The sequence below is a fragment of the Battus philenor genome, unplaced genomic scaffold, assembly GCF_028537555.1.
Source record: "Battus philenor isolate CCGP_79_NKW_IND1 unplaced genomic scaffold, ilBatPhil1.0.hap1 SCAF_1, whole genome shotgun sequence".
In the NCBI taxonomy this organism is placed as follows: Eukaryota; Metazoa; Arthropoda; class Insecta; order Lepidoptera; family Papilionidae; genus Battus; species Battus philenor.
In genome coordinates, this window is record NW_027181661.1 from 17,150,152 (window position 1) to 17,222,240 (window position 72,089).

A 72,089-nucleotide genomic window follows, 5' to 3' on the forward strand; every position below is an offset into this window, starting at 1 on the left:
TCTGCAAGGTTATAAGAGCTATAGTTTGAATTTTTCAAATTAATTTGATCATCACTTCTCTTTACGACAATACAGTGATGCAAAAATATGCGGCGAATATCTCCATCTCATCAGGAAGGCAATGCCGCTCTCTATCTTTCATCTGAATCTCACACTAATAGAATGTGCTATTACAACCACTTTTGAAATCGACTCGGAAGATAGTTCTGCTGAGAGCCGGCGACAAACTCAACAATTGCTCTTTACAGATATAGTTTTATTAGTTCGCGACAATAATTAGTTTCCTAGCTTTCAACATTTAACTTCACATATCAGTATAGTATTATTGAATACAATAATATACTATTTTAAGATATATTTCTATGTTGATTTTCAATCTCTTAAGATTTTAAATTGATACTCTATAATACATTTAACTAAGACATATCTATAGAAGAATAAATGAACTGTTCAGATAAATAGATGTTTTATTTTTAAATCATCATAGGATTATGGTGTTTGTCTATGGTTAAATTTTGTCGTATTTGAGCTGGTAAAGACGATCCACTTTAGATTATAGAGACTAGAATGCTGCCTTATCACTGGAATTGCGTTTTAATATACCATTCGTAAGTTTAAAGAAGCTTATACCTTTCTTTAAACTCGCTACACTAATTGACACCAGATATTCTCAGTGGCAGCCCGTTTCACTAATTCTATTATTTACACTGTAGGAGATCTACAATTAGACTTACTCCCTCATAGATTACCAAAAGTTCCAGTTGGAACAATTTCAATCTACCTTGTGGGTCAACGTCTCCACTATAAGAACTTTCTTCCAACCGACTTCATTTTAAACCAATTCACCAATCTGTTACGCTATGTTGATTGCTCAGTTAATTTTTATTAATATAGAATCAACAGTGATAAAATTATTAGCATTACAAAAAGAAAAAAGTAATCTACAATAAAATGTTTATTTTTTTTTGTGTTTTATACAAAATCTTCGTTCATACCCAAATCTTTTATAATACAACCTGTTCGATTTTTGAATCTGTTACCGCTGATTATAAGACGTGATAACTCATTATCTATTTTTTAATAAAAATTGTTAAAATAATCCTTATTTTCTTTCTCTATTTGCTTTTTCTTTCCGATTCAAGCGCTACCAAAGTCAGCTTAATGTTTTATATAGAGATAAATAGGTATGCATACATAAGTAGATCAAAATAGTACTTGTTATTCAATTATTTATATATTTTATAGTGTGTACAATTAAAAACCTCTTCAGACCAAAAAAAAAATAATGTAAAGATAGAAAATATCTAAAACGTTTTGAGGAATTTACATTTGACTTCTCTGCCTTAATTATGAAAATAAAAGAAGTAAGGAATATGTCAAAATAAGATAACAGATGAAAGAGTTAAAATTACAATAAATTTTGATGATTTACCAAAAAAGAAGAACAAAGAAGAATTGATCTGTTAGCGACATAGTACGAGCCCCACCCAGAAGAAAAAGGTAGTATCTCGTAATAAATTGCAGGCAACTAATTTGTTCCACCGTAATATTAAAGGTAGTTTATTAAACAATTTATCTAATATACTCTGCTAGCCGAAAAACAAGATCGATTATTTAACATTACTCAACGTAGTATTTAATTATCTGTAATTATGACGTTAATTGTTAAAAGCGAAGGCCGGGAGTCGAGCGAGGTATTTATTTTGTCTAATGCCCATTTGTTTTACTTGTATTAAGTGCTTCCTTGTGTCAACGTTCCCAAGCGCGTTTACAGTGAAAAGCTCTCCAAGTGTCACGAATTTTTAAAAATAGAACGAAGCGATGTTATCAGTGCGCTTCACCCTTGCCGTCATCATATTAAACACGTTACTATATTGTTTAGTTTAAAAATAAAACTTAAGGTATTTATAAATTACCAGTACAAGCAATTGCAATGTACACCTTAACACACACGGTTATAAGAACTATTTTTATTCGTAGAAAGTTTTATAGACGGTGAGATCTTATATAAACAAAAGATAATCTACTGGATGATCTTAAATGTAAACGAACTGAAAAGATTTAAAACATCGCATTGCCTGTGTTCCTGAATAAATCGCTGCGCTTTTATAAATTTGTTATTGTAACTTATATTTATATATGAGTTTGAGTTATCGCAAGCAAAAATTAAAGACAATTTATAACTTATTGTTTATTGTCTTCTCAACTGTGTTCTTAATAAATAGGAATGCGGACGGCTTCCGATGTGGGGAGGTCGATGAGCTAGCTTAACGCCACAGTTCGTTCACGCCAGGGAGATCCTGTAACATCGATATAAAGGTCAAGCCGAGGGGGGCGGGCAGCGGCGACTTCGTGGCAGATAAAGCGGTGTGATAAAGCGAAGCTACAGGGACACGGAACTAAATCCGAGATTTGAATACTTCCTCGCTATACGGGCCTTGCTGTGGTAGCGGTGAAACTTCGCGCCGGTTGAGATGTGGTGGAGCAGACTGGTGTCCTGGTTGTATGTCCTCGTCAAGTAGCTGGTGTCCTTAGACATATAAGTCCTGAGTGCCCTCTCGCCCCATGTCTGGGCCCGCGGCTTCTCTACAGGTAAACCTCTATTGCGTCTGTCCAAGTATGATAGTACATCGTCGTAATAATTTCGCTGATAATCATATATGTAGTTATATTGCAGGAATTTTGGTCTGAAATTATAGAAATAATGGATGCAATGAGTATTTAAGAGTTATCCAAATAAAATTGATTTATAATTAAATTTGCACTTTGTGTTGAATTTTTAGTGTTTGTTAACCAACCTGATCCAGTGCTTGAACACGAGACGTCGAGGTTCGTTCTTTGTGTTGTCCACAGGTGGCGGCGGCTCTGCCACTTCGGGTTTCGCCTCAGCAGAGCCTTCCGCTGGAGCGTCTCCGGAGGCCGGTGCAGCAGCAGCCGGCGCTGGTGTTTCCTCAACTACGTCGTCCCACATCGCGCTAGATAATTCTAAGATGAAAACGTATTCGTTATAACACTTTTTAAAATATAACTGTGTTGTTATAATTTATTAAACGCACATCACTGACACTATGATTCACGAACCTGTTCGGAGCTGGTGTAACGTGTGTTTAGGTTGATCGTTCGGACGCGACTGGTGACGGTGAGCCCCTGCCGCGAGCAGCCTCCCGATTTATCTTCCTTCGACCCCATCTGGCCGCCGCTCACGCTACTACGCCCGTGGTGATCGTTGCCAATGACTCTCTGTCAATACATTGAACGCACGAGAAATTCTTTAATACCACTAATTGTCGAGCCAATTTGCGCTGAGGTCCACTTTGATCTGAGAACAAAATACAATCGTTATAAGACGTTTGCCAATTGACACGCGGCAAAGAAATTAAAATGTGATAAAACATAAATTATAACGGACTGCATTGTTCGGTAGAGTCGTGGATGTGTGCCAAAATTCACCGAGGTGCGCGATTGAAGGCCATTAATATCAATATTTTACTTTACCCGCCTACCGTCTCATTTATAATTTCGAATTACATCTTAAGATGTTTATAAATCATACCAGAGAAGTAAATAACATGTTATACTAATTTTAATTTAGTATAGAAATTCGATCCAAGACGCGTTCCTTGAATAACACATGCAGTTACAACAAACTGAATTATTACTCAATCATACACAGAATATTTGCTTTTGTAATTAATAGACGTGAAAATCCTATAGTATTATCCTGTAAAAACATCTATAATCTCTTTACATCTGAAAGATATTTTATTCACTATAATTATTTACTAGATATTATCATTTACTATATTTCTAAATGAACAACTGTTGAGTTTTTCACAGGCATTAAAATTGCTCAATCAATTTCCGATATACCACTGGAGAGATTTGAAACTAATATTAGAGAAATATTATTGAAAAAAGTATATTATTGTATCTAAGAATACTATACTGATGTTAATGTGTGGAATTAAATGTCGATGCTCATAGGAAGCTGATTATTGTCGCGCGCTCTTTATAGAACTATATTTGTAAAGAGCAACTGTTGAGTTTCTCGCCAGCACTTAGCAGAACTGCCTCCCGAACGCAGTACCTTCCAGTAGGGATAACAATGTCGATATTTTATGTTGATTGACGATTTGAAAGTGCCTGTAAATAATTTATACGTATAAATAATAATTTGATTTTGATTTTTAAACACTTTTTTACACAAATAAAAATCTGTTTTTTGTTTATGTGTATACTAAATTATAAAGTGTGTTTAAATATATATGAATATATATTTATATAAATATGTATATATTCATATACATGTATCCCTGTGTGTGTTTCTCTCTCTCTCTCTCCCTCTGTGTGTATTTTACACACGTGTATTTTACAGACATTCAATTATCATCAACATTGCAATGCAGATAATGTGTTTAATTTTATTTTCTTTAAAATGACATCTAAGGTAGGTAGTAAAATTTAAAAAATAATATTTGTTACAGCTACAGTATATTTTCGTTAAACTGGTGTACGTTCCAATGGCTTCAGCAGTTTGGTAAGTCGATATTATTCGCTTTAATTAATTAAATTACTTGTAAAGTTTTTGCGAGGCATCGAGAATACGTTTCGAAATTTACATTTTCGGGCTTCCCGCTTTCGTTTTGGTTAGTAACAGTACGATTGCGGGTTAAAAATGTTATATACATCCTTACTACTTCGACATAAAGTGTATATTTTTTAATTGTATATATTCTATGCCTAAAATTTTAACATTCTAAAACTTCACTACAAAGTTATATTATCTGTACTTGAATCATTATTATTTTAATAGAACCTGTGTCCAGTGCGGTGGTAGCAATATGTTGATATAACGAACACGGACTCGCGCGTATATTGCACGGACGAGATTCTATGCGATCGAAAGATTCATCGACGTGGTGAATACGGCAACCACCACACAGATACTGGCACACAACCTGAGGATGACAATATGGAGTAGGGATGAGGAAGTGGTCGCAAGAAACGTAATTTTAATAACTGTACGTTTTAAGAGCGTAGCGAACAAATAAACAAGACTACTAATTACATTACTTGAATTAAGATATAAAATAGTTTAAGATATTAGAGTAAATTTACTTAGTATTTAATGAAATCAGGCGTTACCTCGCGGAAGTCCATCCTAAGTAAGAAAAGGACCAATATTTAACCACCAAACACAGAGTGTGTAGTGACTCTGTTTGGCACTAATCGGTGTAACATAACTCCTGAAGATACCCCGTGGAGGGGTGAAACACGTGTTGAGTAATTTGGCGGTGGCGGTTGTGTGATTCGCATTGTTTGCCGCATACGCATTTATCAGCGGGCTGGCGGGCGGTGCACTTTATTGCACGACTACCATTGCATGTGCGGAAGTGGCTAAATATTGGTCCTTTTCTTACTTAAATTAACTTAGTAAACACTGTGAAATGCAAATACGTGAGAAAAAAACCAGTATATACAATGTAATTGTAAAAACAAAAGCACGGACGCTGATATCTGTGAAATAAATATTTAATAAAATAAAAGTCGCTGAAAACAATGACAGACATTCCAAAGGTTTTAGCAGGCAAGCCTTGGTAAGCGCTTAGCTTAAAACTGGTTTTAAATATAGCTCGAGAGCTCTTCCAACAGTCTTAACTTGTGTTACAATGCACATGCTTAACTTATCCAGATCTTGGTCTGCTTAGATGGATAATGACCTGGTTGATGTGCTCCCTAGATCTTGGCAAGGGATGTGACTCAAAATGCGGTTAATAGCCACACCATAACATGGTTTAGAACAAATCGGATAGGTTTGGAAGAACTCTTGTAATTCTTCTATCGATAATAATTAGGCGCTGTCAACCCTGTTTCTTCTCGACAGCATAATAGATAAGGCAATACTCACAGCCAGAGACAGACAGAGATCATCTTGCGTGATAAACCTTTCGAAGACTTACATTCTCTGTTGATGTTGTTGCTGTTAGCCTGAAGGCTTTTACAGCTTCATCGGAGCTGAGTTCAAGCAGCGGAAGGGTCTGTGAACTTAAAAATATACTAAGCTGGTTAAGTGCATACTAGTTGCATGAAGATCTTTCAAATAGGATAGTTCGCGATAGTGAGAGATACAAGGCAAGAAGGTAAACCATGTACTTTTTGAACCGAAGCTGTTATTCACTGGTTATATGTATATTTACATTTTAGTGTCAATTAATCTGGTTAATGTGAACACGGCTTTCTGATTTAATACGTCAATTGGCGAAAGTGTTCTTAACCATTAGAGTACGTTACCTTAATTACTAAAGCCTAATAACATTAAAAATATGTAAATTAACCAATCCAAAGTAGATTTTGTTCTTATATGAGTGGTATCAATTAGATTTTCAAGGTTTTGTTTTTATTGCATTGCTATATATGGGAAAACCTTTGGAGCTAAAATACAATATCTAGTTAAATGAAGCTTTAACTTGAAATAGCTGCTTCACTTTTACGTGCAAAACATTTAATGAGACTGATTTTGACTCTGTGAAATGTTATAGAAATATTTGATATTTTTCAAATTGCACCGTCAGTAGAACAGATAGAGATTTCTTTCGTGTATGAGCTTATCGAGGATCGAATTTGCTGCTTAGAACTATAAACCACAGTGATTATCAACTAAGATCTAGAATGTTCGTTCACTACAAAACGTTTTATGTCATCATCTTCAATTCAGCCAGTATAGAGCCAAAGCAAGTATAGACCTTGAAAGGTGATGAAGAAAAGGCTAGAAAGTGGAACCATCGCTTCTCTAATGTTAAATAAAGAACGTAGACCCCAAATACCTTAAATACTGTAAGAGAGTTATGAAAATAGAGATTAAGATATAAGGTCGGGAAAATAAAAAAAATGTAAAATGAGAATTTTTAGCTATAACTAATTGTGGTACCAAAGAATGTGAATATTTATATATATATATATATATATATATATATATATATATATATATATATGTATATATATAAATATGTAGATGTATACGTATATGTATATATATATATATATTTTTAAAATAACAGTGGCATGTAGCATATATATATTATATATGCTACATGCCTCGGTTAATTAACTTTTGGTTACAATATTCCTAACCATGTTCAAGGGAACAAGTTAAAAAAATTGTCAGCGTTTTGATATATAAGGGATAATACAATGTATTCTTCCAGTATTTGTCGTCGTAAGTTCATTTGGTTCAATCATTTATGAATGCATTATTTAAATGAACATTGCTATCGCAATTAATGACTTCAGATAGAAAGATTACAACATATTTAAAACACTTAAAAATTATTGAAATAGTTTTGTCATCTGCGAATACATTTTCGAATTGTGTATGCATATATAAATGATTTTACTTATAAATATTAATTTTTTATTTATTGAACGTCCACAGTTTTCGAGGGACATTTAGTTCGACATGTTTTGTGTGGGAAAGAGACGATACAATTTCGGGTTAAACATTTTTTTTCGGTTTTGTATATTTATTAATCTTCCTTACGCCATTTACATTTTATTTCATTGTTCAACATTTTTATTACAATGCACCTTTTTTTATTTAATTTACAATATTTTTTGTAGTTTTACTTTTATTTATTTAATTTAATGATATTGTTACTAATTTTAATCTTTTATCTTGTTTTTGTAATTGGGCACTACACTCTTTCATATTTATTGTTTAGTTATATTCCGGACTTATCTTATCCTATGGTTTGTTGCACTACTTGTTTATAAAACCTTAGAAATACAGGGTGACGTTTATCATAGATTATGAGGGAGACGACAATTTCTTCCTCTGTTTTCTTTCCTATTTCCAGATATTATATGTTTCAGAATAATCGAACCGAAAATCAAATGATTTTTCTAAAACGTATAACAGGTTTGTGTTTAATTACATATGTATATATAGTATATATATATATCAGAGCAACATTGAAAGTGAATTATATAAGAAAATGTTGCGAAGACACATGACTGATGTACAAACAAAACGTATTGACGAATTATTTGGCATCTATCGGGTGTTAACAATGCCCAATGTGTTCTCATGCCAATATATTGTGGAATAGCAATACCTTTTTTAATTTATGAGGTCAAAAAGATATAAAAACTCTTTTCATTTATATACCACTGTTATGTACCTAGTAAAATTAAAAAAAAAAACATAAAAAAAATATTACTGCTAAAAGAAGTCAGATTAAAATTATATTCACCTTTACACATATTTTAATATAGTTTTAATTTTGCTTAAAATGTCACAAATAAAAATTAATTATAATTGGAGTCTATGGATTTGGTCAGTATAAGAAAATTCATTATGCGATATTTAAGAAAGACCTAAATTAAGTAGAGAAAAAAAGAGTAAAAGAGACGCGTTCAAACTGTCTTAGAGCCTAGCTTCAACTGGTCAATGTGAACACGGCTTTCCAATTTATTTACTACGGCCTAATTCGCCTGAAAGAAGATATTTCAAATTATAAGTCGAGAAATAAATGGAAAAAAATTAGAAATAAATTGTTATCACTCCATACCGTGTAACTAACATATCAGCCAACAACCCTCTATTTTAAGACATGCACCTTCCCCAGATTCCGCCTTCAGCAACATTCCGTGACCTTGGCTATGTCGTCATTCTTAGTGGGGGCCTACAAACGGCGCGCCAAATAAATTAGAAAGCTTTAAGAAAGCGTGGACTTGTATCTTTAATTCTTCGTTTCATCCCATTGACGCCTATCGAAAAACATAGGTCTCTTCAAAAGATATATACGGTGAGATATACCACAATCGCCAAGTTTAGACGGTTGGCGTTCACAGTGTGGTACGTTTATACGCAGTTCTGATACCCTGAGATCGCTGTTGTCGATCCTCTGGAAACTTTCTTGTCAGCAGTGGTAATCATATATAATTAATGAGTAAAGGGTGAATTATGTATGATTGTATCCTGGAAAGCGAACTTGTGATCCAAGATCACAAGTCTGAACCTTAACCGCTGGGCTATCGCAAGTTGTGTGAGCCACTGTGCTCTCTCTCTCTTGCTCTCTCTCTCTCTCTTTAATTCCTCTTTTCAGCCGGTGTACGCCCGTATAGACCTTCTTCAAAGATCGCCACTACTCGCTCGTGGGCGCCTCTAGAGAACTTTTCGACCCCAACTGTCATCAGTTGCACGTTTACATTGCCACTTTTTTAAACGGTTTTATTTAGTTCGACTCGTACGGAATTTGTTTATTTGGGTCAAAATTAGAAATTGAAATTTAAGCACCTTCCCGTTGTCAGATTGATCTGAAATTTGGTACACACATTTAATTTAGATGACAACACAATATAATAAAATCAATAACATTATAAATCTAAGAAGGCCGCCGATACAAAATGGCGGATTACATATTTTTCCTTAACCCCCTCAATATGGGTATCAAATGAAAGGGCTACACTGGTAAAACACGATGATTATGTCAAAATTTAAAATTCAAGATGGACGCCGTTCCAATATGGCGGACTAGGTACATATTTTTCCACAACCACCACAATATGGGTATCAAAAAACCGTTTAACTTAAAAGTTTTTAAATATATTTATTTTAGTTAACCTCTTGTATTATAATGGCAAGTAGAACTGGGAGTGGGCGTGGGAGTCCACTGACAGGCAATTGAGTCTTAGGATATCTGTCCACAGGTTGAATACATGAGCTAGTTAAAGTTTTCGACCAGTTCTATTGGGAATCTATGTGCAGGTGTGGGCAAACTACAGCTCAAATGTTATTGATAACGATATTGAAACGTTTCCTACATTCGAACTCCACTGAAAAACATTCCTCCGCGAGCTTTGTACACGAGCATAGGTTGAGTGTTTAATGGAAATGTTGCTTGAAACGTGAGTTTTTAAAATAAAAAGATGTAAAAGTAATAAAAGGAGTCACTTTAGAAATATAATTTGTTTCACGAAAATTGCTCTTGACGCACGTCATTTGCGGGTCAAAGAGTTTTTCGACGTATTATTGTATTGTTGTCACGAATGCGTTTCGCTTTGCGGTGGCGGTTATAGACATCGACCCCGTATCGCCTTGTTACCTTTAACGTGATGAATATACGCTGGTGAATAATTTTTTGTTCGCATTTTATGTTTATCTTTTGATACCAGACAACAGATGTATAGTTATCTCCGAAGTACTATACTTGGTAGTTCAACAAGCTGTCGCTTAGATAGACAGATGTTAAGAGATATAGAGATGGAAAAGAGCCCGTATCCAGTGACTTCCAGCGAAATTGATAATGTCGTCATTATTAGTGGGCACCTACCTACGATGCGCCAAATGAATTAGAAAGCCGTATTCACATTGACCAGTTGAAGTTAATCTTTAAGAAAATGTTTACGCGTATCTTTAATTCATTTCAACCCATTGAAGTCAACTGCAAAGCATAGGCCTAAAGATCTCTATGGAGGGATATACCATAATCGCCAAACTTGGCAAGAATGTTGGCGCTCGCAATATGGTATTATAGTACACAGAGAACGCTGCTGACGAAGATAATAAGAAAAAGGCAGGAGCAAGAAGAAAAGAAACTGAAAAAGAGGGTAGAAAAATTAAAAAGATAGAAAAAGAGAGAAAGAGAGTCAGGGAAGAAATGGGAGAGAGAGAGAGAAGATAATAAAGGAGGAAACCTACAATATGTATCTACGTAGTGACCATATTATATAATTCAAATTGCGCGCCTGTATGGAAATAAACCCGCTACCCGACGACCGATAGCATAGTTTACTAATACGATATCAAAGGTACTAAATATGTAAATTATATATTTGTTATTTAAAAAAATGTCAGTTATTTTAACAACAAAGCTTCAAAATTGTTGCTTATATGCCCTTTAGTATGACGTAGTAATTAATTTCAAGTGCGCCCGTACAACTTGGGGCTCGATTTGCGAAACATACATCCCAATTAGCCGTGCATTGGTTTCGTATTCTTGTAATGGGATATGGGATGCTTCACATATCTACCTTGTAATTCCTGATAATTAACATGCGATAAAGTATTAAGTTGATTTAACTACAATTTTTGTTGAAAATGCTGCATCGAAATGCTCAGAAATGTTTTGTAAAAAAGAGGTCATACGTTAAGATACTTAAAAGTTACAACTGATAATTAAAAGTGATCCAATGTGAATAAGCGAGTCATGGAATGATTTACGAGGGCATATTTTCGTCCAAGGAGGTGCATTCCTTGAGTGGGCATTCGTACTCTGGCAAGAATATTGCGAAACATAGAAACACCCTGTACCTAACTCATACTTGAACCGATAATAAAATTCTTTTTAGCCAAGATTACGGTACATCCATGAGGGTCAGGGGGAGAATGAGACGCTTATCGTTTTGTAACAGTGTACAACATGCGGTGATAGCAATATCACGTCACTCGATGTCGTATATGTATCACACGGACATGACTCAAGATGCAATTGCTAGATTCATAGATGTGGCGAATACGGCAACCGTCGCACAGATACTGGCGCATCCTGAAGATGCCAATATGGAGTAGGGATATGGAAGTGGTCGCACGAAACGTGATCTTAAAAATAGGGCATTGTTATGGCGTATTTAATGGAATCAGGCGTTACCTTACCGTCACCGATTAGTGGACTCTGTGTTTGGCACTAATCGGTGTAGCATAATTCCAGAAGATGCCCCGTGGATGGGTGAAACACGTGTTGAGTGATTTTGCGGTGGCGGTTGTGTGATTCGCATTGTTTGCCGCACACGCGTTTATCAGCGGGCTGGCGGGCGGTGCATTTTATTGCACGACTACCACTGCATGTGCGGAAGTGGCTAAATATTGGTCCTTTTCTTACTTGTTATTGCGTTGTTAAAAACTATCAGGGCAAAGACGATTTATATATACCTAGGTAGTCGGTCTACCTAATGGGTAAGCACCCCACTTGTTAGACTGATATAGGAGGCTTTACAAGACTGGTGATCATAGCGATCTTTGAGGGAGACTTAAGCCTTCGGGTATCCATCAGCTGAAAAAAAAAGTAAATATTGTAACATACAAAAATGTTATAAAAAATTGGAAAAATTAAACGTAATTGTACAAATAAATACACGGACGCTAATATCTGTGAAATATAGATAGCAATTAAAACAAATACGTGTAATGTAAATTCGACAGCGGCTATAAAATTGTATTAAAATATTTAAACTTGTGCGAATTCGTCGCCACGATAAATGTTAAATGTTTCACTACTCCTGACAGATGAGAGACGGTTCGGTGCGAGCCAGACAATAATCGTCGGTGGTTTTTTTTATCCTCTCGACCATTTGCTTCTCATTTTTGCTTATGCACTCAAGGTCGTATTATCTCACAACACCAAAGTAAAAAAAAAACTTTGGCACGATAAAATTCTAATTCGAAAAATGCTCTAACGCCAACTAATAATAAAGAATGTATTGTATTATATTTAAACAGATTAAAATTTGTTGCCAAAAGTGTTGCTATGTGTTAAAAACAAACGGATCGGGCTTCATTTATAATATTTTATATATTTACAATATTAATAATAAATTAAAAAATGGGAGACAGAAAATAAGAGAAATTGTTTCTAATTAATTTATAATAAATAGAATCAGATTTTTTTAATAAATATCGCGAAACATTATTGGGCTGCCATTTCAAAACATGTAACAACAGTAAATCGATGGAAATAGCTTATTATTCAATAAACAAATATTTAAATGACAATAATCCTTGGCAGCGATGTAGCCTGATTATTTTGATTCCATTTATATCTTATAAAGTATACATGTTTAAATTTGTATTAAACTTAAATAAAGGATGTGTTGTTGTGGAGTTTATTCCTGCTTCTTCTCCGTAACTATTACACCTTGCGAAGCAGAGTATAGTCAAAAATAAAATTGATAAAATAAATAGTAAGTTGACAGTCAATAACATTTCTGTTAAAATGTTTCAATTTGGTATAATTGATTTTTTTCTTTACCTTTGACTGGCGTGGCGTGCAAAATAAATTCACGTCAGTCATCAATGACTGACATCGTTTGTACGTAATATTCACATCACTCACTACTGGCTGAAGCATGAGTGGATTTAATTTTTTTTTTAAAGTTTAACTTGTCAGTTGCAGGTGACTGACGCCAACTGTACGGAAAATCACGTCAGTCCCCAATAGCTCGGTGTATAAGGAAAAGTGACGTTGTTATCGATGACTGGTGACTAAAATTCAAGTCAGTTAACGTTGACTGACGCTGGAAGTATACAAAATTCACGTCAGTCGCCAATGATTGATATATGAGTTGATTTTAATTTGTAACTTTGTCTGAAATCCTTTCAAAGTTGTTGTGTTAAGTAATTGAACAATTGAGAAAGCTTTAAGTTACATTTTTGGATTGTCAGTCATCGATAACAGGCGTAGTCTTTAAGGAAATTTCACGTCAGTCACATATGACAACTGTCTAATGGGTTTTTTATTTTTTAACATGTCAGTCACCGGTGACTGACACGGATGTCATGGCAGTTTCGTTGCAAAAGTAACTGGCATTGCACTTTACCTACTAATGTTGCCCATGATGCTTGATCTGTTCACTTTTATAATGTGGTTATTTTACTTTAATTATAAACATAATCCGCATTTTCCATTTAACCTTAACCCATATCTGTCGTGGATCAAACTAACATAATTTCAATGTATATTAGTTAGCTATGTATGTGCAGAGTGTGCAGGCTTGGAGAGCACTTTGCGTTGCGTTTCATATCAAAGTAATACCTAATTAGTGGATACTCATACGTCAGTCATTGCTGCCTGTTTTTTTCCGTGTTTTTTTTTGTATATTTTCTACGGAGAGTAGAAAGAAATTGTTTTCATTAATATAATGAAATAGGCGTTTGTCTTCCATCTCACCTGATGGAAAGTGAAGATGAAGACGAAGGTGGTACACGCCCATCAAAACGAAACCCGTTCACTCTACTCTTAAAGGCTCCAGAGTTCAACTCATCAGGAAAAATAGACCCAGACAGGTCGTTCAACATCTTAGCGACTCTTACCAAAAACGAGCTGTCAAACTGTTTAGTTCGACTTTTGGGTATGTCAGCAACGTATGATTGAAACTTTTGCCTGCGCCTAGTAGTCCGATAAAGGAATGGAGATGGCTCAATCAGTTCGAAAAGAGCCTTCGAGCACTCTTCAAAGTGCATCCTATAATAAACCATATTAGAATCGACATTATAAAAGATTCAAAGGGGTGAATCTATCCAAAAATCAAAGATTTCACATAGTTTTTTTTATTCCTAATTAAATAATATTTTAACATCAAAATAGGAGGTAAATGGGATTTCTTGATTTAAATGGCATAGAATGAAAAAGTAAATAAAATGTTGAAAACTATTCATATCACATAACCGATTCGTCCTTTTAAATACTTTCTAAAGATGTATTTAAAAAGTTTTAAAAATTTAGCGTTATGTGTTGTGATAAATCATTTGTTTTTGGTATCTGTATTGAAATTGTTTACATACTTCTAGATCTTAGTGAATTTACGTTTGTCCACCGTTTCTAACGACAGGCCATTCTTTTACTTTTATATCGCATCTGAAGCCGCTATGAGCGTGTAATAATAATAAAAAGTACCTTTAATATTCAATTACATAATGGTTTACAAAATAAAAATTAATTACAGTGACATGTACCGAATTTTTACATACAAAATTAAATACAACGATATCTATCGAAAATAATAGAAAAATAATATCGATGGTAATGATAAATCCAATAGTCGTTTTAAATTCCGATAGATGGCACTATTATCAATTGCTATTAAAATGCACGGTGCTAAATAATTGTAATAAAATACTATGAATTGACATCAAAGTAATATTTTTATTCTTAGACATACAATAAAAATACATATATTTTCTGTTTCAAAAACTTCAGCATATGACTAATTATTGCCTAACTATACGATGTCAGCAACAAAAATGTTATTGCAACATTGCTATGCGCTTTTTAACAGGCGTTACTCCTGTCGCCATTTTAAATCATTTATTTATTTTAACTTACTATATTTATTCAATATTTTAGGAGCACACAATTTCAGGATTTTTTATTAATTCTTATTTATTTACCTAGGGTGTTTTGTTTACAGTGTGTAATTTTTGCGTTTACTGAACGCAGTTGGAGAAGGTTTCCCGCTATTTGATACGATTCTTTCTTCTCCCAGTTACGAGGTCACCACAGCGTTTTATTTTATAAAATTTTTCTTATGTATCAATACAGTTAAAATGTATATACATACCGTGTCGTTATAAAATTAACTCACGGGTCAACTCCCGAGAAAAAAAAATGATGGTTCAAGTGGCAGTTACAATACCATTATACAGGAGCAGTATTTTCATCTCAATAAACAATCGAAATAAATAAAAAAAGAAATTTACTTTTATACATTTGTGGTGGAGTTTAACAAGTTCGGTGGTTTGGTAGACAATGTTAGAGACAACACCTATCGAGCTGGAGTACAAAAATTAAAACTCTTTGAAAAGGTCATCCGCCTATAACTTAAGATACACCAATGCCGTAATAAATTATTCGTTATGCGAATGAAATTATTTTTACATAAAAATTTCACTACTCATTTGTAAATATTAAACATTGATTAAAAATTTATATAAGATAGTCTTTAATTCCATATTCCATTAAATCACTAAAGATTTAATACAAATTCACAAAACAACAACACATATCTCATTCGACGCCGTTCGCCATTATTATATTTCATAATATTTTTAGGCGTGAGACGCGGTTTTGACAACCGCCTACAAATCATACGCCGCGCGTCCTTAGTTTTTGCGCATGCGTAGACCGATGGTTTGACAGATAAGCGAAAGCATTTTGACAACTGAGTATTTCGCTACAGATTCTTTAAAATTATATATTCTTCTTTGTTTTAACCCTTAATAGCCTGATTTACGAAAGTGTTTTTTTTAATATTACTGTGTTTTTGAGGGTCTAGATCAGTGGTTCTCAACCTTTTTTCACCTGCGGCACATTTTTAACTATTCTGAAATCTGGCGGCACATAAAGAAAAAAAACCAACAGAAGTTTTTTTGTTGGCATGACAAACTGAATAAAAAGAACCATAAAAATTGTATTATATGTAAATAATCTAAAAATACAACAAAATGGCCAGTTTTCTTAACGATATAAAATTAAAAGCTAATTAACTAAACTACTTTAATGAGAAATTTGAGCTTGATGTTTTTCGATAATTTCATTTATATTTGGTCGTAAAAATGACAATGCTACTCTCATATCGTCTTCTACATTTAACAACCTTGATCTTTTTTTAGTTTTAATATTGGCTAATGCTGAAAATCCGAATTCGCACAAATAAGATGTGGAAAATTGTAATAGAATATTTAAAGCTTTTCTAGATAAAAGTGGATAGATGCATCTGATTTTTATCCAAAATGTATTAAGTGATTCTTCAGAATGTTTTAAAATTAAATCTCGATTAGTTGAAAGCAAAATAAGCTCTTCTTCTTCATTTAAAGTTAACTCAAATACAGCAGTGTCCGTAATTAGAAATGGGTTACGAACCCAATCAAACTTATTAATATCCAATTCCGGGAAATAATAAACAATTCTCTCCTCTAATGTTGTTAAATGATCAAGAACAATTTGTTTAATAATTTTATACCCGTCTTTAGGAACTGATTCGAACTTTTCTAAATTACCTTCTTGGGCTTTCTTTTTCCATAAAGAAATTTGTCTTTTTAACCCCACCAACTTATCAGTTGAATTTAAAATATTTTCATTTGAACCTTGCATACTTGAATTAATACTGTTAAAAATGACAAAAATATCTGACAAATAAGCAAGTTTCGTTGTCCATGTTAAATCTTCTAATATTTCAACAAATTCAATATTATTATTTTGTTCAAAAAAAGCTTTCATTTCCTTTTTTAATTTTAAAACCCGAGATAAGACTTTTCCTCTGGATAGCCATCTTACTTCAGTATGGAGTAGCAAAGATTCATACTTGGACTCCATTGCTTTACATAGTTCCTTGAATAATCTGTTTTTCAATGGTCTTGATTTTATGTAATTTACCATTTTAACACATTGCTCCAAAACTATCTTTAAATCTGGTGACAGGAACTTTGTTATAAGAGCTTCTCTATGCAAAAAACAATGTGTAACTATTATATTTTGATTCAATTCTTTTACATAAGATACAAATCCTTTAATATGCCCGGTCATTGAGGGTGCACCATCTGTGCAAATTCCAATACAAAAATTCCAAGAGACATTTGTTTTTTCTAGATATGAATTAATTACTTCAAAAATATTTTTCCCGGTTGTAAAATTTGACAGCTCCCGACAACATAAAAATTGATTTATAATATCATCTTCATAGATAAATCTAACAAATGCAATTAACTGAGAATTTCCTGTGATGTCGGTGGTTTCATCTATTTGTATTGCAAAAAAGGAATTTTGAAGATTTTTTGTAGTATTCTGCTCGATATTTTCTGATAGATCTTTTATCCTGCGATGTATAGTGTCATTAGAAAGGGGTATTTTGGAAATTTCAACATCGGCTGATTCACCAATCATCGTTTTGACTATTTTACGGCAAGCAGGTAATATAATTTCTTCTGCTAAATTATGGGGCTTCAATTTTACTGCGATCAATTCCGCGATTTCATAAGAAGCAAACTGAGCTTTTTCGGACACACAAAATTGTTTTTTAAAATTTTTTCCTTGTTTTACTTTTGTTGAAAGATACGTTTTAAAATAGTTCTTATCTTTGGTTGATAAAGAGGGATGATTGGTAACCAAGTGACGAAGAAGTTTGCTAGGAACCATAGCACTATTTGAAAATTTTAAATTGCATATAATACATTCTGGGACTACTATGTTATTTTCTAACGATGAGGTGAATCCAAATCTTAAAAAATTGTCGTTATATTTTCTAGGAATTATATACTTTTTTAAAATAGAACTATTTTCACTTAAAACAGAGGAACACTCATTACTTTGGTCGTATATGTCATCATTATTGTTACTTGCATCATCATCATCATTATTCTTTTTTTTCTTTATCCATTTGTCCATTTTTAAGGGGTCTGAAAAAAACAAAAAAAATACTGTCAAAAAAATCGAAGAATATATAAATTTAAATTTATAAATATACAAATTCTGTAACCATTTGTAATTTATGAAAATGAAAAATATAACCCTTATGAAGTTATATAACTTTCACACAAATACAATTTTTAATGCATAAAATCGAATTTTATTTAAATAATTGCTGCCATTGTATTCGTGAAACAATTTAGCAGCAAACCTCGGGATTTTTTTAGATATAAACAGCAAACTTTTTTAATTACAGAAATATTCATCGAATGGAATAAAATCTGAAAAGTCTTAGATATTGTAAATCAAAGAATACGTGCATTGCAAAGTCAATATACCTCCTATTTTTTTATCGAAACTACATGCCAACAAATTAATAAGGATACGAATCAAATACTTTTCTAATTTTACAAAGGGTAGATTAGTATTACAATGGAAAATCATGTAAATTTAAAATATCACACAAACAACATGCTCATTTGGAAAAAGACAAGTGTGGTAGACTTGAGACAATTTTTAATACATAAACATGACTTTATCATAATTAGGGATTAAGAAAAGCGTTTTGTAAATTAAATATAATTAGCTGGTTCAATATATAAATATTTACGTTGAATATTTTTTTTTGTATATGTGTTATATATATTTTAAATTTTTCGCGGCACATTTTTAAAATCTCGCGGCACACAAAAGTGCCGCGGCACATGGGTTGAGAATCACTGGTCTAGATGAAGGGAAAAATAGTTTTTTTTTTAAATTTCGTTGGAAAGAACATTATACAACAGTAAAATAAGTACAGCCAACCTTTAAAAAAAACTAATAGTAATGTGAACATTCGGTTTAAAAGATTGGTATCAAAATTGAAACTCTAGGCTATTAAGGGTTAATTTCAGTCGATGGAAACCTATTATAAGGTATAGCAATGGCTTGACTAGGTCCAGTTAGTGGAGGACCTGCTCATGTCTGCGTCTACAGGCATGTGACCGCTACTCGAGAACCTTTCGGCTCCAACGGCAATCAGTCGCACGGGCAATTTGCTTCGCCCACGTCTGCTAATATATACCTTACCTCGTATATATTGATAATATATTTATTAAATTCAACTCCTACGTATGTCGTGGATACGGTTTGTATTCCCAGAGGTACAAAATTATGATTGAAACAACAATAGTTATTGAATTTATTTCATTTGTTCATATACCTTTGAACTACAATAATTGAATTGATTTGCCGATTCTAGCGAGTTCTGTCTACAACGTTCACTATACTCCATATATTGTTACAATTGTAATTTTTTTCAGTAATAAATGTTTGTCACATTTTTTTTCAATATGGCACATCCTATCAAAAATTAAACTCTGTCTTAAATAAAACTGTTTATTCCGAATATAAATTTTGCTATAATTAGAAAATTTAAAAAATCCATTTGAATTTGGAATATATTTGCGCTAATATATCGTAAAATATTTTATGATAGTAAAATGTAACGGAACCGAATTGTTATGATTGCATTACGTAAGGTACGGTAATATGTTAAATAAGATTTTTAATATCTTCCATACGCTTGGTATTAGGTTCTTAGGTTAGGTTCAGCAAACAAGTTGTGATGATATAAAGACATCGTGAGAGCATATGAATTCATCATAAACACTACCTTATAAGTTTTATGAGCATTGTATAGAAACACAAAGAAGGACATTGTCAGATGAACACGTTCCATACAGATCGAAGGATAAAAGAAAAAGCAAAAGAAAACATGTCAATAGGCAGCGTTTAATTACGTAAATTTACGTATTTATAAACAAAAGAATCAGAGCTACCTGACTTCACGAGATAATGTATTAGTGTGTATTTAATGGAATCAGGCGTTATTTTGCGTAAGTCCATCCTAAGTAAGAAAAGAACCAATATTTAGCCACACACAGAAACATAACTCCTGAAGATGCCTCGTGGAGAGGTGAAACACGTGTTGAGTGATATAACGGTGGTAGTTGTGTAATTAGCATTGTTTGCCGCATGCGCATTTATCAGCGGGATGGCGGGCGGTGCACTTTGTTGCACGACTACCACTGCATGTGCGAAAGTGGCTAAATATTGGTCCTTTCCTTACTTAGTATTAGTGTGTTGTAGAGCGGGCGTGAATTCTTGGAATCAATCGTAACATTTCTTACACTCTATCATTTTAATATTCCGCATCGATAAACATATATATTTATTATTATATATATCTAAATTAAATACGACGAAATGTATTTAAATTTTATTTATTAATTAATAACATAACGTTGTTAACTTTAAAACTTTTAAATGACTTTTTTGAATTTTTTATTTAGCCACGTAAAAAATACGTTGTAATAGAAGTAGTTGATTTAAAATACGAATTGCTAGCCATCAAATAGTTGATGTTACGCATTAAAATGAAAATTGGATCACTATGTTATATAAAATATGTTTTTGTTAGTATTTTTATTTTTAAATCAATACTATGTAATACGTTGTATATATCTATAGTATTCACGAGTTTTTCTCACTGCTTCCCAAATGGCATTTGCAGATTTCGCGCGTTTGAGATTGCAGGGTGCAGAAAGCACCTAATCTAATCTAACCTTTTTTTTTGGTTTCGAAAATTTTCCGGATGTTCAAGATACCCTGCCTCTGATGGGAGTATATGGGTATATGAGATTCCTATCTAGTAAAACCCACCGGTGATCGTCCTCTGCAGGCTGTGGGGAACAAGATATGTCCCGGTCAAGGATCGCCACGCGATATTCCGCACTTTGCTATTTTAAATAGCCTGTCACGGTGTATGCGTAGTCCAGCTACCTCAGAAAGCCTCGTGGTGCTACCACGATGGGCCGAGACCACATCAATCTATCGTCTGCCTCAGTGAAGCCAGTGGAACTTAAGGGTCCCTACCCAAAACACCCGTGCATCCGAAGGCCCAATTTTTCGGAGGGCCGTTGCGAGGCGAGTCCCTGCGCTGACGACAATTTGAACCTAACTTTTTTTTTAGTTTCGGTCATGATACCCTGCCTCTAGGCGGAGGACAGAGTTATGTGAGATTCCTATCCACTAAAACCCCTCGGTGATCGCCATCTGCGACCTGTGGGGGAGTGTGGTATTCCACACTCAGGGATCGCCACGCGATCTTCACGCTTTTCTATTTTAGAAAACACGTCCCGAGGTATGCGTAGTCCACGTTACTCAACAAACCCTCATGGTGCTATCACGATGGCTCGAGACCACGTCGAACTATCGTCCGCCTCAGAGCAGCCGAAGTTAGTGGGAGTTTAGGGCCCCCCACCCTAAACACCTGCGAATCCGAAGGCCCCATTTCTGGTAGAGAAATACCATTCTCCGGAGAGCCGTTGCGAGGCGTGTTGTTGCGCTGATGACGTCGTCTCCGGGCGGAATCTGAACTTAATATGACTGTAAAACTTTTAAAATTTGCACCTACAAGTTGAATTATAGAAAGCATAAGGTATAAAGTTCATCCTTTGTTGGATATAGAAGCAAAAGTCTAATATGAACTTTTTGACCACAACTTTTATTCGTTATCTCGTTGAGTCAGAGCTTTTCATATTTACACTTAGAGAAAATTACGTTGAGTCGTGGTTTTGTAATTTGGAATCACGTTTAAGTGATTTTATTTCAACAACGTATGAAAGTCTTATTAATCTAGATTCATCTTCATCGTCATATCAGCTGTCCACTGATGGACACATGCCTCGGACATAGATTCGTTTAATTAAAAAAAATTCCTAAATGCAGTGCATATACATGTTTTTTTTCTGTCAAAAGTAATGATTTTTAACTTTAATTATAAAACTAGAAACAATATGTATTAAATAAGAATGAGACATAATCTGTGATATGAATATAAAATTGTGGTTAAAGAATTTAGACGAGGAAAGAAAAGCGACGTATGGAAGAAGATATGCAAATGAGGAAAAATATAATAGATAAAAAGAATGATAAAACTCATTTACCCAAAATGTAACGTCACTACCCTGAACATGGCAGGGCATATAGCATATATATATATATATATACAGGGTCTATAGCATATATATATATATATATATATATATATATATATATATATATGCTATAGACCCTGTTTTTGGAAAACTCGTATACTGCTATTTAAGGCTATCTATTTATTACCCGGTTACAAAATTAGGTTTAAGTATTAGTATTCAGAAGTATATATATATATCCGTATACATTTTATTCCCATACGACAGGGCGCCAACAACGAACGTGATATTCTATTACAATAAAGCCCCTTCACAAACATTATCAAAATGTACATCAAACGCATCAGCGACTGGACACCCTAATGCCGTAGGATTATTTTCTGTTCCTAACTAATTATATCACAATTTCAATGCGACACTTAATCCCCACGCAAACACCAAATAGAACTGATTAATATTTGAAACGATTTCGAAATTATTACGTTAATGTAATATTGACATTGAGTCAAATACATAACGATATGGAACGCCTGTTCTAAAATTTAACAGATATGATACCATTAGTTAAGGGGCAGATGTAAGTTCTAAGAATTCTTTAAGGTCAAGAGACGTCTCAAAAATGTACTCTTCACGCCCATCACAGGTCTATCACCGAACACGCACCACACCACACCTGCTACAGACACTCACAATAATGCAAGCGCTAACCACACAGCACCAGAGGTCACTTCACCTGCGACACTTCGCACAGTACATCGCGTTATTCACAATAGAACAAAACACTACTCACCACACCACAACACCCGTTTTTACGGCCGCCTGTTCCCTAACCGCGAAAAGCGTTGGCGAACCATGGTTGGATTCTGATCCATCCTTGGCTCGTCTGTGATCCACGCTGCCGTACCAAGCCGCATACACAACATCAACACTACACAGCTCTACTCTGGTAGAGCGTTACTACGAATGTCATCGTTCAATTGGAATGCGACTGTCCAGCGTATGTTTTATTTCTAAGTTCACGGACTCTTTCGTTCCGTGAACTCAATTCCGATGAAACTGTAAAAGCTTCCGGGATAATAGCATCTACTTCAACCGAAACCTAACAAGCAAAAAGATATAAGGTTGTTACGCTAAGACATTTCCCAAAGATTGTCACGGTGATCGGTTTTGCGCTACCCGCATTCAGCGATTTTCCGTGACTTGAACTATGCTGTCCACCCACGCTGCGTTTACAGGTTCGTAGTCGTCATTTGAAAATCCTTTGATCCTTACGGCCATCAGTATGAGCGATATGCACTCTTCACTGCCACTTCACACGATCAATTCTTCTATCTACATCGGTGATGAATATTGTAGTATTTGGACAGGGAATTCGCTGAATACCTCCATAGGTTTAACTCGAGGAGAGTCTTTCGTGCATCTGTGATCCTGCGGTAGACCAGATCGTAGCGCACCTGATCACCGGCTGTTCCGTATTTGGCGCAGAGCGAACAGTTTTTTATAATGGCTCCTTCTATAGGGACCCCTCGTACCCCCCCTATCTATTGCGGGACAATATACATATATTGGGTAACTTGATAGGCCACACGCTCCGAAGGGACCCTGACCACATGCCGAGGTAAGCCCTAGAATGGAATCCTTAAGGAAAGCGAAGATGTGGCCGCCCAAAGCAAACCTGGCGGCGGACCATCACTGACGCGGAGCGAAGTAAAGCGCGAGGCTCAAGACCGCTCGGGATGGCGAAGTACTGTGGTTGCCCTCTGAGGGCAAAGGCTGAAGATAGGGATCTTGGGGACAAAGGAATAAATGATGTTGATAATGATGATGTAGATATACAAAATCGTTATGGACAGACAATAAAACATCGATAACACTTATTAGTTTAATCTATGCAACAAGTATAAAATAGACATCAATTCGATCATATTACATCGTCAAATGCGAGATTACACGTTTACCAAAACTTATATATCGCCAATGGCGTGATGGAATTGCATCCATTAAGTGTTTCGGATATTTTTAACAATTCGTGATTTAGAAGGTTACTTGTTTCTTCTCCCTTTCGGCGCGAATAGTGACCTTTGTGGCTGCGACTGTCGTATCGGCGTCGGCATCAGCTACTAAAGCTCGGAGACGCGCGGCACGTTTCTCCCTGGCAGCAGATCTCTCGGATAGTTCAGTCATCTCATCTTCTAAGTCTGTAAGTCTAGCTCTGGTTGCTTTTGCTCTTTGAGCAGCAGCGGATTCTTCATCCACGCTCTTCAGCGCCGTCCACTTTGTTAGTGCGTTCTCTTCGTTTAACCTTCGGGCGATTCTCTTCTCCGTCCTCTCTTCGTTCTCTTGCAGAGCCCGACGTGCGCCGCTGACCTCAGATTGACCGATGCCGACCGTCTCCAGTATCTTGTCAGAAATCCTGATGCGGTTCTCCAAATTTGATACACTATTCTCGAAGTCTAGATCATCGGTGAATCGTGAAGTTTTCTTACTAGCACGCAGACGTTTAAGAGATTCTGTGATCTGAAATAAATATAAACAGATTATTAATTTAACTGCGTTATAATCTTTGAACTTGAAGCCCATTGCAAGGTATGGGCCTTCCTCAAAGATCGGTTCAGTGATTTTCCATGACCTTAAACTATACTGTCCGTTAATTAAGGTTAAAGAAAAAATATTTTAGTTGCCTCCATCCACAAGGTGGATAGACAACTATATAACGATCGTCGGAAGACATTTGATATACCAGTGATTCCCAAAGTGGTCTATATCGACACCTAGGGGTCTACGACAACTTGCAAGGGGTCTACGTCAGCGAAAAAAAATTTGGGGGTCCATGAAATGAAAATAGGGGCCCACGATAGTGGATCTCAACACATACAATGATAGTCCCTATTTACTTACATCATACTATCTTATAAATTCAAAATATTTACATTATTTATAAAAGTACCTATGAAGTGAAAAAATTGTTTATTTAATGTTACGTATATCTTACATAACAGATACGAAATTTTATTTTGAGTAGTTTTAATTTAAATTTAATTAATAAATGTATAAATTAACATGTGTTTTTACTTTAAGTTTTTAACACTAAACTTCACTACAGTTAGAAATTTACAGGAAATCAATATTTATAAATGTTTGGGGAACTCTGTGATATACGAATGATATAAGCCTACGCCCAGCTGTGGACATACTAAATGATGACAGACGTCCTGTCAAAATTTATTGAACTGTAATATCCAACCGAAATATAAATAAAGCGTATATGAAATTAATCACCATATTTATTGATTTAATAATACTGAATGAATTGTTTATACAAATTATTTTTCTAATAATTAAACCGCAAGACATAAAGTAATTAGTTTTAATATAATAGTCTGATATCAGTTCGCAAACGTCGGGGGTTCTGTCTAGACAAATTGTCGAATCAAATTCGGTCACTCGACACCAAATTTCATGCAGCGGTACACGATGCCAAAGATAGATACAGGTGGCGAAGCATTGAATGCAAACTCCGTGTGCAATTGATCATAACCCATTACAAAGACATTTACTCTTCATTATATTTCTTCTATTGTTACTTTGTTAAATACATTTTTATAAGACGTATTTAATATTTCAAGAAATTAAAAAAAAAAAAGTATAATAAAACTGTGGAAACAATAAGCAGCTATAAAATTAGAATAACATTTCGTAGTTAATATGCAAACGTGATTTTTAACCGCCCATTAGCACTGAGGTAAGTTCTTTGATAGTTAATTTTAACAGCGAATTGTTTAGGATTCGCGAATAGGTCGGCGTAGATAAATCTCTCCGGGCGCCTCAGAGAAATGTCAGATTACAGCATCCCGGTTTAAATTTAGAACACATGCGCACGTGATAGTTGAATAAAAAAAAATTGAGACGCGTTTGCTTTACGTAATGCAAAAACATAAAACAGCTACATGATAGTATAATGGTTTTAATATTTGCTATAAATATATTTTCAAATTTTTAATCTTTTATCGCTCGAAATTTATTATTCGAATGCTCGCCTAAAATTATATTTCACTAACAAACAAATTAGAACGTCTTTAACATGATTATTGATCAAAATGAAATTATTTATATCATATTTACACTTGCAATTGGGAATATATGATAAAGAGAATAAAAATAGAAAAAAAAAAACATCCCGGACACAAAACTCGCGAATAAGCAATTTATTGAAGACTTTTGGAAAGTAACAATCGGCTAATTTCGACTTCGTAGAGCGTTATCTCTGTCACACGAAATACAACGACTTACGTAACATAGGTAATGTGGGACAGAGATAGTGCTCTACGAAGCCGAAATTAGTTGATTGTCTCTTTCCGAAGGTCGATGTGCAATATTTATCGCCGGGTGCTGTATGCGTATTTAAGCATAGGCAACCTATTTAATAACTCATTTTTTTCTCTAAAGTTCAATCGTTATTGATTCAAGCTTAAAGATATTTAATGGAATCAGGCGTTATCTCGCGGAAGTCCATCCTAAGTAAGAAAAGGACCAATATTTAGCCACTTCCGCACATGCAGTGGTAGTCGTGCAATGAAATGCACCCCCCGCCAGCCCGCTGATAAATGCGTATGCGGCAAACAATTGTGTGATTCGCATTGCATGTGCGGAAGTGGCTAAATATTGGTCCTTTTCTTACTCAAGCTTTAAGAATATAAGATGAGATTTTTTTAACCGATCTGTGATTCTCTCGAATAAGTTTAATATATAAAAGTATTTAACATTTCTCAAACAGAAAGTCTTATAAGAGAATAAAAAACTATATACCCGGTAATTGTTTTGCGAAAAGCGGAGCGAATTTATAAATTTTTCAATTAAACCTCGCAGCATACTCTGCGAATGACTTGCGCAATTTTCTAAGCCCTCATATACAGTTGCAAACCGCCTAACGTAATGGAACAAAATGAAGCTGAATTGAAACAAATGTTCAACTCGCAAGGTTTGTATATCCAGACGTAGGCTCGAAAGTTATATATATATATATATATATATATATATATATATATACTCCGTTACACGAAATATCCGTATACTGACTTATTTTCAACTAATTATAATTTGTTAACAAATAGAAGAGACGCCAGATCTTTCTGGATTTCTGAATGACTAGGAAATTATATCTAAAAATGTAATATATTAGGTGGACTGGAAAGTAATGTCACTATTATAAGTTAAATTCACACAACTCCATACTTAACAAGTTTTTATTTCTAATTAACAATATATTCACTTTACTATTAACAACCTTTTGACATCTAGTATACAAATCAATGCCGGAGCGGTTACAAATCAATCGGAATTAGTTTCTTTGTAAAATATGTCGACAGAAACGACATTACTTTCCGGTGCCTCTAATAGATATAAGAATAAATTAGAAGTTAAAGAATTGTAAAACATAGAAGACAAAATATTGTAAAGTATCATTCCGGAACGGAATGGTGAAGACTTATTCTTCACCATAAGTTCTTCACCGTAAGTAAGTAAAGTAAGTAAAGGTAAAAAAGGAGAATGAATAAAAGATATTAAGATAGTTATAAGAGTTACAAAATAAAAAAGAACCTGAAAAAATCAAGTCAAAATTATGTGATGGGCTTAAATGTATAAAAAAAACTCCAGTAATTAACAATAATTACTCTCAATTACTCTTATATAACTTGTACTAAGGTGGTACTGGCCTCATACATGGCACGCGTCTTCCAATATACAGCCTTTATGATAAACCTGCTCATTGTGTGATAGTATTGATTTATGATTTTGAAATCGTGACCACGAACCAGCCACTCCAGCGCTGGACGTCCCCCCACATTGTTGGGCAAACTATCTTGGTCAGGTACCCAGAACTGACGCAGGCTTTATAATTGTAAGCTAATAATTAAACTTTAGTAGTTTAGTTTAGAGATAAGCCCACTATATTTTAATATATATTAATATATGTGTACATTTTACCGCGTCAATTTGTAGTTTATTATAAGATAGTTATGTATCTACGAATAAATGAAACAATTCATGTAGAATAAATGAAACACCTTAAAGGCTTATATATAATAACGAACGAAGATTTTGATAATCGATTTAATTCAATTTTACTAAAAGAAAATCAGTCACTTAAAACACGCTTCAGCATTTATATTTGAAAGATTAAACTGTCATATTGATATTACAGATTAACATATGGTATTATAAACACTACGATATATATTATAATTGAATAATCTATTATTAAACGCATTTAATTAGTTGATGTAATGTCTATTAAGCGAGTAGTTTTGAAATCAGGCTTAATGGAATACGACATTGGATTATAGATATCAAATTAATAGATTATATGAAATTAATCAGTGTTAAAACCTAACGACATGTTAGCGTATTAAATCAATTAATAAACTATGAATAAAAATCAAATTATTATTTAAATAGGGTATTACAAGCACTTTGGAATCTTATATCAGTTTAAAATACAGCTTTTGTTGTCCAGGAAGCTACCACCGGCTCGGAAGGCAGTTCTGCTGATGAGCGGAGAAACTCAACAGTTGCTCTTTACAAATATAGTTCTATAAAGAGCGCGCGACAATCATTAGCTTCCTATGAGCATCAACATTTAATTCCACGCATTAACATCAGCATAGTATTCTCGGATACAATTATATACATTTTTTAATAATATGTTTTTAATATTTGTTTCAAATCTCTCCAGTGATAGATCTGAAATTGTTTATTAAATTTTATTGTACACATATATACCTTGTACCATAAACGATTTATTTAGCTTTTAAAAACGAAAACTAGTAATACATTATATGTTTTAATGTATATGTATATATGTTTTTGTGGACAAATAATACATTATTATACAAGGCACTATTTCAGGCTGCACTTCTCGGGTGACGCCTGTGACTCGATGACCTTTTATTCGCCTCTTAAGATATGCAGGAGATATCTTAGCTCTATTCTACTGAACCTGGGCTAAATGATGTAGAGAGAGGCATATGCCATGCAAAAGGTACTAAATGGATTATAAAACTTTAGAAGAGTCAAATGTTTATTTTAAAGAAGAATTAAAAGGCTGTCTTTGGTGGGTGGAATTATATAAAACATATTCCATGTAATATTTGATATGTCGAAAGAAAAACACTTTGACCAAGTTCTGAAGAGGTTTAGTGTTGACTATTGCTAATGAGTTTTCCTAAAATTTTTCTTAGCCGATTTTTATTTGAAGCAAAAGAATATTTGTATCAAATTTCAAATCTTCACGCCAACTGGTTTCAAATTTATCATGATGAGTCATGGAAATCAATATAAATAAATAAAATTGGAGTGTCTGTTTGTTAAATTAGAATAATCGATTTTTACAACATGCATATAAATATATAAACGGTATACAAAACGAATATATTCTTTAAATTTTTGTCAGTGTGTTGCGGCTAATCTCTGAAATGATTGCACCGATTTTGATGGGACTTATACTGGCTGGTAGCGGATATAATAAGTAGTAACTTAGGCTACATATATTTGAAAAAAAAAATAACAAAAACTGAATAAACCAAGAAACAAATTTGTTAAATTTCACGCGGACGATGTCGCGGGAAAGGCTTGTATTATACAACTATACATGTATATAAATGTGTCGATATGGTATATTTTAGAAACTATTTCGTATCTATATAAGAAATGTAAAGATAATCATCTCCTTTGATTATTAATTTTATAACAGAACTGTACAGAATAAACTGAAGTTTAAAGAGAATTTCGCTTTAATACGCTCATGGTATTATTGTGGCTTCGTTCATTTCTAGTAACGTTCACTTTTATAAGGATTATGTATTGCAAAAGTCCGGCCATTATATCGGGATATATTTTATAATGATTTCCATTGCATTTCGCTGCGAAAATTATTGTTAAATCTACATGTGTTAAAATGAATTTGATGTGTTCCGTATTTACCTAACATTATTTTATGCAACTATATTTAATTATTAAAGTGGGTATGTCGCCCAATAGGTGGACTTAGTGTATATGTATGTATAAAATGATCCACTGTTGGTAGTACAAAGTCTTAAGGGATCGATAGTAAACAAGAAATAATTTAAATATGAATCCCAATATATTTTAAGAAATTCTAAAACGCTATTCCTTACTTTATTATAATTAAGCTATATATATTTCTGAAACTCTGGGAAAACGAAGGAAGTAAGGCGATGTATGGAAAGAAATTGTAAAAGAAATTAACACACACACACACACACACATATATATACATTAAAAAATGGCAACACTATCGTTACTGGTTTTTCCTTGACTTCAAGAGTAACATTGTTAATTCTATACTAGAGTTTCAAGTGTCCGTCAATGCATGACGACACATGAGGAGTGCCAAGAGGGAAAAAAGGCGATGCCATAAGTTACTCTGCAATATCCTCTGGCAGTTGTGATCTTGACGTCGCCTGCAGGGGTCTTAACCGGTTCTGGTCTTTTACAAACATCAGACAGCCTGAAAGAGGATGAGCCTGCTGCCATGTAGTACTCCGATGTAAGGTACCTAACATGGTGTAGCCCTGTCATCTTAGATCACCTTGGTCCTCCCTAACATTGTCGTAACATCATGGATCTATTTCTCAAAGAGTTGTGTTTGCTTCTGTAAGGGTAACCAAACCAAAATTAGTGCAACACCACTTGGTAACCAACCCGTAGAGATAAAACAAGACATTATTTAAAATTCTTGTTTAAAATATCTTGTTTACGTCATTATGGAGTTTAGATTTCTAGTGAAATGTTAAAATATATTGTTTGAACTGAATTTTAATGTTCAGTTGTCACTATGATGGATTAGGTATCCATTTTCCTTCACCAACCTAGTTTTCAAATGTGTGCACGAGGCCGAGAAAAATTGTTTTAAAAAAAATTACTTCTCAGAAATAATTTGTAGATGGAATTTTTAATGTTCGTGTATATTAAAAATTACTTTTTTATTTCGTCATTGTCGATCGTTGGTTGTATGTACTAAAATATGTCTAGTCTGGAATTTTTGTCTGAATGTATAGACTTCAAGAAGCATACCAGATTTCAGTATTATAAAGGTTTAAGTGCAAATATTCTATCTGCTTTAAATGGACTTTACTTATTTAGGTTATATCACAAAGTAGTGTAAGTGTTTTAAAATCTACCTTCGCTTTTATTATCGTCTTTAGGTTGTATTTAAAAATAATAATTATATACACAATGCACAATATAGCCATATTCTATAGATGCCATTTTGGAGAGTGTGTCGGAGTTACACCTGGTTGAAATTTCTTCCACCAGCACTAAGCATTTTGCTAATACTTTTACAGTGCGAACAGCCAAGTAGTGGAACAACATACAGGCGTCAATGTGTCCAGATAATTATAACTTAGGAGTGTTCAACACAAGAGTTGGTTTATTCTAAGCAAGCATATACCATCGAAGACCTCGTCATCGCTTAGCATCAGGCGACACAGAGGTCAAATACTTCTCCTATAAAGGTTAACAAAAATACTCGCTTGTTTTAAGTTTATAAGTAATGTTTTTCGTATAAGAAAGCAGAAAAAAGTTAACGTCATGCATCAAAACTACGTCATAGGTAAAAGAGATAGGAAAGTCCAATGTGGCATTGATACTTAAGTCGAAGAAAGAGAAAACGCGATAATAATAGTTCCTTTGATGTAGAGAGAAAAACACACACAGTAAGAGATTTAGAAGAAGAGTGAGAGTGAGAGAGAGATAGGGAAAGAGAGATTGACCATTTTAATGATAGCGTGAATAATAACTATGCTATTGGAAAACAAGGTTCTACGTAGTTCCAGCTAATTTAAAAATACAACAAAGAAAATTTTCAATTGCCTTATTCTGAAGTTCCGCACAATGAGCTATACAAACGCATCTTTTATTAGCTTTCATTTAGCTTCATTTCAGTCGTTTCCTTTGTTAACGGATTAAATGAATTCTACCGATATGATTTCTGAACAATTGTTCCGAGATAAATTTTGCCTTTTTTATTTCATTTTATGAGCTCATCCTTTGGTAGTTAATAAACTTTTCCTGTGATGATTTTAAAGCTGCTAATCAGATTTTTAAATACAAAATGTTATGAACTTTAAATTTGTATTTTACGTAATAAAAATGATTTAAAAATTTATCACATAGCTAACTTGTTCGATGTCACTTTACTGTTAAAAATTTATGGCCAGTCGCGATGCAATAGAAAAAAATATAACACTTATTTCAAAGAGTTTATTAAGTGGTTTTATAAAATAATCAATAGCGATTACTTTTAATAATGTAATAAAAATTCAGGTATTCCTCCCACTGGGTGGACTGTATGAGAACAGGTCAGACTGGTCATCATGGCTTACTTATTCTCTGTAGAAGTAAGCGCTGGTAGTCCTAAGGCTTTAATAGCTTCATCTGAACTAAGTTCACGGAGCAGAAGGGTCTGTGAACTTAAAATCGTCATGGCGATCTTTGAAGGGAGATATATCCTTACAGTGGGCATTAATATCTCGAAAATTCTTAGGCGTTACCTTGCGAAAGTCCATCCTAAGTAAGAAAATTGACTCTGTGTTTGGCACTAATCGGTGTAACATAACTCCTGAAGATGCCCCGTAGAGGGGTGAAACACGTGTTGAGTAATTTGGCGGTGACGGTTGTGTGATTCGCATTGTTTACCGCATGCGCATTTATCAGCGGGCTGGCGGGCGGTGCGCTTTGTTGCACGACTACCACTGCATGTGCGGAAGTGGCTAAATATTGGTACTTTTCTTATTTCTTCATTAGTTTACTAACCTAACACGTCTTTTTAGGTATTCGTTGTCGTAAATAATTTTTCTTCGAATTTCAATTTTATTCTCCAGTTTCTGCCCCACAAATAATTTATTAAACTGCTGTATCAAAATCAATGAGTGAAATGTGCTATTGTATCTCGTATTATTATTTATTGATCTACGAACTCGAGTATAAATAGGCAGTTAAAATATTATAAATTTCTACCTGACATCATAGTTAAAGGGAACTTTATTTTGAATTGTAATTCACTAGTTGAGTCCATTGGCCTCGAACAGTTTCCAACGTCTCATATTTCACAGACCGTGGCTCAAATTTCAAATTGCTTTATTTGTAACACGAGTGAACATTGCGAACTTCTCTTTTCAAAGCTTGCTTTACAACTCCTGTTCCGATTTTAGTTTCAATTTTAACAGATTAACGGATGCGGAAGTCCATTCTGTTCGAATGCTTTGTTTTACGTCTAAATCTTAGAATTAGGTCGAAGATTAAAAAAAATTCGTGTTTTGTAATTAGAATGTTGATATCTTTTTTACTGTTCCATTTCTGGCTGCTTTGAATTAAAGTTGTATAGGAAAATGCTTCTAAAGAAACATTGGTAGGAATATTTAAATTTGGATATCTACATACAATTCTGTTCGATTTAGATATACAATGATACATTACAAGAAGGCCTACCTAAACCTACGCAGGTCATCAGCCCCGATCACATCGATCACTCGCATATTGAATTCATGGAATAATAAAATTATAAAATCATTTATCTGGGATTTAACATATATTTTAAATTTTGGTCAACATCAAGATTAGGCTTCCATTATCAGTTATACATACACTGAAAAATCTGTATTACTTTTGAGAATATGTAATATTACAGATTTTTTTTTCAGTATTGTTAATAATAATAGAATTTTGTGTAGTATCGATTTAAACAATGAAGGAGAAAAGACGATTTTTCTATTCTTATTTTCAGCCAATGGAAGCTCAAAGCAAGAAACAGGAATCCCCCATAAATCGACACGATGACCCCTTCAAGCGATTTCTCGCTATCTTAACTATATAGTGGGTCCACCAGTGGAGGTGCTATCCACGCGGCATTTACCCGCTCGTGGTCGCCACTTGATAACTTTTCGACCATCGGTTGTCTACTGACCCACCGTCACTTCAGACAACTGCGGATCTTCGCGTGTCTGATTCGTTTTCATAGCATAGTCCTCTTCATTGCTCTCTGAGAACTTGACGCCTCTTATGAGGTCTGTCGGATTCGTATGTCAAAGTTGGCAATACACATTGGTATAAAACCTTCGTCTATAAATATTGTTGTCCACCCGTGTTAAATCTGGCGAATAATGTAATAAGAAAATTAATCTATTAATGTCCAATAACTGTTTTATGAAATGTCGAATTTTTACCTAATTGTACCCACGGTTTATTGGTATTAACATACCATATGTTATAGTAACGGAATGTTTTCGTGTGAAACATTTCAGCGTCGGTTATAATTGGCACCAACCTAGTTTATTTAACTGCGGCCGCTCATTACGCGTCGGTTGAAGTGGCAAAGGGAGAAATCCGGTCAAGTGTCGCGTCCACAGCGATTACTGTCATCTCTTCAAAAGAAATCTCTAGGTGTGAGACACGCGTGGAACTTTTCTACGCGAATTCCTTTTGTAAACAATACCACGCAGCTTTATTTTTAATTGATCTTGTATATACCTACACGTTTTATCATCACCACTTCGGCCACTTGGGGACATAGAACTTATCAATAAATATCTAATAGAACCTGTAAGAAACCGCCGGCTTCTAATGTATCCGACGGCCTTGACGTGGTCGCCTGTCCACTCTGTGGGCGGTTTTGTTTACCTGGATGCGAGTGGCAACGTTTAGTCTAAAACCTTAAGGCAGTGATGATCGAAAGCTCATTGAGGAGCTTAAATTTAGGCAGCTACATACAATTTCATCGGATTGTTTTATTGAAGTATAAATAAAACTAATACGCACAGTAAAGAAACTAATGGTATAATAGAAACAGTAGTGAGAATAAAAAAAATATATCAAACAGAGACGTTAAAAAGTTTTTTTTTTAAAGTAGAAAACAATTTGTAAAAAATTTTAGTTTTCATTTCAAAAGAATTACATAGTTAAATATTGTTTGACAAAATTTTAAATTGTTCAATAAAATACCTCACCGTTCTGAATTTAATATTTGCAATTATTACATTACTAAATATTTGAAAATGTTAAATTCAGCATTATATTCAACTGTTCCTTTTACTGCATTAGTAGTCCATATATATAGGTTATATTTTGCTGTTGGAATGTAGAAATATCAACGCCGATCAAGTATGAGCATACATGTATATTTATAAGAAAGAAAAATGATGAATGAGAAAATGAACTAGAAAATTGTTCTCCGTATATTTCGTAGGTAGCCTAAAACTGGCCGAAACACGTCACTCAGTACGGAACAGACTTTAAATGCAGACGGTGTTGGTGTGGAAAAAACTACGTGTTCATAACGTAGTTTTCAATCAATCAGCTACGTATACGTGAAGGCGATACGGCGTCGGATTTACGTGCGCTCGAAAAATTTTGACGTATTTTCATACGGACGAGCGAATTCGGTTCATTCACTTTTAAAAACATTTATACAGATCCGATTATCTTCGTCGGATTAAAATTCCGCTTCCTTTTCATATAAAGCCTATTTACAATTTTTTATTTACACATTGTTTCTATATTTTTGTTATAACCACTTTGTTACGGCGCCTGTTGGTCTCAAAGCTAGCATAGCAGAGCATCGGCTAAAGTCAGCGGCTGTAATATAAACGCGCACGATGTGTCGACTTTAGCTGTCAAGTAATTTTAACATATCTCTGTAATTACATCTAATATATAAAATTCTCGTGTCACGGTGTTCGAACTTGAACTCCTCTGAAACGGCTTTACTGATTTTTACCGAATTTAATATGCGTCGTATTCAGTAGGTCTGAGAATCGGCTACTATCTATTTTCTATACCCCTAAGTGATAAAGGTTGTTCACACTTAAAAAAAATATATATTTTTTTAACGAAATTTTTTGTTTTTATTTTTTTATGATACAGCATACAAGATTACATACAACCATAAATTTTCACCCCTCTACGATCAACCCCTATTTTTTATTTGTAAATTAAAATATCAATTTTTTTGCAAAACGACGTTTGCGGGATCAGCTAGTTTTATTATAATAACATTAGTTGAAAGTCTGTATCACTTTTTAATTTAAAACACTTAAAACAGAGCAAGACGCGCTCAGTGTTGTGGGGCCTGTGGTACTATAGCCGACGCTCGTATGAAAGTGGTTCATGATACAGTTCGACGGTAATGTAATCATAAATATATACTAGTCAATGAACACCCATCGACACAGCTCGTTACAACACTTTGTGACGATATACTTTGTGATAAATAAAACATACTTTTACAGCAGTAATGACTAAAATCTGCGATCGTATGTAGCTAATTTCCAAGAATAAAATATAGGAAGCATTGTCCTCTGCGTGTATATATATATATATATATATATATATATATATATATATACATGTGTATGTGTGTGTATATGATAATATTTCGTACGATTACAGTAATTATAAAAATTAAAAAAAAATGGAGAGTCCATAGTGTATTTACAAGACACCATGAAAAACTGTCTATACCAAAGTTTCAAATGCAACAAGTCTTTAATTCATTTGTAATAAACGGAATCAGGACTAACATTAACAAAATTCAAAACAGCATATTAAAAATGAATTGATGGTAAAGGCTTATTATTTAAGAAATGAATATTTAAAAGAATCCTTAGCAGGGTTGTCGCTTGATTAAGTGTATATCTGATAAAGTGTATATTTGTAAACCTGTGCTAAAATTTATTAAAAGATGTGTTGTTGTAGAGTTTCTTTCTGCTTCTTCACAGGTGTAACACCTTGCTACGCAAAGTAAAAAGTAAAATATATTAAAAATTAATAGATAATAAGTTTACGATTAATAAGTGTTTCTTTAAAAATTACCATGCTATATAAACGTATTTTTTTTATGTTTACCTTTTGAAACACAGCCCACAAATACGAAAGAAAAACAGATATGATTACTTTATCTTTAACGTGAGAAAATCTACAATTTTCTAGTTGGTTCTAATTTGTTTGATGATTCCAGTAAAAACCGGAAATTACTGCAATAAATGGCACATACATGATTGATTTAATAACTGGTTTTATATCATGGTTATATCTCTATATGTAATTGTTTTATAGGCACCTGAAACTTTCAGAATAAACTTCTTATTGAAAAAAAATTTTTACTCTGTTAAGAATATTTTATTACAATAAAGTTTTGGAGATAATTACTCCAGCTATTATAACAAGGAGTAAAGAGTCAGCTATTTATAATAGACCATTTGCCGCGTATATTAATTTTATAGACATTTTACATAAAATACCTGTACTTATTTATTTATAATTTTAGCATGTCTTTATAACTTAAGGGCTAGAGATTCAATGAAAGATGTTTTTAAAGAAATTGGTAAATGATTGCTTCGTATTACATTTTTAATAACATATTATTAAGGAGTCATATTTTAAAACATGAGGAAATAAAATTAACATGTATCTCTGAAATTACGTCTTTGTAAATTTAACATATCTTTTGAAGGATTTGGTGTAGGCATATATTAGATTGATGTAGATAATTTTTATATTAAAGGATGTCATTTATTAAGATTAGCGAAACTGTATCCTTCTTTTAATTTAGAAATGTGACTACATGCTAGTCTGAAATTTTGACTACATTTATCTAAATTATAAGTTGCCTCTTACGTATCTAATAATATGAAATATACCTTCACCTTAGTGAAACAAATGTGTGTGAATTTTATCAACATTTTGCAAAATTCAATATTGTTATTCTACGACTGGTGTATACATTAGTAAATCCGTTATCGTGGATCTGCGTGCGGTTCCGAGGTAGCTCTCAGAATGTAATGGAACGGTGAAATAATGGAGTTTAACACGTTGCAGTGGAACAGGCTTACAGGGAGGCTTTTAGGCCTTCCATACCACCTCCCTGCATCTTCGCAGCCTTAAACTTTACACTGCTACTCAAAATCAATAATGCAACTCGACTTATAGATGTATTCAATTCCATTTCCCACCGTGTAGTATATTGAAAATATATTAAATAATATTATTATTTTTAAAACATTACTCGGTCTTTTTTATCCTTTATAGGCGAAACATTTGACCTCTGTCTCGTCTGATGTCAAGCGATTACGACATTTCCGACAATACATGCTTGCCTAGGAGTAACCCATTCTGATAAATAATCAAATTTTTAAATATGAAATCGAATATAAGATAAAGTAAAATAATGTGATAAACAAAACCTGTGGTATTAAGAAACGAGGCGAAAGAAGAGATGCGATGAATGGACATTAGAAGGTAGAAGAAAGATAGATAATGTGAAGAATGACTGAAGAGTATGGAAATAAAGAAAAAAAAATGAAAAATTAAATATAAATAAAAAAACGTTGATGTCCATGAACTGCAGGCCCCAATAGCGGAAGCCTTTTTGAAATAAACCCATTTACTCTTGTCTTGAAGGCTTCTAAATTATAATTGTCTGGAATCATGACGCCGGCAGGTTGGTAGAATAACCTTGTTTTTCGCACTGTAAAAGTATCAGCAAAAAGTCCACTGGAAGAATGTTTTATTTCATATTAAAGGGTCTTTTTTTCTTCCAGTTAAGTAGCTAAAACAGCATGATATGTGATTGTATATTACATGACCTCTAAGGTCCATTTGTTTCTTTTTCACTCATGATTACATTTTTAAAATTATCATTAGATTTTTATACATTTCTAAAGTAGTCTGTGAATTTTACTAGTTTTTAGCCGGACGTTTTTTTATCTAAATAACTTGATGGATGGATATATTATTCTTTATGTCTTTCATTTTATTCCATCCAGGGTGATTTTCTCCCAACTATAGGTTTTCAAATGATGTGGCTAAATACTAAATATCTAGGAGTATTGCCGGAGTTCAGTGTTATTTTACCTAAAGTATTTAATGGAATAATTTCTATGGTACGACGTATAAAGTTCAACGTGGTTTTGTCTTTTTCTTCCACACATGATAGTTTCTACTAGATTTTAAGTAGTCGCACGATGAGACAAAACTAGCATGAAGTTCTGCTAGCAGATCTTTTTGCTTGCAGATCTCTGAGGATAAATTAATTTGTTTTGTTAGTATAGGGTATAATAAGCTCGGCAGATCCTGATGGACGAGATCGAACAGGACCTATCCTTGCCAGCAGTCTTATCGGCGAAGCTGGGCGGGTAGTCAACCTTCTGTGAAACTGTCATGGTCCAGAAGGTGGCGGCCTAACAGCTCTTCGAAGAATGATGTTTCCCTACCATAAACGGGGCCTTCGGAGTTGCGGGAGTTTAGGGAGGGAGCCATACTCCTTCTAGCTTCGGCGATTCTGAGTCGGACGATGGTTTGATGTGATCTTGACCACATCGTGATAGCACCACAAAGGTTTCAGGGGTAGTGTTAACTATACACGCATACCCCGGGATGGGCTATCTAAAATAGCACGGCGCGAGGGAAGACTGCGTGGTGATTCCTGACTGGGAGATATCGCGATCCCCCGTATAGCGCAGAGGGCGATAACCGGGGTGGTGGGGGAGTTAGTGGGTAGGAATCCCACATACCTCCCCCAGAGGTATCTTGAACATCTTGAAGATTGCTCCCAGAAACCAAAAAAGGCAATCTTAGCTGTCTTTTCCATATCTTTTTCAATCCAGAGGAATTTTTCAAAAGATATCAAAAATATTTATTAAAATTATGCATGTAACTATTTTATATCCAGGTATTTGAAAACTGATGAATTTATATGGATAATGATACAAAGTAGTCTTTTAATCCTTTAATAAGATATAGGTATTATATGGAGTGTGAAAAAAATTTGAAATTTTTTCAAAAATTTCGGCTAATTAAGTCCGGATCTACAAGCTCTGTTTCCACGAAAACGTTAAAGAAAAGATTATAAACGTCGAACATCAATGACAAGCCGGAAAAATTAAAGAAAAGATCATTTGTTCTCTTTGTTTTCGAAATTCGAAATTCAAAGAGGAAAATTTAAGTCTTCCGTGCTATTTAAGTTTGAAAATTATATATATATATATATATATATATATGTATAATTACACACATATACATATATGATCGTTGGGTATTGGCTGAATGATCAATCAAATGTTTTTCAGCTACGTGAAAACGCCTTTGTTAAAATATATTCATGTTAATACTAAGCAAAATTTGTAATAAATACTGCAGTAGATTAACACCTACGAAATTTATACACAATGATTTGTACATTCCCTCACCGATGACGCGAAGTAGTTCGAAGTAGATTCATTCCATTCGTACGATTACTTCGAAACAAAAACGAATTAATAGAAACGAAAATTTGGATCATTTCCAAGTTCATATGATTAATCCTATTAACATTGCACACACATTGCGATTCGACGTCGAGTGTTTGTGCCGTAAATATAAACACGGCTTACATTATAACAATGTACCGTGGGTTGTCATTAAAGACGGCGTAAATGATATTTTGGCATTACATTCACTCGTGCGTCTATTTCGAGTATTGAGATCACTTTTATTTTCGAATCGGTTTACATTAGCTCACTTTTACATTTTGTTCGTCGAACGGTGTGTGAAAAAACAAGTAACCAATGTTTCGCGTCAATTTTTTTTATTATTTAATATATATTTAATTTCATAAATAATTTTAAAAGTACATAAACGTGATATATATTAAATGTAATAACACTCAAAATACAATGCATACATAAATTATTTAACTCCATTGTATATGTTACACGTATGGGAGGAAAAAAATGTAGTGTTACCGAAACCGTTGTACCGCGTCTTGGGAAAGTGCGGCGAGGTGGGGGAGAAAGAGATAAAACATTAGCACCGCCGTAGATATACCATAATCACCACGCTTGGCGGGTTGTCGTTTGTCTATATATATATATATATATATATATATATATATATATATATAATAAATATATATATATATATATGTACAGAGTTTATACGAATCGGTAGGAATCAATTATTTCAACATTTTTCATTCTGATAATTGCTTTCATCCCACTCGAAAAGGCGGAAAGAACAAAAAAAAAATATAATGGCTTTTCAAGTCGAGTTGATTAAAAACACACCAATGACATTGCATGAGGGTTTGCATCTGACGCGGAACCCATTCCATGGCATGTCAGGTGTGGATTGGACAAAAAATAATAGTAAATCGTCCTTCAATTCGATATGAAAATAAACTCGAATAATCCTTTGGCTGGACCACAGGTACGCAAATCGGATATATCAGTAACACAAGTCGAATCAACCTGTTCATTACATGTATTTAATAAATTATCTCTTTATATATCGACATTATGATATCGCTTGGAGCGTAAATTGGAGACTGGCTCTTTATCGTTCAATCATGGCGGTAATTTTTGGCTAATTAATATAATTGGGAACTTTTATTTTTTATATAAGTCACTTATAACGGTGGAGATATTTTATATAGGTTCTTCTTTCTTTTTTCTTTGTAAACCTTTAGACCTCCAATACTGGGCATAGATTATCCCTTTGATGATTAAGATCTATTTTATTATTACCATCCCACTATTTTAAATTTATGACATGGTCTTTTGTTTTATATACTTCTTTTAATATTTTTTATCAGCGTTCTCTTCTGTAACCATTCACGAGATCTTCTTTCATTCTTTATATTTTATTTTATACTCTTAACTTGCATTGCCCGGATAGCTACCTCCCGAATTTTTAATTATAACATCGGTCTACCTAGAAGGAGAACTATCCACGCCACGTCTACCAGCTCGTGGCCGCCACTATAGAACCATTCGGCCCCAACGACCATCGGTTGCACGAGCCACTGTCACTTCAGACAATCAATTCTTCGAGCTACGTCTTATACTTACTTTCTTTATTATTTACCTATATCTCTTATTGCTCAATTTTAATATATATATTTATATACTATTTCTTTTTACTGCCTTATCATTATATTAATTTACTATCCTATATTTGTTTTAAATTATCAATTATATTTTGTATGCATTGTGCCCATGAACATTGTACAAAAATAGAAAATAGAAGTGTTTACAACAAGTAGGAGAAGTCTTATTTAGCATAAACTAAAATAAAATTAAATACCTCAAATATGGGAATTACAGTTTGAGAGATTTTGGGGAAAATGAGAAAAATTGAGAAATCTACTCATTTCGATCCACAAAAGAACGCCACCTACTCCCCCTATTTACATGAACTAAATTAATTAAAATTTTAATAAGCTTGTATATTTCGGTACTTTATAAAATTAGTAATACATATTGTTACATATATACGTTATTACAATACATACAAAGGTGTCTCTAAATCAGTGTTTCCCAACGTACCCCACGCTCTACAGGTGGACAAATTGATTTTGAAGGTGGCTATTCTAAAGTGGACTTGACGCGGGTTTAACCCTTTCTCTTTAATACACAATATATATATATATATATATATATATGTATATGTAACATAGGGCAGGGGGGTGGGGGTGGGTTAAGAATTTTAAAAAATGCCTTTGGGCATGGCGTATAAAAGGTGTGCAAAAGACTTAAAATAATCTGATTTTCGTGCGATCAATTTTTGGGTGATAATAAACATTGGCAATTAATTGTTCCAAAAAATAAATTTTTTGTGGGATTTTCTCAAATGGAGCGTGATCGCTCTAAGTTTTAAAGAAAAATCCTTTATAGGGGTGTTCAATCTAATTCTAATATATATAAATTTGAAAACACACACACTATGAATGATTCTATATGGAGAGTTATACGAATAAATAAAAAAACGTATATTGTCACAAGTTCGAAAAAGATTGGCCATAGCTGAAGATATCCAAAAAAAGAAAAAGAAAAGGTCAAGGTGATATTGTTTAATTCTCAAGTGTTCCATATATATTAATCAACCATTAAACTGCACAGTTAATTATGTAGCATACGCGAAAACATTACATCAAATGTACAGGGCCGTAATTGGTAAAACATAAAATAAATTAATAAAATATTAACAGCTATTATAATAAAATTTCTGATAGAACACTAAAAGATTATACCCCACCACAGATAGAATGTTTTAGTTATAAAATCAAATATTTTCATGCCTCGTCAAGAATTAATCACACAACAGCTGTCAAAAGATATTTGGCAGTACCTGCTCATAAGTGACGTATTGTATTAATGATTGTAACGTGTTATAATTAACATGCAATCATTACAAATAACTTCATCAAAAATGACTAATGAAGCAGGAATTTTACGTGACATATAGTGCGACGTAAATGTGATAGTAAAAAACCCTATCGAGTTTATAATTGACACGTTTGGAATTCTCGTAGGTGAATTGTAATGTTAAAGGTTCTCTTATGGGAAAGCCTAATTGGATTCTAGTTTTCATTTTCAGGTTTTTAGGCATACTACTTGACTTATAAAAACACTTAACATCTTATATAATAATGTGAAGGATCTGTCATTTTTAGTCGAGGCCTATGACATGCAGCGGGCAAGAATTTTAAGTGAAGAATTATATATATATCTTCTATATATATATCTATATAAATATATATATATATATATATATATATATATATATGTATATATATATATATAATTTAAAATTTTATTTCTATCTAAAGTCTAATAACAGTATATTGGGAGTTTATTTTATATAAACATGAACTAATACGAGATATTATACATACACACACACACACACACATATATATATATATAGTCCTATATAAGAATATGTAAGTGTTGGTCGCCTTTATTTAATTTCATTAATAAATTATGGAATAAATAAACTTATTTGTATTCGAACAATATTTGATCTAAACGATTTTGTAAATTGTAATATAAATTTAGATATATGCACGTATATAAATATATATCTGTGTTTGTGTAACGATTGATTGGTATTGATATATCGTGTTGCTGATAGATATGTTTCGTATCATTTGCCTATAGTTGGGTTCTCGTGAATAATCCTAACAAGTAATTGTAGCATGACAAGTAACTGTAATTGTAACTAAATAAATTCAACTAATAAAATTATTAAACTCTCTAAAATGATTAACGTCTGAAACAATGTTCATGTTTCAATTAACTTTATTGCATAATGCTTTAAGATACCTTAAGGTACATTATTAATTACCATGCCTCCGGATAACAAAGGCGGAGTGGGTAAATATCGCAGCGGAATCCGCTGAACGTTTTTGAGTTCTTGCCCGCTTGCAGCCCGTGACGTAATGAAAATCGAGGCATTGTAAACATGATTCGAGTATTTAATTAAAACATCTTTTTCATATTTTCAAAGCCCCTTTGTTCACGTGTTTCGTTTAGTGGAAAATTTTATTATTATTTACTGTCTTTATATATATATATATATATGTATATATATATATATATATATATATATATATATATATATATATATATATATATATATATATATATATATATATATATATAATTTTATTTAACATATGCAATTCTAAGAGTACCAAGCTTAGTGTTACTTTGCTTAAATAGCTTTGTACAAAAAATCAAGGCTTTATTATTTTTAATTAAATATTAATTAAACCAAAGTCTAAGATTTCACTAAACATGTCATCATTTCATCGTGAATTTCATCACATTGACTTGTTAATAGATCATCTATAAAACCGGTTTGAATCGACCTGTATCCAGAATATTTCTAAGACGTTAACAAGAGCTGTCTACCTTGTTGGTTCTTTGCTATATTTACAACTTCCTTCCTACCTCTATGGTTCTTCGAGCGACTGAGGTGTGATAAAATCCGAAGGTATAGGTATATAAATAAATAAATAGATCTTACTTCATCATTTATGTCGTCATCTTCAAAAGCGGTTGAGATCGGTCTTCCTCTCTGCGCGCGAGCACCTCTGGAGTCGAAGAGTTCATCAGCGGGTGCTTCGATGTCGTCCAAAGCACTCTTGATGCGACTTTCTACGTCCGACCTCAAGCGATCACGGTCTGGTTCTCTTGCGACCGGGAGCTTACCGTCCAGCCTGTCAAGAACCGGACGGTAGTAGCTTTCCCCCTTGTTATAATTGCAGTCATACACGCGGGTACGTCGACCTCTACCAACGCGGCTCATTTTGATTTATTCCTGCGAATATTGAAATGTATTGTCATATGATATGCCAAAGGAATATATTTTTTAAAAAAAATTACGCTGAATATTATGATACAATTTTTTTTTATATTTAGAACGCTGTTTTATTGCAGATGGTAATGGAAAAATAACAAAAAGTATTAGAAAGATGAAAATCAATTTTGTTTTCAGGTTTTTCAAATGCATACACAGCTACGTACACTGTCACTCGGCGAAAAGCCTTTATAGCTTATTTACACACTTAAGTATACATACATCGTTTTTAATATAGTTAAAGTATTTATATATATTTGGAATAATATAAAAAAGCATTTTTTATATTTTAGTATGTACTTAGTTTATATAGACATATTATACATATGATTCTAACAAAATTATACAATAGTCTCACCTAAAAAGAAAGAAACGACATTGAAAGCTTATAACAAAGTTTCTCTACTATTATTTCATAGTTTTGCAAACCTATAAGACATGTTGTTATAAGACACAAGTGATATCTGTCAGTTTCGCGCCGAAAATTGATTATTGTCGACACATAAAGATTCTTGTGATTGCACCGTCTATATAATAAATGTAATTTAAAGAAATTGAACTTTGAATAACTGAATTTGATACATTAGCTTACAAACAAACACCATATATATAAATATATTATATACGATGCAATGATCGCTTTGATGTACACTATTGATATTTATTCAGACAGTTCCGTGTATCAGGCTTTTGACACGCGAATCGTAGAGAAATTGTTTGCAACCAGGTCCAATATTATTAAAGTGGATATTTGAAATCGTCAATGGACTGACAGAGAATCCTTCCTGTGTTTATATTAACGCTGTGAACAATTTCAAGCTTTAGCACTAAAGTAATAGAATACATTGTTAAGCGATCGCGAGGCAATGGTCAAGGGTTTGGCGATTGTCTCCTTTGCTTCCTGTTAGGTCTGTATTTGCGTAAAGATATTTGCAGGGCGCCTACATCGGATTACCTATCTCATAGACATTTGAGAACATCAGAAGACTGTTCATGCGTATATATATATACTAGCTGATCCCGCAAACGTTGTTTTGCAAAAAAAAAATTAATTAACAAATAAAAAATAACGGTTTATCGTAGAGGGGTAAAAATTTAGGGTTGTATGTATTTTTGTATGCTGTATCATAATAAAATAAAAACCAAAAAAATTGTCTAAAAAATTAAAAATAAAATTTAGGGGTGGACCACCCTTATCACTTAGGGGTATGGAAAATAGATAGTAGCCGATTCTCCGATATACTGAATACGCATGTAAAATTTGGTAAAAATCGGTCGAGCCGTTTCGGAGGAGTTCAAGTTCGAAACACCGTGACACGAGAATTTTATATATTAGATATAATTGAACAACATTTATTTTAGTATTGTTTGTTCATCTGTTACATTTTAAAATGTATAGTTATTTCAGGGCAGTATGGTCTTTTCAATCTTTTTATACGGAGCTGTGATCTGACCTGACCGACCATCGAATCAAAGTATCGATCCTCAAATAACTCAACAGGAGAGGTAATAGACAACTTTGCAAATACGAATTCTCTTTTTCTTTGTACCTTTTGATGATCATGTTTGAAGGTGAAGGAAGGTGAAGAAGGTAAGGAAGTGGAAGCGATCTCGTCGACGATCTCAAGAGATGGGCACACAAAACTGTCACTAATAAGTCAGGAAACAAATGCTCGTACTCCGCCAAACAGCGAGCTACGTTTTCACGTATAGCGAGAATAGCAGGAGCATCAGAACTGACCAGGGCATGACCACGACCACGCAGATAAGAGTGCACATATGAGAAGAAGAAGTGATACGCTGCTTTATTTATTCAGGGATATTTCTACATTTATAAACTGATATTTAACTATTTTAGAATCCAGAGTATGTTATAGAACCCAACGATCATACATTTACTACTTAAAAAAATTAAAACAACTATCCAGAGCATGTTATATTGTGTAATATATATTTTCCAGTTTACATTACTTATCTGTTTAACTTTAATATAGATATATGTATGGTAATCTTACAGAACAGTCACGCAGACGTCAAATACAGCGTGGAAATCTGATACAGCCTTTGTCCAATTATAATAATTTTAAAAGAGGCTTTCCTTTAATTATTTTTAAATATTACAAACTAAGATAGATAATTCGAGGGAATATGACCGTTAGTGCCGAAAGGCGTGTTTTGGTCTTCCTTTAGGAGGATCCACGAAATAGTTTAAATCGCAATCGCGCAAGACGGTTCATCGTGGCGATTTTGGGTGAGCTGATAAAGAAAAAAAATTAAATTCTAATTTGTATAACATACTGATGTTATTATAGCAAATAAACTTTATCTTATATACTTTAGCAACACTGAAATGCGTTGTGGAACTCCTCGACCTCATCCCTGTCATATGACGAATGGAAAGTCGGTCCACTACCACCCCTACACTCTGGAGTTAAAGTTTTTCGACTCTATAGTATGAACTCACTAAGTTTCTCCTCCATCTATAAGTTTAGAGGGACCGGAAAGTAATGTCGTTTCTATAGACATATTGTACAAAAAACCGATTGTTTTTTCTCGCTCCGGCATTGAAATTTTTTAAACACTAGATGGCAAAAGGTTGTAGACAAAAAGATACATATATATATATATATATATACATATATATATGTCGTAAACTAGTTGATATATTTACATATAATATCTCTGTGATAGTTTATGTGTTTATAAAATAAACTCCAACATTTTTGTTTATACGCACCGATCACTAAATTTGTTGTATTATTTATATCTATCTCAGATTGTAAATAGCGATAAAATTTTAAATTTAAAAATTTCAGAAGTACTTTTCCAATGAGCACTTAATCAGCTAAAAAGTTTAAAACCCATTACGTTCTTTCACGAAATGAATATAAACTGTGTTTGATAGAAGGTATTTGAATTGAGTGAAAAAATAAGTTATAAACTTGGAACCCGAAGATGAATGGGCAGGACTTAGTTGAAGGGATTCAAAAATAATCAATGAAATAATTTTACGAATCAAATATTATAATTATAGTCAAAGAGCCAGTGATTTACAGAAGCTATTGTGAATAATTTTATAATTTCGAAACTAAACCTCTCAACACACGTGGAATCGACAATAGACTATTATATATAATAGTCTAATAATTTACTTTCCCCAAATAATAAACCATATTTCTTTGATATTTCCTTCTGAGCACGGATGAAACGACGATAGTGATGATTAGGAGAAATCATTTCATTTTTCCTACTCTTCAACACTTCTAAGTTTTACTGGCTTGTCACTGATAACAATATCAAACAAATAAGAATAAGAAAAAAACTTTTAACACTGATGAAATAGTGGAGAAGAGAGAGAGGTTATGTATGCAAGAGGAAGAGAATGATAAAAGAACGAAAGAAATTTTCATGGAAGATAGACGAAAAGAAAAATAATATAATGTATGGAAGAGGTATAGTACATAAAACAATAAGTATTCTAAAAAAAATTTTAAACTGTAAATAAAGATCTCGTTCCACCCAAGATATGGGTGAACGATAAGTGACTTTTCACTTTATTTATGTATGTTATTTGAATAATTATTAAATAAACATTTTTTATAATATACTTAATAGCAATAAAATAAAATCCGCATAATTTACCTTTTCAATTTTTATACACATTAATATATATCATCAGTAGTCTTTCAAAAATTTGAATTTAAAATACTAAATCAACCACCGGACACACGGATATTAATGAAACGAGATTTGTAAGTTAAAGGAAGTAGTGCATAGCGGGAAGGACAAATGGCCGGAAAGGCTTTATGATCAAGGAGCAAAGACCATGGAACAGGAAGTATACCTCTAGGACATCCTGTCTCTCTGATCCCTAGCCGGTCCATTGGTATCTGTTACCTGTCTAAGCTGTAAACTTTCTATTCGTCAAGTAACTTTACGCTTTTATCAAATGACGAAGATATGACCTGGCTCCTGGCCTAGAAGCTACGAATGTTTTTCCTACGATCCTCTTAAAATCAGGCGTTTTATCCACACCGCTTTTTATTTACATTTCCCTCTTTTCATTTTTTAATAGCATGACATTTCAATCTACGTCTTATTTAACAATAGACTGGATTTCATTCTTCACGTTGACATTTAAATTTAAATTCAAAGAATATTTAAAACATATGCACATCGTATTTTATGATATTTATTTACGTCTTAAATTTGAATTTATAACGTTTTTCTTGAAATATTTATTTAATATTTACAGATTAAGTTACTGTTTATGCTACACATAATGTTTACATATATAAATAAAAAAAACAAGTAAAAAATTTATCAATTTATTTTCGTTTTGTATTTTTTTTTGCAATTTTTAAAATATTATAGTATATATTGCTTTTATTAATGCTATTTAAACATATGAATAGTATTATACCGATTCAATTTATACCGATACGATTCGATAAATGTTACGATTTTACCGATTTTACATCGCAAGCGTCGATTCGGAGCCAGTATTAAAATAGCCGCCTAAAACATACGATACTGTGATATATATAGTTCCAAAACCCGGTTTTTGTTCGGCCGAGAAGATGTATTGTATGCACTCCACGATTTAGGTAGCATAACTAAAAATAAACACGCACACGTAACACGAGCCCACATATACGATATGAATAAAAATTATCTATTTATTTATTTTAATTAATAAAAACAAACATAACTAATATAAAAATCGCACTGCTATTATAAAATTCGCATAATAAGCGCTAATTATTTAAACTAATTAGATTTAATTCTTACTAACCTGTTACGTGTATTGACGTCGAGGTGCCAGATGATACTGAGCGTAATGTAGGCGCCTGCCTCGTCCAATATACGCAGTTGATACTATGTTTAACTGTGAGCTACACAGAAATATATTGACTTTTGTTACGGATGATCTCCTAGGCGGTTAGCGTCATATGCGCGTGCGCATCCCTTGTTATTCATTTGAAATTAATTCAGGAAACACATTCCTCTTTTCGGCTGATGCGTCCATCCCACTGATAACCATCGGCATCACTTAAAAGTCACCACGATTATCGCTCCTGTACTGAATGCGAGACATCATTCAACGACCATTTCAGACGACCTATTCTTTAACCTAAGTCAGTGATCTTGGCTGTTTTATAGACCTCCTTCTTTCCGAATTGATCTCGCAGCAAACCTTCAAGCATTGCCCTCTCCATTGTTCTCTGGATGACTTTGAGCTTTCTTATGAGATCCGTCCTAAGAGAACACGTCTTGTATCCGTACATTGTATAATATATTATACGTCGCAATATTTTAACTCATACTATATGTAGAAAACAATCATTGAATATAAAAATAAAGATAATGGAGGAATATGATAAATCATAGCGTAGAATGATATTTTCACGTCTTATGACATAACACTGTAGGGTAAAGTTTCCGAAATAAACATGATATTTGTCCTAAGTAATGTCGTTTCTGTGGACATATTTTACAGAAAAACCATTTGATTTGTTACCGCTCCGGCATTGATTTTGTATACTAGATGTCAAAAGGTTATTGATAACGAAGGCGAATATATTGTTGTAACAAATAAAAACTTGTTAAGAAATGTAGTCGTGTGAATTTAACTTAAGAAAGCAACATTATCTTCAGGTTCCCATTATAGATACAAAATATAAAATAATAAAAAAATAAACTCAGTTATTGTTGGGATACAAAGTGTGACAAATTATGACAAATAAGATCTAAAGGCTTTTAGGGAAGGATCTGTTTACTGTGACAAAATATGACTATACAATAGACAGTCGTGTCGCAGCCAATTTCAATGCCGGCATATCTGGCTTATTGTTTTCAGTATAATAAACGCTTTGATGCTGAGTTTCCATTGTATTTGACGGCACGAACGACTTATAATTGAATTTATTTGATGATTTAGTTAAATAAAATCAAATAATTTATTTCTTGAAACACATGTCATGCGATGATAAGAAAAGAGAATGCATAGTGGTGTATATAAAAAGTTGACAGTCATATGTTGAAATTTAAATAAAATTTAAAATGTCATAATCGAATCAATTAAATATGTTAGTAATAATAATACACAAAAAAATTCGTCAAAAATATACATAAATACTTTTCCGGCCAAAAGCGCGCACAGAGTGTATTTTTATGTAGAAACGTGGTTTTAGATTTTTGGGCAACGTAAGTTTTATGTTCACTTGTACAGATTTTAACTCAAAAAGAATCCTGGTTTACCTGTAACCCTGCGGTGGACCAGATCCTTATTTCACGTGAGGTTGATCCTGATGTTAGAACATTAGACAGCAGGATTGGATCAGTAAGGATACTATCGCCTCCTAGTTTACAGCTAAGATAGTCGCCGCACCTAAAATACTGCATGAAGGTTATAGCAAGTATAAAGAGAAACAAATAATCCGAGTATAACGAAAAATATATAAACGAAATGTGAGTTTGTGTTAGAAAATATAAAGTGCGAAGTTAATAAACAATATTTATAATGTATAAATTGGCAAAGGAAATAAAAATGAACGATATATATAAAACGACTACGTGTAATTATTCGTTGAGCGAAGGCGAAGTAGGCGAGGCAAGGTATGAAAGGAATGAAATTAATGAAATTGATTGCTTATTTGTGACAAACAAAAGAGGAATGAATGACGTTAAAATGGAAGGAAGAAGAATATAGAAACAGAATGTTATCCTTGCGTACCCAGTAAGAGAAGTATGAGAAGCTATAAAAAAACTAAGTTTTATTTCGTTCCGCTGACCAGAAAAACATTGGTGCAATTGTATAGTCCTCGTGGAGTTAGTAAACTTAAATTTCTTAAATATGACTGACCTCTGTTCGTTGGTTTCAAATTACAAATTGTTGTAGGTATTGCATTGTTAGTTAAAATAATAAAGTTGTGGTGAATAATTCGATTCCAAGATCAACATCAACATCACCATTTCCACTTTTATAGACATAGGCTTTTACCATAGATTTCTAATAAGACAGATTTAAAGCAGTCAGCCGAAATTTCTCGAGCGGAGACCACAAGTGTTTACTGGCATGGCGTGGGAATTCCCCCTAATACGTGGACCAATATAACCAATACGCGGAAGCACAGTACTGGTCATTGTAACAATCTTTGGAGGGGGTTTACCTTTTTACCTTTCGACTTGCAGGATTCTATCTGTTGACATGAATGAACGAAAGAATGTTCCTAGTTTATAAATACAATAACATTCGTCGCCGTTTCCGTTACATACCCACACAAACACACACACGCACACACGCACGCGCGTGTTTATACACACACACACATATATTAATATGTATTATATTAGATATCTAATAATTTTTTATATACCTACCCTATGAAAGAGCGATTTTTTAAAACATTTCAAATTAAAAAAATAAAATTCTTACTCAAATGAAGGCAACTTCGTGTGTGTATATATATATATATATATATATACACATACAATACAATATACATAAATATATATATATATATATATACATATGAATAGACGATTGGAGTCTTTTCATTTTCAATTTTTGGTATATTTGTCCGCACAGGTGCGGGTCATAGAACGAGTTCGATATTGTCTTATTTTAGTCTGTACAATGCGTTTATTACAATTTTGTATTGTGATTTATACTTTCTATCAAACAATATTTCCTTACATACTTCTGTACAAAAATTGAATAGTAAATGATACGGGACTGTGGAATGACGTGCGGTTGTCGCAATGGAAACAGACCTCAACTCTCGCAGAACTATTCTCAGCTCACAGAAATCGCACCACATTGTACAGTCGACTGGAGTACAGGCGGTAAATTATCAAGTTTCCCTGACTTGGTGCGACATCCTTAAGTGTAATCAAGTAATTTAAATATTAACGCTCTTCGCCAATTGTACGTGCAAATAAATTAACCGTCTTCAAAATCTTTGATAGTAATATTCTTTTACATTGTTTTGACTTACTTATCATATTTATGTACATGGTATTGGACATATATGTAAACGCTTTAAAAAGTCGAATTTAACACGTTCACTGTGGGCCCAATTTTGAAGAACTTTCAGCTGGTGCGGCTGAGGTCGAATCAGCCTCAAGGTGAACTTCCTAGTAGTGCGGTTGAGGCCTTTTCTGCCTCATGTTCATCAATATTTTTTTACAATATTGAGTCAATGCTTCGCAGACATAAAGAAAGCTATATTTGTCTCTGTCATACTTCATACGGTTGAGTGTAAACAGCCGCCGCACTAGAGAGAAAACACGAGTTTTACGCGCCGCACCAGTGCAAAGTCTACCATGAGGCCGAATCGACCTCAAGCCGCAGTGAACGTGTTAATAGTTCACTTGTCATCAACAATACCCGGGGATAAATATTGCACATCGACCTTTGGAAAGAGAAAGTCGCTTAATTTCGATAGAGCGTTAACTATGTCGTACGAAATACGACTGATAAATCGTTACATAGGTAGTGTGGGACAGAGATAGTGCTCTACAAAGCCGAAATTAGCCGATTGTTTCTTTCCAAAGGTCGGTGTACCTTATTTATCACCTGGTACTGTATATACATTATCCAAATATCAATGTTTTTAGAATTTATAAATAACAGACTTTGTACTTTGTTGTTATGTATGACATTTTAAATTAAAAAAAAATTTTAATGTCACATAGTTTATAATGAACACTATATATAGGTTAATTAAAGATATAAAGTTTTCCATCGATGAATGACCTGTAAAACACTATATGTATACACTTATTGACAAATACGTTAGACTGTTTTATTATAGTATCTCTAAAAATCTACTAGATGGCGTTGGTCATAGCATCATAGACTAAGTACTGTTTTACCGACAGTCGTTTCTCTTTAAAATCACTCGTACACCTGTACGTAATACGTGCTTTAAAAATAATTTTTTTTTTACAGTCTTCCTGAACATTGAATAGCAGCCTACCATCATCTGCACTTGTACGATATATTTCTGAATATAATACGTCATATATCTGACAATATGTTTAAAAGACATACATGTAAATAAGAAAAGAAAAATATAATAACCGTAGAAAAAATTACTCTGATTTCACGAGTTTCAAGAACGCCTTTACTCGGATTATCTACATGTAATAAAGATATTACACTTACTAGTATACATTGGACCTAAATAAGAACAAAAATATGACAGTTTTTTACATTTATAGGATTTTGTAAATAAAACGTGACACTCTACGACGATGAAAACTTACGCTATTTCTTTAATTATTAGGGTCGTGACCTATTTTCATTAAAGTATCAAATAATTTTCCTTAGAAATCACCCGATCTCCAGTATCCTAATGAAAATAATAATAATGATGTGCTTCCACGTCCATTCAGTTTGCTTTTTTGAAAGATTTGTCATTCAGTTCACTGGAAATCATTTCAATTGTGCTGGGTGACCATGGGAACGGATTAGGACGGAATACAATGTAACAGTACAGTACTAGATGGACGTCGGTATTAAAGATATCACTTTCGTCATGTTCAAGGATTTCGACATTGTCGTCGTTTTTTCCGTAGTCCTGATGGTCATCGATATCATCATAAATACTGACGTTTACGTGGTCGTGAACATCGCCATCATCAACGTCGTAGATGTCTTTGTGATGGTCATAGATATTGACCTCCACTTTGATCTCGCAGCTGTAGTAGTCTTCGTCGTTGGAGGACATATTGTAACGTCGATGCCTCGGCTGTCGTCGTTATGAACGTTGATGATCTGCCCTTCGTCGTAGTTGTTGATCTCTAAGCCATCATCAACATAGACTAAGACGTCTTGACGTCATCTTAGTCATCGTCATCTTTAGGGACAACGTCGTCTTGGTCGTTATCGACTTTAACTTTGTGAACGTCGCCGATGTGGCCATTTTTGGTTACGTCGTCGTCTTGGTCGTCGCAATTTTTGGTTACGTCGTCTGTGGTGTCGACATCGTCTTGGTAGAAGTCGACGTTGTAAAGGGAGATTTCTCAGTTGACGTCGATTTCATGGTGGTAGTCGTCGTCATCTTTAAGGACGATGCCGTCTTTGCCTTTGTGGATGTGGTCGTTGTGCTCGTCGCCATTTTTGGCTACGTCTTCGTCTTTGACGGCGGCGTCTTGATGGGCGTCAACGTCATCTACGGAGAATTCTCAGTAGACATCGATTTCTTGGCCGTCGTCGTCGTCTTTGAGGACATCGATGTCATGGGAATCATTGCTATCGTCGTCCAAGACAGGTTTAAATCCAGCAGTGGACTTCATAGGTCTTAAAAGTTATATTACCTATGTTTTATCATTGAAAATCATTAACACTTTCAAAATTTAGAATCGCCTGTCATCAGCATACGAACTTCAAAATTTTGAATACAAATTTTTAATATTGACCGGAACAAAGAAAGAGGCAATGTTTAATATGTAAAAACAGTTTACGTCAAAAATGTAGTTAACATGTGGTAAACCATATATAATATTGTAGTATTTACACTACAATATTATATATGGTTTACCATAGTCTTTAAATAATTTTCTTTATAATTATTAATGAAAATTCTAGAAGGACCTATGCAATTGGAGATCGATGCAGTCAGTTCTTAAATTAGCAAGTCGTCTCGGCTCGCATTATTCGCTGAATGCTTTTCCAGCTGTCACTTATACGTTATTTTAAGACTATGATTTTATTTACCTATTTAATATCTACGTGTACAAAACGTACCACATACGTAAACTTTTGGACATATTTATAAGCAAATGACGTGACTTTTTAATATGATGTAATAGTTGTAATAATAAATAGCAATACAATGAGCATCTAAAACCTGCTTCGGACACCTGAGGGGCGCTTCTATATATATATATATATATATATAAATATATATATAATATTTATATATATATATAGAAGCGCCTAATAAAATTCTTACTCAAATGGAGGCATCTTCGTATATATATACATACATATATATATATATATATATATATATATATATATATATATATATATATATATTCTTCCATTTGAGTAAGAATTTAAAAAAAAATGTGTGCTGTTTCATAGGATACGTATATAAATATTTATAGATTTAATAGATATCTAAGAAAAATGAACTTATTTATTTATTCAGTGCATAACGTCGTCTATATTGAAACACCTTGACGGAAACATTGATGAACTGTTTTCGTGCAATTCAATCCTTTATTTTTAAGGCATGATTAAAAGAATCGTTTAATTTTTTTGGTTCAATATTACTTCTAAAATATTACACAAGTGTTACAGCCATATACATAATAAACTTTTCTCCCTTCTCTCTTTTTTGATTTTATTTAAAATAAAACGACATCGTGTCATTTTAAATTACCTAGTATATTTTAAATAACTACCTAATCGGTAGAGCGTGGGTACTAATCCTGCCCAACTAGGTAGACCGGAGATATGCCAAAGTCGCGAGATCTCAACAGATGCTGGCAGCGAAAGATCAGTCTTTGTGCCGATTGAAGACAAAAAAAGCGGAAATGGACTTCTATCAGTTCACTCGAATGAACAAATGAATGAAACCTTGTTTAAGTATAATAACATTCATAAATATCTAGAATCAGATCAATGTCAGAATCGCTACGTTTGGAAGACGGGTAGGCGATCGCAGTGTGATATGGTTTACAGAGAACAGTGCTGCCTTCCTTCATCATCCTTTGAAAACTTGTGAGCAGTGGTGTAAGATTGTATGGTTGTATGTCGGGAATCGAATTTCCTACGATCGTAAATCTCATTCCTCTACAAGTAGTTTACATTTAAAAGATTGTATTCCCTTATATATATTTTTTTTTTTTAATAGAGAAACAGAGCAAGTAGAACTTTGACAATAACATTAAGTTATATAACATAAATGTTGTTATTACGTCCGTGAAACATAGCCCCTTAACATATATATGATATACAATTCCAAGGGAAACACGAACTGCCTGTAGTCGATGTCTGTGTATATATTTAGTTTCAATTCCATCATTAGTAACATCGTTAAGCCGGAAGCGTGAAGCCTCCGTACGTAGGTATTTATTGACCTGTTAGTACGCAGTCTAGAGTTATTTGAATGTAATTCGATTATAAAGTTATTTAACAAATAATATATTTAATAAATCGGTTACGTATCTAAACATTTTAAAATTAATGTCAAAATAATCGATTTGTAGTATTTTAATTTAAAAGTTATGCATTACTAATAAAGAATAGTGGTAGCTTAGCCGTAGAAGACTGAGACATGTGATCGTAGATCGCCGATCTTGTATAAAATATAGCACATTCTCTGTCAAAATTCAACTAACATGAACAGTTCTTGTATATGTAATAAAGGTCATTTGGAACGAGGACACTAATATATCCAGTGCAGCATTACATACCTGATGGGAGATGGCGGGTGGATCCACATATTCTTTCATTACTCCTTTTCAGCCGATGGACGCTCAATGCAAAACATGTCATAGGTCTAAGTAGTGGGTCCCCCTACTATTACTGCCACTATAGGCAAGCAATCCTACGAGCTACGTTAGTAATCTTCGTTTTTCTCCGCATATGTTATATAATTCACACTGTGAATTTATTATAAAGGATTAACACTGCTCACAAGTTTCCACAGGACGGGCAGCAGTGTCCTTTGTGTACCAATTATGGTGGTATTAACCACACTGCAATCGTGGACCCGCCAGGCGTGGTGATCATGGTATATCTCTCCTTAGATACCTTTGGGAGTGTATATAAGCTGAAATGACTACTAGTTTTTCTATCATCATAAAATAGACAACTTATTGAGTTTTGCACGCAATATGTTCACCTTCCCATATGTTTTTAGGGAACCTATACAAGTATATATTTCGCGTATCGTTAATAAAGATCTATGAGGTTTATAATTGTCGAAAATATATAAATAAAATTTTTATTAAGTATTTAATGGATTCAGGCATTACATTGCGGAAGTCCATCCTAAATAAGAAAGGACCAATATCTAGCCACCTCCGCACATGCAGTGGTTGTCGTGCATGAAAGTGCACCGCCCGCCAGCCCGCTCGTAAATGCGCATGCGACAGACAATGCCAACTACACAACAGCCACCGTAAATTCACTCAACACGTGTTTCACCCCTCCACGGGGCATCTTCAGGAGTTGTTACACAGATTAGTGCTAAACACCGAGTCCTAGACTAGACTCGGACTAGACTTAGACAACCACTGCATGTGCGGAGGTGGCTAGATATTGGTCCTTTCTTATTTTATTAAGTAATCAAAATGAGGAACATTAAAAAAAAAAACAAGTAAATTTCGTTTACCGCGTAAAATAAATTACACGTCAGTATCTCTCACTTAATTCGTTGTTAGGTAAGTCTTAGGGGATTCCCCTGCCTCGCATCCCCCCCTCCCACCACTTCCGCTGCGGTATCAACATTTCCGCCGGAAACGTGTTGGCCGCATTCTTTTCGCTGATTATATTTCTTACACCTTACCCCGAAAAGTTACCTAACATTATATTATTCTATATAATTAGAATGTTTATTAAGAATCATTTATTCTTAATTTAAAACAGAATATTTTTTTTGAATTTATTCGAAATTCGTCGCTACCTTTTAAAACCATTGTGCATATGTATATATATATACATATTTATATATGTATACATGTATATATATACAGAGCATTCTAAGCTAATTAAAGTTTAATCATGATTTAATTTTTATAACTGCAGCAGGAGTGTCTCAAGGTTCTGGACTAACGACCTTCAAGAGTAACCTAGATTGTCCATCCACCAGGTGAATAGCCAACGTTGTTATGGTCTCCGGTCTCCTTAGAAATCTCTAGGATACGGCGAAAGTTCTTCTCGAACGCCGTCTCTGCCTACTGTGTGGTCTGGTGGTTCAAGACACGCTCCTGGTCCAGATGTTCACAAGGCACGAGTAATACTCCGAGTACCTCCTTAGGTCTAACCTTAAGGAGAGTACCTCGTGCACCTGTAACCCGGAAGTGGATCAGACGTGGATAGAACCATCACCTCATTAGTGAGCAATGAAAGTCGCCACACCTTCCTAGACCTCTCTAGGGGCCACATACGATAAGAGCCAACAAATAAAACAAAATAAAAAAGACAATAAATGGTGATAGCTTTAAAAGCAAAAATAAACCAAAAATAAAATGTTAATGTAGAGAAGGCGATATAGGCAACGCAATGTACGAAAGGAAAGATAAAAAAAGGAATACAAGATATGATGAAAAAAATATTAATGTTATAAATATACCCTTTACCATGAACGTGGGCTATGACACTAAGCCATATCCGTTCAGTTCAAGTCGTCGAAATGAAGATGCTTCGATGGATGTGCAGAGTAATAAGGCTCGATGAAATACGCAACAAGTACTTTCGCGACAGCCTCTGAGTACGTGACATCGCTGATAAGCTACAAGAGAGTCGGCTTAGATGGTACGGACGCGTAAAGAGGAGATCTGAATACATCAGCAATGTCGCTATGGATCTAAACATTTCTGGGTCCAGAAGAAGAGGAACACCGAAAACAAGATGGGCAGATACCATAGCGAAAGACATGACTGCCTGTAAAATTACCGCGAACGATGTGTCCCATCGCGCGAGGTGGAGAAAAAAGAAGAGGAAAGCAGACCCCATAATCAAATGGAATTAGTAATGCTCAGGAGAGAGAGAGAGAAGGAGACCCTGTACCATGAATAAATTCCATTTATTTAGTTAATTACGAAGTGGCGGACACAGATAGTGTACAATAAAAACAATTATCATCAATATATCAGCGGATATACTGACTCCTAAGACATAGACCTGTCCCAAAGATCGTCACGTCACATACAGCGACTTTAACTATGTCGTGTCCATCTAGTGGGAAAGTCCCCCACGAGTGATATGGCCCGACGTCTGCTACTTCAGATTTGCTATTCTTCGAGCTATGTCGGTGATCTCTGTTCTTTCTGTACTTTATACAATTAATAATAAGATTATCGCTGTTCATTAAAATGTTTCCAGCAATAGCGTCCTCCGTGTACCATAATACCATACTTCATCATCAACCCCCCAAGTACGGTGATTATGGTATATCCTCCCATAGATATCTTTGGGGGAGATATGCGTTGGAGTGGGTATTTATGGGCTGAAACTGTATTGTTACCGTCAAGCGCCAATGATCACTATGGCGGTGCTAATGTTTGAACTTCTCCTGTTCCGCAGGTAAATCTTCCGTCAATAATCAAAATAACTAAACGCAAAAAGTAACTTTACTTATTAAGAGCAGCTTTGGAAAGTAATTACATACATACTAATAACTTAATAGACTTACGTATTTATTTGTATTTCACAGTGGGTTTTCCCTTAGTGAAACTACACGAAGGGTGTATACGATTGTGTGAGAGAACAGTAGGTTCATTCCCAAGAGAACGCGGACTCAACTCGGAACTTAGTTCGGAGCGGTAAATTATGCTACAGCCTTTTATTCTCTTGGGGTCTGAAAAATAACGGAAGATAACTTGCCGGATTCGTTACGAAACAATACAGGCAGCCCTCATACAACACGGTTCGTGAATTGCACTCTCCTATAACACGGATTCCCTATTTGATATGAAAACTTCGAAACATTTGTACACACAACACTATATATACTTAAACTGCAATGAAGCTTGCTGTTTCAAGTATATAGCTCCTTAACTTAACTTGTAGCCTAAGCTTTATACATTATTATGTTTATAATATATTCTAATATTTATTTTTAATATATTTTAGTAAAGTAAACTCTATTTTTGTACTAGCTAACGTTCTCAAACATTTTCTAGGAACATAACAACCGTGAATCGTATATAGAGGTATATCTATTTTTGCATATCGCCGCACCCACAGATAATATAAGTCCAAAAATTCAACTTTACAGGCGAGATAAAATACTAAATATTCATTTGTTATCTAAAGTTTATACACTTAAAATAAAAATCTATACATAGTTTGAACAAATATGTCTATTCTTAGCATGCCGTACACGTGTAAAGTCTTTACTTATTTTTACTTCACCTTGTCTATTTGATAAAAAAGATAAAATAACCTATGTCTGCCATTTTTAGTTAGAAAATCCCGATCAAAAATAACAACGTCGATTGTCATTTTATTCAATGGGGGCGGCGATATATATTTTCAGAGCAACGAAAGAGGTCACATAACTGATAGAGCCCGAATTCAAATTGTTGTTCTAATTTTAATTTGAAAGCCTAAGAATGATTTAAAAAAAAAACAGTATTGTTACTCCTGGCCGGCGAAACAAAACTTTCTTATTTGAAAGCTATATGTGAATATTAAAAGTATTGGATTTAATGTGTGTAGATATTGCATCTACCAGATTATTTACATGATGTACGAAAAACATCAATTATTTCTTTACACATTTTCCTTTAGTATTATGTGTATTATTTTCAAAATAATTACTTTACGAACTGTATGAGGACTATGTCAGATGTACTTTTCCTTTTATCTATAAAAGCCTGAACTCCACCCCGTATAAATCACTTCTGTGTGCCTTTGAACGATCATGAATTTGATGGAAAGAAGAATGTAATTAAAGTCATCGATATCGACATTCTTTAATTGAAAGTTTCCGGAATTTTTAGAAAAGAACGCACGGTCAAGGTTTCAACGGCATCACCACTCTCTCAAATGGTTTGTAACTTTTTAAAATAATCATGATTAAAAACATAAATCTACAGACACCGTCATACACTTATAAACCTGAATTTCGCGATAGATATATTAATGACTATTTTTAATTAAAAATGATGATACGGTAGATAGTAGAGTTAAACTCAATGGATCTGTATGTAATTATTAAAACAAAATAACATTGAACCTCCTTAGAAATATATTAACGATTATAAAAAGAAACATTATAAAGAATCATATGTCAGTTGATACATTTGTTCAACAGTTCATTTGTTCGTACGCATGTAAGGAAAATATATATATGTTTAGTAAAAGAATTTAGTATTTAAGATGGGTTGTATGCTAAGAAGTGATGTAATGTCACTTTGTGATGTATATCTACAGCCTGAAGCTGCGTTCGATATTATTTCTGAGTTTGGAGAGATGGGCTGTTTGCAATTCTTGGATGTAAGTATCACCAATATAAAATTTCAGTTCATTCTTATGTATATTATGTTCTTGGCAAAGCTGCACCTAACTATTATTTCCTTTGCGAGGAACTTGGTATACCGGAGCAACTCCGTGAGGGTCTGGGTCCTGGTTTTGACTGTGGTGGACTGTCACTTGCGATCGTCACGATTTAGAAATCCAGAATTCTATCTTATATAATTCAAACTTTGTGCACTAATTATATAGGATTATCACCACTCACAAATTTCCAGAGGATGGATAATAGCGTCCTGTGGGTACAATACACTAGGATTGTCAACTCGCCTACCAAAAGTGGTGATTATAGTATATACCCTCATATATATCTTTGTGGAAAACCTATGTTTTGCAGTGATATTTGAAATAAAACCAGTTGTAAGTGGCTTATATTCAAAGTTTTTCGAAGACATTACTAGGAATTCTTTTTTAAATACCTTCCTTATTTAATATTTCGGTTGCATTAATTTTGTAAAAGACTTCACGTGATATCGTTTGGGCTATATAACATTTAAGGCTACATTTGCTCGCCACAGATTTCCAAAAGGAAATTATGCTCTTTGCAGTCAGAAATTACGTAATTTTTTAACTAAATGTATAGTGTGATTCAATTTGAAGAAAATATAGGAATTGGTCTGAACCTTCTTTATCTAATTTGGTAACTCCTGTAGAAACTAAGCGTAATCTTAAAGCCGTCACAGCCTGTTTTTTTATGACCCATGCTATTGAGGACCCTCTCGTACCACTAATTTCATTCAACAATTTTTTTTTTCACGTTGCTTTTATTTGCGCGCTCTTTTTGCATTCTTATAATATTTCGTACTTCATCTTTCTTTCCACATTTCTTCTGCCTTTCTCTTTCATTCGATATCATTCATTCCTCAGTTTTAAATTTCTTTATTTTACTTTAAACATTTTGTTCTATATACATTTAATTTTCATTTTGATTTATTTGCTATTTTATTGTACACACTTATTTCTTAAAGCTTCGTCACAACCTGTTGAACTAATTTGTGCTGCATGATATGTACAGACAAGTTCAAGTTGATTACCGACTAATCCGTAACTAGCAGTAGTGGAAGTAAAACGAAACGAAAGGGCGGCAAATATCGCACCAAACACTGCACAAAGGGCAGTAAACTGCGATAAAAAACAAGTTGTTCTGCAATTAGCAGGCAGCCATCCGTCCTATTGTGCGAATTAATAATTAAAACACTCTCGCTCGGAAAACTTTGTTTTTTTGCAACTTTTATCTTGCATTCTTTTTGCTCCCGTCTCGAGTTATCCTTTTGCCGTCTCCGCTCGCAGGCTAATCCGGACGCGAAGCCTTATCAAAGGAACTATGTTTCGGAAGTTTGCCGCTGCGCCGAGATGGAGCGACGTCTTCGTTATATTGAATCTGAGATGAAAAAAGACAATATTAAGATACCAGAAGCTGATCATATACCGCCAGCGTTACAGCCTTATGAGTTGTCACAGTTTGAGGTGAGTACTAATCAAAATTATATATGAAGGCCACGTGTTTGTTTCTCTTGGAGACTCAAGTAATCAACTAGTATAACATTAAAGATTTTTTTATTGACAAACAATCATATCCTTATAGTGGGAACAGGAGTTTAAATGAATGAAGGTATTTGGTAGAAGCATCATGATCATCTTCTGTGTTAAGGCCTTCCATTTAATTTTCCATTAAGACCGGTTTGAAGAGGCCTGCATCCAAAGCCTCCCTACAAGCTTATGAAGGTCATCTATCCGCGTTATAAGTCGGTCTGTGGTCACCACAGCAGAGTCTATAGGCCTCGACAGCCTCCTTCAGTCAATAGGTGACCCTTTCCTTACCGCAGTATGTTCCGCCGAAGTGACGCTACTGAACCGGGTAGCGACTGCGAAGTGTGCACATTGCATGGCGGTAGGCTAATGTTCGAATTTTCTCATTTGTGTTGCATATTTAAAGATTTTACTGGTATATTAATTAAAATAGAAATTAGGATAATTCTTAGTCATTTACTTGGGTGTTATAAATCTTAAAACAGTGATCTATATATAAGCCTACGTTACAACTTTTACGTTCATATTTAGATTCCCGTCTTTTGCTGTGCAAATAGCATAGTAAACAATGCATCTACTACTTCGATTTATTCCTACTGATTAGTAAATTGAAGGTAAAACATCTTTCAATCAATTTTAGTAGATTATTATTGCAATGATACTTTTTTATAGTTTAAATTTTAGTTTCCAAATACACAATATACTTTCGAAGAGTTGTTTTTGAGTAAAGACGTATTCAATAACATGATTGTACCCTTAGAGGAATCAATTCCATAACAATGAATTGTAAGGAACACCAAAATGGATGCATAAATACGACACTGGTGCACACGGCGTGTTCACTGGAAGCCAGCTAACTCCGGCGTTGGTAACGAAAGGGTTAAATTTGATGATTTTAAAATTTCAGAACTCGCTGGAGGAATGGGAGAGTGACATCGCGGGCATGTCTGAGAATCAAACCAACCTTTTGAATAACTATCTGGAGTTGAACGAGATGTCATATGTATTGAATCAAATAGGACCATTTCTCGGTGATGCCGAGATTTCTCCGTACTTACTGATGTCTAGGTAAAGTATCTGGTACAGTTGAATTGATTGTAATGGCTAAAAAACGTTAAGCCTAGTTGATATTACGGTTTTTGTACTATATCTATATATATATATATATATATATATATATATATATATTATCAAAACTGTAATGGCGCCTTTTGTGGTTTTGATTTATGAAGATATTAATGATGATTTATGGTATTAATTTAGAAAGGGCGCCGGAGAACATGGTATTGGCGGTCGTTTGGTGATCATTTCGGGCGTCGTTCAACGGAGTCGTTCATTTCCTTTTGAAATGATGCTGTGGAGAGTATCACGGGGCAATATATACTATAGGCAGGCCACTGAAGACGCCATACTACTGGACCCAGCTACGGTCAGTGCACATTTTAGTTTTTTAATAGCCGCTATAATATCATCATGACTGTTTCTTTTCTATCATTGACAAATGTTTCTTTTCTATCATTGACAAATGTTGTTTGCCTGGTAACGTCAACAGTTTCACCGCAAATGACAAGGCATAAACATAAACATCCACTTATGAGTGAGCTCAAGGGCACTGAATAAAAGGGTTCCGTTACAAAACCTTTACTGTGGTCGTTAAGTTTGAATCGACACGATTGTTTTGGCGTCTATCGGCGCTCACGAACAAGCGGTTGATGAAATATTTAGGATCAAGTGGCAGCTACACATGCTTTAGAATGTTTCAGTATGTGTGTTACTTTGGATACTGAAATGTTGAGCGTGGCTCGGACTAGATTGGACTAGCGTATGAGGCTGCGACCTCGTGGTCACCATTGACTCACTTTTACTGAAAACAAACTTATTATACGTATGTTAAATTATTGTTTTTAATTGCCAAGGGTAAGGAAATAAGAAAAGTGGCATTCCTAGCCATTTGCCAAGGAGAACAATTAAGCACAAGGATGGAGAAAGTATGCACCGGATTCCGTGTGAATGTCTACCCCTGCCCGGAGACGAAGGACGAGAGGATGGATATGTCCATGAAGATAGAGAACAGGATATGCGATTTGGAACAGGTGGGAACAAACGGAAAACAGTCCGTTAAACTTGAATTTGTTGTTCGTTTAATAAATAACAAGATGCAAATGAAAATCAACGTAGTTATCAGATGTTCTTCTGTTTCTTGATATTCAAATGTATTTATTGAAAAACTGGGCCTTTGGTCCTAATAAACCTAAATATGTACAAAGGAAGCGCCTGTCGGTATGTATGAGCAAATGTGCAGAAATAAAACAATGTGACTAATTTTGGAAGGCGTTTACTTTTAGTGTTATTAACTGGGATATCTCTCATTAAATGTAAGGATTCGGTATATCTGGATGTATATCCGTAAGTATATAACTTAGAGACTTGTGATTTGGTAGAAAAATTCCTTTAGTTAGAAGAGGTAGGTTAAAAACGAACTTTATGAAGTTCTACCCGGACGTTGAGGGGGTGTTCACCAAAAAGTGTGAATAATTTTACACCATGACTTTTATGAGCATAAAACTTGGCCATGAATGTAACAAAGTTTACATGCGAATGTAAACATTATCGAGAAATGATTTTATGAAATTACATCGAAAGCAGTGCGGGTCACGCGTAGCGGACGTTGGACAACTAGCATGTGTATATATGTGTACACACACGACGCACACGCACACGCACACGCACACGCACACGCACACGCACACGCACACGCACACGCACACGCACACGCACACGCACACGCATTACGCACACGCACACGCATTACGCACACGCATTACGCACACGCACACGCACACGCATTACGCACACGCATTACGCACACGCACACATATATGATATTGAATCTGTGTTCCTCAGACATTAGCGTTTGTCCCTTTATTTTAAAATATATTTAATATATCCGTAAAATTTTTGTCTCGCATACTAAGTTACTGTAGTCTCTTAAACTATTCGTTTTTTTGAAATTATCAAAGTAAACTCTTTACTATTATTTTAAAATCATTGGTGTCGTTTTTGTTCACGACGTCTTAATAATGTCCAGTTTTTGACATCACGGCTCGTGCGACCACTTGCTCATATACCTACACCATATTGCAATTCTCAGGTTGTATCTGTGCGAATGTTAATTTGTTTGTTCAGAATCTAGATTTCTGTAATAAATTTAACAGACGTTTTTAATACAGTTGACGTAAATAAGAATGGCTAAAAAATGTGTTTTTACTCCAGCAGTTTTTCGAAAAATGCCCCGGAGGTTGTACTGTAATTAGAAATGTATGGTACAGGAGATTTTCCTTTACAACTTACGGGTAAAAGTTGAATAGTTTATTTTCACGTGGATATTGTCTGCAGTGGACTAGGCAATTACCCGCTTGCATTATGAAAAACTTCGTTTTTGCCGGCTTGTAAATGGATACAAACAATTTGTTTGTGAAACGTTAGTTTAAAATTAAATTATTATTATGTTGTAAAGGTTCTCAAGAAAACAAAGTTCCACCGCTGCAAAGCTCTTCGCACGGTGGGGAAAAAGTGGAGCCTTTGGATGTTGCAAGTGAGAAAGTCGAAGTCCATCTATCATACGATGAACATGTTCTCGTTGGATATAACCAAGAACTGCCTTATTGGTCAGTGCTGGGTTCCGAATGATGACTTGTCAAGGGTTAACGTGGTGCTGGAGGAGTGTACGGTAAATGCAAACCAAAGATTCCAATAAATATATTTAAAAAACTTAAGTTAAACGGTTTTTTGATACCCATATTTTGGTGGTTGTGGAAAAATATGCACCTAGTTCGCCATATTGGAACGGCGTCCATCTTGAATTTTAAATTTTGACATTATCATCGTGTTTTACTAGTGTAGCCCTTTCATTTGATACCCATATTGAGGGGGTTAAGGAAAAATATGTAATCCGCCATTTTGTATCGGCGGCCATCTTAGCTTTATAATGTTATTGATTTTATTATATTGTACCAAATTTCAGATCAATCTGACAATGGGAAGGTGCTTAAATTTCAATTTCTAATTTTGACCCAAATAAAATAATCCCATACGGGTCGAACTAAATAAAACCGTTTAAAAATGATTACGTTCCTCGCTAATTACGGATACGATGGTAGCAATATTTGCTTAGCAAACCTGATTTTTTTTTATAATGGCTCATTCTTTTGGGGATCACTCGTTTTCCAATGCCACGGTGGTGCAAGGACACTACAACTCGGGTCATTTTTTTTGTTTTATTTCACTTTTATCCTTCACAATCTTTTATATATTACTTTTACCTCTGTCCTTTACAATTTTTATGTTTCTTTATGTTAAAATCTTCTCCCGTTCATCACCTTCTTTCCTTATTTTGGTTTTGTAGAACTCATGTTTTGTGTCAATTTTTTGTAGTTTTATTTTTATAGAATCATAGCTATTTTATTCGCACTACTTATTAAACCTATATTATTTTATTCATGACTAGCTTGGGATCTTGCTCGACACTTTTTGACTTACTTCAGTCTTATTTTTACAATTGTATGTTCTACTACTTTTTACTTTAAGTTTATATTGTTACATAAATTTTTTGCCATACTAGTAAAATATAGCGAAAACTTATCTACGTATATAAAATGAATGTACGTCTATATGTCCTTTATAGAATTGTGAATAATGCATTTGATTATATGATGATCTTCAGCAAAGTTGTTGCAAATGAGCCCACAAAGGTTTCTAAGTGAAATTTTTGATAGATGGCGCTACTGTCATTTCAATAAATTTCATATTTAGCCGTGACAGCTTATGATTTGAATTGAAAACAGTGAACGAAAGAGACGTTTAGAGTTGTGGGTTTTATAAGAATTTTAGTGAATTGTGAAATTCATGTTCAGTTCATGTAATTAAAATAAAAATTGAAATAAATTTAATATTTTTATTGTTAAATTCCACATGAACGATGTCGCAAGGCAAAGCTTGTTAGCTAGTTAATTAGTACGGTAAGTGTATAGTCAATTTATAAATAATTATCTGGTTTATTCCAGGCCAAAGTTGGTACTAACGTGCCGTCGTTCATTTCAAAGACGGAGACGGATGCCGTGCCTCCAACGTACCATCGTACCAACAAGTTCACAAAAGGCTTTCAGGAACTTATCAACGCCTACGGCGATTCCACCTACAGGGAATTGAATCCAGGTGAAACACTTGTATAACCAGCGCTTTTAAACTGCTTTCTCGTTAACTTTGTAACCTGTTTTGAATATATACAGGATGATTATTTATAGCTTTAAAAGGATATATGGATAGTACGTTTCCAGTCAATGTATATAACCTTATAAAAAATTAATGGTTTCAGGAATCATAAACAACGTACTTACTTATGCTTTATACAGTATGTTTCGAAATAGGTGTAGAAGCTTGAAGCTTTTTGCTGACCAAAAATCTACGTTTTCCTCTTTAAACCACGTATATCCAATTACCAATTACCGTGTATTATAAAAGGCTTGTATATATATGCGTAATTGTGGAATTGAAAAAAATGTTTTTTCCTGTAGTTTTCGAAATTGTTTCAAGATTTACATACTAAATTTTTTATTGCAGCTTGTCACCATATTGCGCTTAAATGTGTAACATGGATAAGTTTAAATTTTTTTACATAAAGCTGCCTTTATTCAGTCGATATAAGCCTACTGCAAGGTACCTTATAGGCCTCTTTTCCGGTTCCATGTTACTCGTTAGTGACATTGGGTTGGACACATCGTCCGTGCGACCGATGGCCACTGGGGCAGAAAGGTTCTCGAGTGGTGACCACTAGCTGGTAGACAGGATACGGCCTTCCAGGTGGACTGATGATATAGTTAGGAAGCGGGAAGTCGCTAGATGTAGATGGTGAAAAATCCGTCATCGTGGCGATGCTTGGAGAGGCATACCTTGCAGTAGGCGTTAAAGTTAATTTTATTGCTTTGATTGTAGCTTTACCAATTGTTAACTGTTACAGATATATCGAAATATATGACATTTTTAAATATACTATAAAGAAAGTATTAAAAATATATGCTCTCAAGTTGCGTTCCTATGTAATCTTTTGAACTAAATGTATTTGTGTGAAGTTTATGTTTAGACTTGCACAGGATTCAGTAATGAACTCATTAAACTAAGATTTATTATGAGTTTTATTTGTTAAAAAAATGGAGTAGGAATTAGGAAGTGATCGCACAAAACGTAAATTTTAAAATTGAACATTATCAGGGCGTCGTTAAAATAGATTAGGAGACTTGTTAAACAATGTAACGTGCAAAAATATGAGCATTGATAAAAATATTGAATGCCCATTGATAAAAATAAATAAATTCTAATCATAATAAAGAAATTAATTGTGACGTAATTTCCAGGACTGTACACGATTGTCACGTTTCCATTTTTGTTCGCAATAATGTTCGGTGATTTGGGGCATGCGATGATTTTGATAATATTTAGCGCGTGGATGATTAAAACTGAAGCTAAACATATGAATAAACCTTCTACGAATGAAATTTGGAACATATTCTTTGGCGGTAATTAGTTTTTTATTTTTTTCACAATTATAATAATGTGGTGTATGTATCGCTTAGAATAATTAGTAATGTATTTACTATTGAAGAATGCGGGTTCGATTCCAGATTGAACGCACAAGTTTGCTTGTTATATTAAGAGGAATTTTACTCTAGACCTCATTGAACCGCGGAGAGAGAGAGAGAGAGTGAGAAAGAGAGGGAGAGATAGAGAGAGAGAGAGAGAGAGAAAGAGAGAGAGAGAGAGAGCTATATTCGGGATTTCTCTACGAAGATTGAATCAATAAAAATGAAAGGTCCCTTTATTGACAAGTTACTGCCACTTGGCAGGTCACATAACGCTTAGAACTGATGATCACTGGAGTGTTGTTCAGTTAGGTATTCGGATGGACTATGGGATGAGAGACAGACCACTTACAGCCGTGCCCATCGGTGGAATAACGAGTCATATGTCAACCATTAAATGTTCTACAACTGAAATGATTATATACCTTTTAATATTTGGTCCTTTGGATGTCGGCTAGAATATTCTACAACAGTGTTGCTCGAAGTAACACGTGATCACAGTCGACCAATTTTATTGTTAACATGGGCAGTTTGAAAGTGAACTTGACACGAGTTTAACCCTTTGGTAATGAAAATTTGTGTTACATAGGCGGCGTAATAATTTTAGAAAGGCTAAGAGGTGGTTATGGTATATAAAAGATTGGGAAATACTACTAGAACCTTTGTCGAATGTGTGAACCATTATAGGCATACATACAAACATGTATATATATATATATATATATATATATATATATATATATATATATATATATATATATATATATATATATATATATATATATATAATCTTCTGAAGTGAAGTGGACGGAGTACATTTCTAGTAAAACGGACGGCCATTTGGACCAATTCTCAAGTAGTAACAACGTCGAGGTATGCATCTTGGATAATACACCCTCTAGATGTACTTAACTTTGTGTGTTGTCAGTCATACAGTTTGAAAGTTTAGGCTAAAAGTTGTCACATGTGTATACATAGGAGTGGCCAAGGTCCTTGATAGGTCGAGCCATTGTTTGAAATTTAAAACACCAAAACACGATTTTTTTTTACAATAATCATATGTATTGAAATTACATGACAAAAGTACAAAGTATGTGTATTGAATTTAGATATAATAGCACACGTATATGACAGTACTCCTAATTTACTTGAGATTCCGGTTAGGTAATTATGATCGGTGTTTGGATTTACCTAATTTTTTGGTGGAATAATGATAATAATTATTTATGCCTGTATTTGTTATCGGTTTCTCAGAAGCTGACATAGGTTATATATATTTAAATATTGAAATTATTCGACAGTCAATTGGAGACAAAATAAAGACGCCGCCCCTGGTAAATATTTTGAA

At 33.9% G+C, this 72,089-nt stretch overlaps 3 protein-coding genes across 5 annotated transcripts in view; 1 reads left to right on the forward strand and 2 right to left on the reverse strand.

Moving 5' to 3' along the window:
• Positions 1-2,166: 2,166 nt before the first annotated feature.
• On the reverse strand, positions 2,167-3,188 carry LOC137919413 (flightin-like). Of its 3 annotated transcripts, none has more exons than XM_068762496.1 (4): positions 3,082-3,188; positions 2,799-2,985; positions 2,438-2,687; positions 2,167-2,300 (listed from the first exon to the last, which is right to left on the reverse strand). In XM_068762496.1, the coding sequence occupies exons 2-4, from the start codon at positions 2,969-2,971 to the stop codon at positions 2,268-2,270; spliced, it is 456 nt and encodes a 151-aa protein (XP_068618597.1). In that variant the 5' UTR covers positions 2,972-2,985; positions 3,082-3,188; the 3' UTR covers positions 2,167-2,267. The 3 variants fall into 3 exon arrangements, with proteins under 3 accessions (XP_068618597.1, XP_068618589.1, XP_068618605.1); XM_068762504.1 differs by having other exon boundaries at positions 2,196-2,298; positions 2,422-2,687; XM_068762488.1 differs by having other exon boundaries at positions 2,184-2,687.
• A 20,836-nt stretch (positions 3,189-24,024) lies between these two features.
• On the reverse strand, positions 24,025-50,251 carry LOC137919297 (uncharacterized). The gene is made up of 3 exons (XM_068762336.1): positions 50,148-50,251; positions 45,020-45,313; positions 24,025-24,673 (listed from the first exon to the last, which is right to left on the reverse strand). Exons 2-3 carry the CDS (start codon positions 45,299-45,301, stop codon positions 24,191-24,193), a joined length of 765 nt encoding a protein of 254 aa, XP_068618437.1. The 5' UTR covers positions 45,302-45,313; positions 50,148-50,251; the 3' UTR covers positions 24,025-24,190.
• Positions 50,252-62,423: 12,172 nt separating this feature from the next.
• LOC137919785 (V-type proton ATPase 116 kDa subunit a1-like) overlaps positions 62,424-72,089 on the forward strand; it is a 16,897-nt gene continuing 7,231 nt past the window's right edge. The window contains exons 1-8 of the mRNA XM_068762979.1: positions 62,424-62,540; positions 63,867-64,043; positions 65,014-65,168; positions 65,370-65,535; positions 66,023-66,199; positions 67,624-67,836; positions 69,170-69,320; positions 70,517-70,678. Of these exons, the coding sequence (XP_068619080.1) occupies positions 62,424-62,540; positions 63,867-64,043; positions 65,014-65,168; positions 65,370-65,535; positions 66,023-66,199; positions 67,624-67,836; positions 69,170-69,320; positions 70,517-70,678 (1,318 nt within the window). The remainder of the gene's footprint in view (positions 62,541-63,866; positions 64,044-65,013; positions 65,169-65,369; positions 65,536-66,022; positions 66,200-67,623; positions 67,837-69,169; positions 69,321-70,516; positions 70,679-72,089) is intronic.

Excerpts from the sequence above, each read along its gene's own strand:
- LOC137919413 (XM_068762488.1), bottom strand. The coding sequence starts at position 2,971 with ATGTGGGACGACGTAGTTGAGGAAACACCAGCGCCGGCTGCTGCTGCA. Across the intron at positions 2,688-2,798 it reads GTGTTCAAGCACTGGATCAG|ACCAAAATTCCTGCAATATA; the intron begins GTTGGTTAACAA and ends CTATAATTTCAG.
- LOC137919297 (XM_068762336.1), bottom strand. The coding sequence starts at position 45,301 with ATGAGCCGCGTTGGTAGAGGTCGACGTACCCGCGTGTATGACTGCAAT. Across the intron at positions 24,674-45,019 it reads ATGACGACATAAATGATGAA|ATCACAGAATCTCTTAAACG; the intron begins GTAAGATCTATT and ends TATTTATTTCAG.